General features: G+C 41.6%; 1 protein-coding gene and 2 non-coding genes across 4 annotated transcripts; 1 reads left to right on the top strand and 2 right to left on the bottom strand.

Moving 5' to 3' along the window:
- Nucleotides 1–37,757: 37,757 nt before the first annotated feature.
- On the bottom strand, nucleotides 37,758–37,831 carry TRNAN-GUU. Its single transcript has one exon. It is a non-coding gene; the product is annotated as a tRNA-Asn (tRNA).
- A 2,527-nt stretch (nucleotides 37,832–40,358) lies between these two features.
- TRNAH-GUG lies at nucleotides 40,359–40,430 on the bottom strand. The gene has a single exon. It is a non-coding gene; the product is annotated as a tRNA-His (tRNA).
- Nucleotides 40,431–45,920: 5,490 nt separating this feature from the next.
- On the top strand, nucleotides 45,921–71,647 carry FCGR1A (Fc gamma receptor Ia). 2 transcript variants are annotated; one of them, XM_046017956.1, is made up of 8 exons: nucleotides 45,921–46,143; nucleotides 57,737–57,815; nucleotides 61,575–61,676; nucleotides 62,073–62,093; nucleotides 62,876–63,130; nucleotides 68,762–69,013; nucleotides 70,194–70,478; nucleotides 71,227–71,647. In XM_046017956.1, exons 3-8 carry the CDS (start codon nucleotides 61,646–61,648, stop codon nucleotides 71,433–71,435), a joined length of 1,053 nt encoding a protein of 350 aa, XP_045873912.1. In that variant the 5' UTR covers nucleotides 45,921–46,143; nucleotides 57,737–57,815; nucleotides 61,575–61,645; the 3' UTR covers nucleotides 71,436–71,647. The 2 variants fall into 2 exon arrangements, with proteins under 2 accessions (XP_045873912.1, XP_045873913.1); XM_046017957.1 differs by lacking the exon at nucleotides 62,876–63,130.
- Nucleotides 71,648–72,089: the final 442 nt, after the last annotated feature.

Below are 72,089 nucleotides of genomic sequence, written 5' to 3'. Positions count from 1 at the left end.
GAGCATTTCGTCATGAGGTATCCTGTTATTGTCTTCTTCTCTTGGTGAAAGAGAGAATGGAGATTAGTCTGGATCTCCACAGTTCTAGGATTTCTGCTAAGCCACCTCAGTGAGCTGAAAGAAATCACGACTGATGTAAGTCAGGTCAAACAAGAGGATCCCAGAGGAGGACGAGATCATAAAGGAGCCCCTCTTGGGGGGTAGAACAGTGGCATGATCAATGTCAGATCTTTTAACATGGGGAAAACATAGCAACTATATTATGAAGAGGATGCTGCCATGGAGAGGAGGGTGAGGATCATCGCGAGGAGTGTGAGAAGAAACAAAAAAGTAGATTGAATGAAGATGGAAACAAATGGTGTTTAACTTGGGTGGGGAGGAGGATATTTACCGTTGAGATAGAGTTCCGTGAGACTCCTTTTCTGGGAGAGTGCTGGATCTGGGAGAGGGAGGCTCAGCATGCCAGAGCTTAAAGACTGAGGCACAGCTTGCAGCCCCCAAATTGCCAGTAACTGTCTGGAGTTACAAGCACAGACATAGAATGTAAGGAGAGCTTCTTACCCAGAGAGCCTCTGCCTTTTGGTTGTCTAGCTAAACCAACACCCAGTGCAACCTGCTCTAAAAGTCTACTCTCTGGGTATTGCCTATTTTAGCAGCCATCTGCAGTCTTTTTATACCTTTCTGCCAAACCTCTAAAAACCCAAAATACTGTTGTTTGTTCAATCCTCTCTATGTAAGTACAACATCAAGGCATACATATTCCCACCCTCCCACCCTTACTGAGGACTGTCATAAAGTCATTCCTCATTCCCTTGTAATTAAAATAGATTGTATGTCTCTTTCTCAAATAAAAAATTAAAGAGTTTTAGATATTTCTTTTTGAGTCCTGTCCAGTTTCCAGATGTTCACATTCTTCAAAAAATGAAACAGTAACTTAAACATAAATACAATATTCTACTGAGATATGACTATTAATTCAGTAGAAGGTTTTTCCCCCCTGACTTTTGACACTCTTCTTAATATACTCCAATATCATTTTCTTGTTTCATTTAAACCAAGGTCAATTTTGACCTCCTCATGTCTCACCTCTCACTACCACCTCTGCCTGTAGGATGCTTTTTTGTTTTTGTTTTTAAAAATATTTTATTTATTTATTTGACAGACAGAGATCATAAGTAGGTAGAGAGGCAGGCAGAGAGAAAGGGGGAAGCAGGCTCCCTGCTGAGCAGAGAGCTTCATGCATGGACTCCATCCAGGACCCTGAGATCATGACCTGAGCTGAAGACAGAGGCTTAACTAACCCACCGAGCCACCCTGGCGCCCTGATGCTTTTGTTTCTGCCTTTTCTTTGGTATGAATTTTATTCTTATACTTGTTGGTTTTACATTTCACTCTGGCTACATAAGGTCAATTTCCAATAAATCCCCTTGAATATGGAAGTGGACACACATTTTGATGTTGATTTGCCCAGCTGATGATTTTTTTTATACTTTTATTCAGGTTACCAGTATGCTGAGCATGAGCGCACTTGGGGGTATCTTGACTGATTTGCTGAAGGTTGCCATAGAGCCATTGTATATGGCTCATGAATGGGACCTACCTAGAGAGCATGGTACAATCTGTCCTTAGGTACTTGGTGGGTAATCCGTGAGCTGCTTGTGCAGGGGTGTTGAGGGGTGTTATGGCTGAGATCGCCAAGGGAGGCTCAAGTGTGGCAAGAGAGGGACTTATGTGACCCACCTTCTCATTCTCACTGAGGCTGAAGCACGAGACTGTGGAGGATGCCGCAAACCTGAGGCAAAGGAGGAAACTAGCTCCAGGTCATGCTTTCAGTGGGTGTTGTGGGGCAGAATACAGAGATAAGAATTCAGATTCTTTAGGTCAAGGAGTAGACTGACTGCAAAAAGTGACTGATGCAATTCAAACCAACCCTGGTGACGAAGAATCATCCTGTGTGGTTGGAATCCAGGGGCTCTGCCTCCCTGCCATGGTCTCTGCTGGTACTATGCGGTGAAGGTGAGCTGTCCTGCCAGTTGGGCCACGGGTCTTGAGACATGGGCCTGCGTGTGGCCTTCATCACCCGCTACCTGGGCCCTCCTCACCTACATGCTCGCACACATCACAGGCCTGAAGCCAGCTAACTTCGTACATACTTTGGGAGATGCATATATTTACCTGAATCATGGTCGGCTGCTAAAAACCCTCAAAATGCTTCTAAAACTTGAGACAATTGATGACTTGAAGGCTGAAGGCTTTCAGATTGAGGGGTATGATCCTCACCCTACTATTAAAATGGAAATGGCTGCTTAATAAAGTGCTTTTAAGGAGGTGTTTGAAGGATCATCAATCTTTAGGGGTTGGATGGAATGCCCAGGTGAAAGCTCGTTTGCCCTCAAGGAAGAAGTAACTAGGTAAAAAATCTATTGGTGACCACAGTTATTATTAACTTTTAAGGATATTGCCACTGGCAAACATAACCTTGCTGGTGGTCTTAGTAAAAAAAGGCCTCGAGTTTGGTTAACTCACCAAGGATGTGTGAAAATGCCAAGGTTGGGAATAAAGTCAGGAGAGTGGAAATTTATATACTCTTAAAAACGTGAACATGCATTTCAATCAAACATTTTTTAAAAAGATTTTATTTACTTATTTGACAGAAAGAGAGACAGCAAGAGAGGGAACACAAGTAGGGCGAGTGGGAGAGGGAGAAGCAGGTTTCTTACCAAGCAGGGAACCCAATGCAGGGCTCGATTCCAGGACCCCAGGACCATGACCCAAGTGGAAGGCAGAAGCCCATCGACTGAGCCACCCACATTTTTATAAAGAAGGTCAGTGAATTTCAAGAATTACATATAGGCTATTCCCCCAAATTTGAGCAAGCTGAAAAACACCAGCAGTCATAGTAATGTACAGTTTTGGTCATAAACATTTAAAGTTATATTTGCTTTAGGGACCCCTGGGTGGCTCAGTCAGGTGGGCGTCTGCTTCCAGCTCAGTTGATCTTGGGATCAGGTCCTGCATCGGGCTCCTTGCTCAGCGGGGAGTCTGTTTCTCCCTCTGCCTGCAGCTACTCCTGCTTGTGTTCTCTCTCTGACAAATAAGTAAATAAAATCTTAAAAAAATAAGGTTATATTTGCTTTATATATTGCTGTAATAAATAAGTGTTTTGCAAAAAAAAAAAAAAGAAGAAATAGCTAATAGAAGAAACTCATTTTTCCTTTAACCTTTTCGATGAATTTTTAGGCCGTTACTGGTTTTAGCCTTTCCTCACAAATTTGACTCTTTGTATTCAATACCTATAGACAATAATTTTTAAATAAGAATTTATTAATTTGATCCTTTCATTTAAAGGTCATTGTCGATGCCTCCAAGTTCACAGCCAAGAATGCTGTTGAATAGGGCTGGAAAGTTCTGGAGAACATTCTTCTAGACCGTCCAGACATCGTGTCACAAGACATCCTAGGCAAAGCTGGAAGAGTGACTCTGAGCATAAGAATGAGGGGTTGCCAGGGGGACACCTGGAGCAGACTGTGTTGTGCCTAGGGAGAGACAGAGTGGCCGTGATGTCTGCAGGGATGGAGGGAACTCTTCACTGACTACTCCTTCACTGACTACTTGAAAAAAGCTGACATTCCTTTCCCTCCTTACTCACATTCAGCTGGACGTGGGAAAGGACGTGGGAGAGAGCGCTAAGCAGGGATCCAGTTCGCAGCTAGTGACTCCCTGGTTATCTGCAAAGATGGAGCAAGGGACGTACACACTGTGAACTTCCCAGAGCTATTCATTCCTGCATTCCTAGGGATGTGTAGATAGGACCTTATAAGAAGCAGCCATTGTGGGGCACCTGGGTGGCTCAGTGGGTTAAAGCCTCTGCCTTCGGCTCAGGTCATGATCCCAGGGTCCTGGGATCAAGCCCTGTGTGGTCTCTCTGCTCCACAGGGAACCTGCTTCCTCCTCTCTCTCTGCCTGCCTCTCTGCCTAGTTATGATTTCTCTCTGTCAAATAAATAAAATTAAAAAAAAAGAAGCAGCCATCGTATTCAAATTGAGAATAACCATTACAATTTTGGCTCATGTGGATCTAGGCAATTTTTTGTACCTTCCACCCTCTTCTCTTTGTCTCTGTAACTGGGTACTGCTGTGGAAAGGGGGAACATGGAAGAGACCAGGTTTGGGCTTTGCCCTTTGTAAGCTGAAAACTCCAGTTTGCTTTCCCAAAGGCCCTTTTCTTGTGGTGGAGCTGAGGCACAGACTTCGGGTTCTACTCATGGAAGCCAGGTGTGGATACTGTCAGAGGGAGTTAAAAAACTCAGACAAGTCATATCCCTGGGAAGCAGATGCTCTCAAAGATATACTTTCCTGCAACCACCAAAGTTAGAGCCTTAGAGCCTTAGCCACAGAAAACCCCTGGGGGCTTCATGCAGTGGCATGAGAGAGTGATGTGGTTGAGTCACACGCGAGCAGGCCACACACTCATGCACAATGGCTGCAGCTCTGGGACAGTCTCTCCCATGAATTAGCTGCTATTGGGATGCTGTAGGGGCTCTGGCCACCATTCTCCTGAGCCTGACAAGGGAGAAGGGATGTGGAAGTACTGGTCTCTGAGTGACAGTCTCCTGTGGCAAGTATGGGAATATGGGCCCTTCACATATCGGTGGTGGTAGGTCATATCCAGGGTATGGGGCCGTGGTAAGAAAGTAGGATGTGGTCCTCCCTCTGTTGATGGGGGCATCGTGGAAGTCTCAGTTCTATCATGTGCCAGTCAGGCCATAAGCCAGGTGCAGGACCAGGTAGTGTCAGGAGTTACATGAATGGGCATCGTGTCAGACAGCCCTGAGCTTGAGATCCAGCTCTGCCTGGGGCAAAACACTCAGTGTCTTCATGGATAAAGTGGGGACAACTGTGCCTGCCCTGCTTCCCTCTCTGGGCAGATTGTTAGGAAGACTAGGGTACTGCACACACACCGACATGCCTTTTCACTGGGAGCCTATGTGCCCTTTGAGACTCTGGATGTGGACAGAACCAGTTTTTCCCCTTTCCTACTTTTTCCTTGGTCAGCACTGCCGAGCACGTGTTCCAGCCTCTCCTGCAGGCGGTCATTGAAGCAGATGGACTCCTCCAGGCGCTGGCGCAGGTTCTGGATCTCCACAAGATTCTTTTCCAGTAGGTCAGCCCCTGTTGCATCCACCAAGACACGGGAGAGGTAAGAGGTAGGGAAAGCCAGTCACTCGTGGGCAGCTATGGAGACTGCCCAGAACTTCTCTTCCAGATCCCTGCCCATCCCTGTAATTCTGTCATCTTCTCTCTCTCACTTGGGCACCCAAGAAGCAGCAGGCAAATTTGTTTAAAGAGCTCGTGGGCTTTCAAACACAAGATGACCCTCTGTAAGGAAACCCCACAGGGCCTCCTCCCAGATAGAGACCGAGTACATCTGAGAGAGATGGACACTGGGCTGGAAAACAAGCGTGAGAATCTGCTACAGGCCTCCAGGTAGGGCTGGCCGAACAATGAGAAAGTTGGTCTATTTCCTGGTAGTAATCCAGAAGGCCTCTCTCTCTACCTCATGCCTATCTTACCTGATGATCCATGACTGAAAGTCTTTAACATCCACCCACTAATAGAAAGGCTAAGGTAAATGTATATTAAATCAGGCAGCGAATAATGAGTGATACTGAGTGTTTTCCTTTAACTGCTTTTGATGAAGAGTTACAAGGAGGGGACTGGTAAGGTGTTAGGACATGAAGAAGGAAAAGGAGAGAAGGGGACTCCTCTGAGGAAGGCAAAGGATGCACTAAGGGAAGGGGAAAGAGGCCAAAAATGGGCTTCATCTACCAGGACATCTTGCTTAGGGCCAGGTTTTTCTCTGAGGGTTTCAAATGTCTTACTGTTGCACTGCTTGGGTCCCCGAAACGGACATGCTTCAAGCCATTCCTCTTTATGGCTGTGCCTTTAGTCACTGGTGGTCAGGACACCTGGCTCTAAACTTGATAGCAAAGTTTGAGAGGCAAGACTGACTTATAGTTGCGTACAAAGGATGTGTGAGCGTACTTGGAGAAATAGTCTCCCATCCTGCAGTAAATAGCTCTTGACCTAAGGAAGACCTTTCCCATGGAATCCAGAGCTGGGAATTCTAAGAACAGTCTCAGTGTAGGCCTAGAAAGGTTATAGCCCAGAGAAAAGAGAGCCCATGAATGTGAAACAACTCATCCTCTCTGTGGAGTACCTCAGAATGCCCCTGACTTTCTGTATTCTCCTGCTTAGCATGAATCCCTGTGTAGGGGGAATGGGAGAGGCACTTAGAAAGGACCAGCACTGGGCTGGCATCTTATTCTCTGGCTGAGCCACCAGATACCACCTACCACCCCCTTCATCTCACCCAGTTCTGTGAGCCAGGATCTAACAGAGGAATAAAAAAATCCTTGGGCCCAGAAAGAATGTGCTCATTCCCAACAATGGGCTCTACTTCATGATCCGCTCCTTTGTGTTTACCAGAGGGCTTGGAGTTGGGCCGGTACAAAGAGGAGAAGGAGGATAGGTGCCCAGACGCATTCATTTTCTGAGGCCGCATCTTGTCCCGTGGGCCACTGCTCCCCCGGTGCCCTGGGTCTGGCATCCTGCTCAGTTGTGTGGCGCCGCTTGGAGGGTAGGAGGGCTGGGCACATCTGGCATCTGGATGGTTGCTGAGCAATGAAGCTGAATCAGCAGGAGTGGCCAGGCTGACATCTGTCCAGAAAGGAACATGAGGGAGAAACCAGTGGGAAGTCAGAAATAAAGTATCTTAAAGATAATTATACTGGGTTGGATAGTGTCCTCCAAAAAGTCATGTCTACCTAGAACCTCAGAACGTGACCTTATTTGAAAATGGGTCTTTGCAGATGTAATGAGTTAGAATGAGATGATACTGGATTAGGGTGGACCTTCATCCAACATGACCAATGTCCTTAAAAGAATAGGAGAGGAGACACAGATAAAGAGACACACAGGGTGAGAGGAGCCCATGATGAGGGAGTCAGGAGGCAGACACTGAAGTGATCCATCTACAAGCCAAGGGAGACTCCCAGCGACCACCAGAAACCAGGAAGAGCATGGCCCAGCTGACACCTTGATTTCAGACTTCTAACCTCCAGAACGTGGGCAGAACAAATGTCTCTTTGTTTTAAAACACACAGTCCATGATACTTGGTTATAGCAGCCTTTAAAAAGTGAATACAGTAATCCCTGGACTGAAGACTAGAGCAGATATCAGAACTCAAGCACAGGCAGTGATTTCTCTGACTCCGCCATTCCGCCATAGTAACATTATTCAAGGTACATCTTCTTTAGCAAGGGAAACAAAAGCAAAATTAAACTATTGGGACTATAACAAAATAAAAGGCTTTTGTGCAGCAAAGGAAACCTTTGACAAAACAAAACGACAACATACTGAATGAGAATACCTTGCAAATGATATATCCAATAAGGGGTTAATATCCACATATATAAAGAACTTACATAACTCAACACCAAACCCCCCCCAATAATCCAATTAAAAAATGGACATGGAACACAAATAGACTTTTTTTTCAAAGAAGACATACAGATGGCCAACAGACACATGAAAAGATGCTCAAAATCACTCATCGGGGAAATGCAAATCAAAACCCCAATGAGATATCACCTCTCACCTGTCAGAATAGCTAAAATAAAAAACATAAGTGTCAGCTAGTGGGAATGTAGAGGAAAAGGAACCCTCATGCACTGTTGGTGGGAATGTAGGCTGGTGCAGCCACTGTGGAAAACAGTATGGAGATTCCTCAAAAAATTAAAAATAGAACTACCAATATGATCCAGTAATTCTACTACTGGGTATTTACACACAAAAAAACAAAAGCATGAACTTGAAAATATATATGCATCCCTATGTTTACTGCAGCATTATTTATAGTTGCCAAATTATGGAAGCAAGTGTCTACTCATAGAGGAATGGATAAAGGAGATGTGGTGTATATATACAATGGAATAATACTCAGCCATAAAAAGAATAAAATCTTGCCATTTGTGGCAACATGGAAGGAGCTACAGGATATAATGTTAAGTGAAATAAGTTGGTCAGAGAAAGACAAATACTGTATGATTTCACTCATATGTGGAATTTAAGAAACAAATGAACAAAGGAAAAAAGAGATAAAATCAAACTCTCAAATATAGAGACAGACTGGTGGTTGCCAGAGGGGAGGTGATGGGGTGATGGGGGAAATAGGTGAAGGGGATTAAGAGTGAACTTATCATGATGAGCGCTGAGAAATGTATAGAATTGTTTTTTGTTTTTGTTTTTTGAGAGAGAGAGAGAGAAAGCGAGGATGGGGGAAAGAGAATCTTAAGCAAGCTCCGTGCCAAGCATGGAGACCGATGTGGGACTCAATCTCATGACCCTGAGATCGTGACCTGAGCTGAAACCAAGAGTCAGATACTTAACTGACTGAGCCACCCAGTTCTCAGGTGCACCAGAGAATTGTTGAGTCACACAGTTTACACCTGAAACTAATATAACTGTATCTGACTATACTTGAATTTTAAAAAAAGGAAAAACAAAGAAGTAGTGGTTAGATGTAGTATTTGAGGGTTCCAGTGCATGCACATGAGAAGTACAAGGGCCCCTCTCCTGGTTCTCTCCAGCATTCCCAGTGCTGGGATGATCCCAGGGAGGAACTGCAGAAATGTCTCCTCCAGTAGTAGAACTCACTGTCCCTCTTAGAAATCATGAGATTAAGGAGATGAAGCATTTTGCTGGTCTGTGACAGGTAATATACTCACCCTTCATGAGACCGTTCTATACTGGGGATTGCCGGAGGAGGAAGAGAAAGGGAAAATGGCTTCTATTAATAGCCGACGTGCAGAGAACTTAAACAGGTTGATGCTCCTGGTGCCTCCCTCTCCTCCTGTCTCCTATTCTGGATGCCTACTGAGGCTGAGGGAGTCTCGGAGGATGGCAGATGGTGATTTGGATCCCACCCAGAATGGCTCACGAGACTGTAAAAATAATTCTCAAATATAGCTTAGATTGTCTGACTCCTGTCCAAAGAATGACTGTTTTTTTTCTGCATGGGGGAGTGCAGAAGCAAAAATGTATGGCACCAATGACGCTATGAGAACCTGGCTATGCCCTTTGCTGTCTCCCTTTGCGAAAAAAAAAACCCCTTCTAGGTAGCAGGGCCATAATTCAGCTAAAAATATGTGTCAGCTCCCTTTCGAGGATTATTATCAAGGGCCACAGAGTAGGCAATTTCTCCTCTGAGCAGATAGGAGTGAAGTCCTTAGTTCCCTTCAACCAAGTCAAGTTCCTCTAAGGAACTGTGCACTTAAGTCAACATTATGGATGGCATTACCTAATAACTGATTAATTAACATCACTGTGAAAGAAAGAAGAAGGTAAACTACATAAGCATTTAGCACAATGCCGGACAATGTAGGCACTCAACCAAAAGGTGATTCCCAGCCCCTTTCAAACCTCCTTTACCCCCTCTCCAGAAAACCCGCTTACTCTCAACCAAGGCCACAGGAGGTCCAATCCATTAGTAATAGTGGTCAGCCTTCTCATGTCCCGGTCTCCCCCGGCCACACAACACAGAAAATATGCTCTACACTGTACACAGAAGGCAACGGGGAACAGCCTCTTGCCAGGACAATTCTGCCTCACAGGGAAGCTCCCACACCAATCACACTTTTTGTTAAATACTCTAGAAGTTTTGGCTCAAAAAAGCAAAGGAGGAGCAAGTGATAAGCCATTGCCCCTCTGAGAGGATAATGACTTCAGACAGAAAAGAGAAGGGCTTCCGTCTCCCTCAGGAAAGCTAGTGGTGGCAGATAATAAGGCCAACGCCACCCTAGAGGCCACATCTCCAGTGTGACCATTCCTACCAGTCATGGTAGGAACTGCAGGTGAGGGGAAAGTGTGTCTGCCCCTCTGCCTCTGTCTCTCAGGGTAGCAATGAGGAGGAAGCAAGTGCCTTTGGGCAACTGAGTTCAGGGATGTAGGTAAAACCCCATTGGGCCCATTGGAGGAGGTCATGTACATAGCAAGGGCAGCCCATATATTTATAAATTCTTGGATGAAAGTGCAATGTGTAGAGGATCTTTTCTCATGTGCAGAGTGTCACAAAGAGTGGAGTGGGGCAAACACTAGCTCCAGAAACCCAGCAAAAGAGGTGTGGGAAGAGTGACTGCCTCCCTGCTCCGTCCCTGGCTGCTCAGGCCACTGTGCAGGGGACCATCTGAGTTTTCGTGTTGTGCAGGCTCAAGGTGAATGGCACCCCCCGCTGGGCGCTCATCCGTAAGTTCCCTGACTTCGTTGAGCCTCAGTGTTCTCAGCTGTGTTGTAAAACTGGGATACCACCACCTACCTGAGAGATTGGTTGGTTGTGCCGATTAAATGAGGCAAGAGATGTAAAGTAGTCAATAATGTGAGCATTAAATGTGTGCTCAATAAATGTGAACTCCTCTCTTTCCTTGGCTTCTTTTTTTTTTTTTTTAAGGTTTTATTTATTTATTTGACAGACAGAGATCACAAGTAGGCAGAGAGGGGAGGAAGCAGGCTCCCCGATGAGCAGAGAGCCCGGGGCTTGATCCCAGAACCCTGGGATCATGACCTGAGCTAAAGGCAGGGGCTTTAACCCACTAAGCCACCCAGGCACTCCTCTTTTCTTGGTTTCTATTGTCCTGGGGGAAACATTATGTTGCTCTCGTCCTCAGAGTAAAATGAGAAGCAGGAATAGTACCAGGTGAAACCTACTATGGTTTATTCATTGCCTAAAACAGTCAATTCAGGGGAAAAAAAAAATCAGATGTAGCCAGAGACAAAGGATGGTTTCTCAGTGTTGTCCTCACTGGGATTTGCTTGCTATAGTTCCCTAAAAATAGAAATGCTTTTCTTGGGAAAAGCATTGGGAGGGAAATTAAAGAAAAACTGAGCAGGAAAAAATAAAGGTTTGATTTTAAATGTACTCTCCTCCTCCTACCCCATCCCCCAACAGCTACCCAAAGCCCCTTCTTGGGGGATTCTGGGGAGGGGCAGGCTGGTGATGGATACAGCCTGGACCGAAGATACGTCCCAGTTAATGAAGGTTCAGAGGACATTGTGTCTGAATTATTAGAATGATGGATGGGCTCTGCAAATCCACAAATGATAAAGAATATTTAGTGGCAAACAGAAAATAGGAACCGTGACTGTTTACCCCAAGGATTTCAAGATCAGAGGCCCAATGTGAGTGAAGTTCATGCCCATGATCTGAAAGGTGACATGACTGAGTTACAATGATAAGGGAGTGTTTGCCCCTTCCTCTTCCCAACTCATGATTCCTCCCCTCAAGTCCCACACCATGCCCCTGCCAGAGAGGGTCTAGTGGCTGAGGACATGTGGGACGAGGAATGGAAAAGAACCACCTGACACCCCTGGGGCCTACGCTTGGAACTGAGTCCTGGGCCTCTGCTCTCCAGGGACATCAGGGTGGATCTGCAGGGCCTGGCTGCAAAGATATCTGCTTTTGGTGTAGACAAAGGAGCAAGCACCTAGCAACTGGACACGGTCTGGGTACTCACCGGTCACATCCACCGAAGGGCATGCTTCTGGCTCTTCATGAAGCAGGGAGGTGCTGCTGGAGGACGGATGGGCAGCAGACTGGCCATGGTTGCTGGAGTGTATCTGGGGCAGAGTCTGGGGCTGGGCCTCCTGCATGGTCCTTAGGACTTCTGTCGCTTTACCCTTCATATGCTTCTCCCTTAAGATACTGGTAGGGTAAGAAAGAGGAAAAATAAAGGTAACCTGAATGACACGGCTGTAACGATCTGGTGGCTCGAAGGACAAGCTCCAGAAGTCAAGGAGACTGTTCCATAGGAGGAGAAGTCAAACAGTTCATTTCTGTCTGGGGGTGGAGAGTGGGGGGCAGGGGAGAACAACAGTGGCCCAGAGCCTTGGCCACAAACATCCCGAGAAAGAGAGAAGACCCATTCAGCCCTTTCAGTAATGCTCCTGGCTCCTTCACAAGACAACCAGAGGTCTTTGAAGGTTCAACACACTCCATGAACAATGATGCTTTCAGTAATATTTGCGTTGGTCTATTTAAAACTGCTTCCGAGGCAATGTACTTCCAGGTATCTTCTAGTTTCTAGTCCTTCCCGAAGTACTGTCATACAGTGAAAAGCTTTTTCTTTTTTGTGAGGAAAATCTGTAGCTATTTATCATCTGCCAGCACCTCTGGGGTCACCATGGAAGAAACCAGATACAATTTCACTCTGGTCTTTAAAGATCTATGGGAAATCAGAGGGGGTCCCTGAGGACTCAGGAGACTCACAAGACTTAGGTTAGAGCAGGTTAGTATCGCTAAATTGATGAACTAATAGAGAATGGGACCAAAATAATAATAAATTAAAAAAATAGGAAACATGACCACTTCATCACTAGGGATATGTAATGATTTGATATTATAATCAGCCATTTGCTTTTCGTGGGGTGTAAGAGCTCTGGCTTCTTTGAAGTTTCTGGCCCTTGCTTCTAAATCCTTCACCAGATTATATGATCTACAGCCGCTGAAAATTGGGAGTTACCTGAGGGTTCGCAGCATCTGTCTTGCTTGATTCTTCTCACTTGTACAGTCATCTGAAAACCAGATTCAAAAAGGACTAGTTATAATTTAAGCAGGTCTCATTCCTCAGATTACAGAAAGACATTGACTTTTCTCTGGGATCAGATGTGACTACTTGATTTTCCAGTCCAGGATACTCTGAATTTTCTCAGGAGACATTGGGTTGAGACTTTGGAGAACGTACCTGGCAGGCTTTCCTAACTTTCCAGAACTTACTCACCACAGAGATCATCATCTCTTTTTGCTTTGTCCTAGGTCGGAGTCAAAAGCTAAAAATGTTGCTTTTCCTACAGGCCACGAGACACTTGTCCAGAGGCCTCTGAACCACTCTAACCAGAGTCTCCAAGTCCTGCCAAAAGGCTGGATTTTGGCCTCACATCTGCATACCCTGTCACAGCTTTCATGCAGAATCTACTCCTGTCTCTGTAGGGGTGACAGACATCCCTGTCCTACCTCTGATCTGATATCAGAAACCCACACAGTGGCCTCAAGCTGCTCTTACTATGTGCCCTCAGGTGCTCTAGGGAATATTCTATGAAAAAGGCACCTGAAACTAAATTTCCCACCACCAGGTTGTAGTGCATACAGTATCTAAACCATGCCCAAATCAGCATGATTCTTTTATCATTTTTTGAAATGTACTGATTAATATTGCTGATTTGATCCTTTGAACAATCATGCTGGTATTACTTGACCTAATTTTTTTAGGTGAGAAAACAGAAATCAGAGAAGTATGAATGTGTCCAGAGCTAGCAATGAACACATACAGACTAGAGCTACAGTCTTCAGGTCCTAATTCAGGGCTCTGTTCACAGCAACCAGCTGCCCCCATTCTACCTATCTTGCTGCCAGTTAGTTTCAGATAAATGCTATCACCGCCCAGAGAAGTCTTTTGCCCTAGCGACCACATTCCATGAGAGATAAAGGAGCTGGTCATCATCTTGGCATCCCCATTCCTGTATGCTTCTCTTCATTGTTCCTCTCCAGCCAGTCCTGACTCCACCATGGTTCCAAGATGGTCATTACAAAGCAGGACATCAGATTGAAAAGTCACTTGTAGATGAGTTTGGGCTTGTCTGAGACTGGGGTCCTTGGGAGGGACTAATGATCCTCCTGAGCCCTGGGACCAGCTTACCTGTGCTGAATTTGCTGGCAAGGCTCTCTGCCAGCAGGCTCCCCTTGGTCAGCTGCTCACGGAAGTGCTGTTCCATGTAGCGGTCAACTTTATTGCTGCTAAGGAGCTCCTCAAAGGTTTTCACCGTATTCCTGACATGCTGGATGAGAAGGGAAGCGAAAGCTCTCCCCATCCTCATCTTTTGCCTTAGGTGGGTCAACTCTCGAGCCTGATCCTGGATTAAGGAATGGTATTTCCTAAAGTGGGAAAGAAACAGTAAATAGGGAAGAGGTGACCGATAGGGTATGGTACTTCAGCAGAAGGTACTTAGAGAACTTCACCCCAAAATCCCCTACACTGAATTATACAGCACATGTTTCATGATCTGAATGTGGTAAAGGGAATGAAGAAAGGAATACAAAGCTTTCTTCTGCTTGGAAGATCTCTTCCAAACGTGTCTTTCCCCAGCCCCACACTTCTGAAAATGGAACCAGACTTTCTTCTCTAGCTCTGCTTTCAGATCTGTTCCCAGTCGCTCTCTTTGGTTTATAAACCATCTCAATACAGTAAACAAAGCCAGGCATTAATTGGAAAGTTGAAAGGAAAAACCATCATCTGAGAAAAGAAATCACTTGTTCCAGGCAACAGGATTCTTCCGTCACCAGGATGGACGGACCTATCTGCGTCTTTCCTGTAGACAGTCAAGGCTCCATGGGTAGGCCATCTTCAGGCTCCTTTAATTTAACCACTGTATTCTGCCACTTCTGTATGCTCCAGCATAACTAACCAGCACAGTGTTTTGCTCACAGTGTTCAGAAGAATGATCTGAAAAATGACCTCCAAGAAATGATGTGAAATAACTTCATATCCCATAATATCCTGGCCAACATGGCGACTATTTGTTACAGAGGAGAGTAAAAGAGGAGGTTTTAGTTCATCTTGTTCCTGAGAGAGGCAGCACAGCTGGATGGATGAAGAGGAAGCAACAGACCCAGATCGTAGGCCCAGGGTTCTCTCTTTACCCTCCTGCTGTAAACTTGGGAAGTCACTTGACACTCTGTGCCTCAGTTTCTTCGTCTGCAAAGTGAGGGTAAGACGACCACTTGCCTTTTTAGAAATGTGATCAAGATTGAACTTTATTTTAAATGTTGGGATGAGTAGAGCAATGCCAGTAAAGCATTTGTCTTATCAAAAAGAAGACAGTTTATCACCCATGACTTTGGTAATGGTGAATTTATCAGACCAACTTGACATCCCTTGTGCTTCTGTAGGTGTACTAGAGCAGAACCAATGACTTCCAGTTTCACCCGTTTTTCTTGGAGACTCTGAGCCAGCAGGGAGTACAGGGGCTAGTGGTTTCCTGAGAAGCTGAAATTTGCCTGAGGCCCCAGTCACACTGGTTTAGAAGAGGGAATCCAGGTGTTAGAAGGAGCCAGAATGGGGATCAGACAGGTCATCCCCCAGGTAGCATCAGATCCTTTTGAACCTTTTAAACCATGTTATACTTTATTCATATCTCTTTCTTTTTTTTTTTTTCTAGAATTTATTTATTTGACAGACAGAGATCACAAGTAGGCAGAGAGGCCGGCGGAGAGAGAGAGATGGGGGAAGCAGGCTCCCCACTGAGCAGAGAGCCCAATGCAGGGACTGATACAGGGTTTGATCCCAGGACCTGAGATCATGACCTGAGCCGAAGGCAGAGGCTTTAACCCACTGAGCCACCCAGGCATCCCTTACTCATATTTCTGACCAATGTTTCTAATATCATTAGGCAGTGGCTGGTTCCTAGAGTAAGAGTACTTTCAGAGCTGGGAGTATTTTAGTAATCTTATATACACAGCCAAACCCAGAGGAAGCTCTCAGTAAACATTTCTTCCAGTTATGGGAAACAGAATCCTTACAAACCTCCACTCAGCTCTCACTGTGTTCCTGTCCTAAATGTCCTCTCAGGGATCCTATGCATTTTCCATTAACACAGAAAACCCTTAAGAAAGATCCTGTACTCACTTGGGGAGCTCTATGAAATGGGAATGTCCTCTAAGACTTGCAGGATATTGTCAGTCCTGGGTCCCTGACATTTCTTAGTTAGTTTCTTCACTCTAGGCACAATACTCAAGAACCTCTTCTTTGGAAAACAAGTAGGAGGAAGCATTTACTGAAATTAAATGGGCTTTACAGAATTCTCCTGCGTTGGGAGTTCCTGACTATCCTCAACCTTTTACGTTGTTTGTTCAGGAATGTAATAATCAGGTTTAGGGAGCCCTTAACTCAAGAAAAGGAAAGGAAAAATAGCCCTACAGACTATTATAGCTTACAATTGCATCCAAAGACCAGGATATACCCAAATTGTTTATAAAGGGTGTAGCTGCAGCTGCTAAAATTACAGAACTCTCCCTGAATCTTGTCCAGGAAAATGAATTAAATTTACAGGTTCTTCATGCTGTAGACAGTTTGCCAAACACAGCATACACACCATTTCTCAGCTAGTAGACAACATTTTGTGAGACTCTACTCTTGTCTCCTCAGTATTCTTTCCAGCAACTTTTTTTTTTTAAGATTTTATTTATTTATTTGAGAGAGAGAGCACAAGGGAGGGTGGTGGGAAAGAGAGAAGCAGGCTCCCTGCTGAGTGGCAAGCTGGATTCCTGCAGCGTTTTTTTTTTTTTTTTTTAATTTTATGTATTTGACAGACAGAGATCACAAGCAGGTAGAGAGGCAGGCAGAGAGAGAAGGGGAAGCAGTTATTCTACTTTTAAGACAAGTCCTTTTTCTGGAATACATTTATTTTTCTGGATTCTATAGATCTGTTATTTATTCTCAGCCAGTTTCCCAATAACAAATAATATTTATCACAAGGAGAGTTAAAATGTATTTAGGTAGGGATGCCTGGGTTGGTCAGTCATTTAAGCATCTGACTCTTGATTTTGGTTCAGGTTACGATCTCAGGGTCATGAGATTGAGCCCTGCATTGGGCTCTACTCTGAGTGTGGAACCTGCTTAAGAGTCTCTCTCTCCTTCTTCTTCTGCCCTTCCCCCCAACCCCCTGCTCATGCATGCTCTCATCCTCTCTCTAAAAAAATTTTTTGAGGTGGGGTGACTGGGTGGCTCAGTGGGTTAAAGCCTCTGCCTTCGGCTCGGGTCGTGATCCCAGGAATCAAGCCCTGCATTGGGCTCTCTGCTCAGCAGGGAGCCTGCTTCCCCTTCTCTCTCTGCCTTCCTCTCTGCCTACTTGTGATCTCTGTCTGTCAAATAAATAAATAAAATAGTAAAAAAAATTTTTTGAGGTAATTTTATTTTAAAAATATGGTTATTCGAGAAGATCAATAAAATCAATAAGCCTCTAGCCAGGCTAAGAAAAAGAGAGAACCACAAATTATTAATACCAGAAATAAAAGAAAGGATCACTATAGAGCTGTTAGACACTAAAAGAATAATAAAGAAATACTACGAGCCACAAATTTGATAGCCTAAATGAAATGGTCCAATTCCTTGAAAAATACAATCTGCCAAAGTGCACACAGAAGAAATAAACAATCTGACTAGACCTATGTCTATTAGAGACAGTGAATCGATAATTAATAACCCTCCTAGGGCTAGGCACCCCAGGATGCTTAGTTGAGTAAGCATCGGACTCTTGATCTCAGTTCAGGTCTTGATCTCAGGGTTGTGAGTTCAAGCCCCATGTTGGGCTCCACACTGGGTATGGCACCTACTTAAATTAAAAAAAAATTAATAACCCTCTAAAACAGAAAGCACCAGGTCCAGATGAGCTCACAATAAATTCTACCAAATGTTTAGGAAAAAAAATTATATCAATTCTCTACTGTCTTTCTACAGAAGATAGAAGAAGAGGAGATACTTTCCAACTCATTTTGTTGGAATGGGTTAACATTACCCTAATATCAAAACCAAAGGAAAAAAAAACACCTTACAGAACAATATCTCTCATGAACACAGATACAAAAATCTTCAGCAAAATATTAATAAATTGAATCCAACAATGTGTAAGAGGGATTATGTAATATATCAAATGAAATCATTCCAGATATGCAGAGCTGATTTCAATATTTGAAAATCAGCTGATGTAATTTGTCCCATCACAGGCTAATGAGGAAAAAGAAATCACATGATCATATTAATAGATGCAGATAAAGCATTTGACAAAATCCAACACCCATTCATGATTAAAAACAAAAACAAAAACTTGCTAAACTAGGAATACAGGGGGAAATTTCCTCAACTTGATAAAGAATATTTACAAAAAACAAACAGCTAGCATCACACTTAGTGGTAAGAAACAAACTGAGAGTGTCCCCTCTCACTACTTCTTTTCAACATCATATTGAATGTCCTAGACCATGCAGTAAGACACACAAAAAAAAAAGTTTATAGATTGGAAAGGAAGAAATAGTTAAACTGTCTTTGCAAATGGCACAATTGTCTATGTAGAAAATCTGAAAGGATGACAAAAGACTCTTGAAACTTGAAAGGGATTAAAGTCAGGTTGCAGAATACAAGGTTAATATACAAAATCCATTGCTTTCCTGTATACCAGCAATGCTCAGGTGGAATTTTAAATTGAAAACAGTACCATTTACATTAACATCTCCCAAATGGGATATTTATGTTAAAATCTAACAAAATATGTATAAGATCTAAGTAAGGAAAATGAGAACTGGTGAAAGAAAATCAGAAAGAACTAAATAAATGGAGAGATAGATATTCCATGTTCATGGATAGGAAACTTCAATATTGTCAAGATGTCAGTTCTTTCCAACTTCATCCAAAGATTCAAAGCAATCCCAGTCAAAATCCCACCAAGTTACTTTATGGATACTGACAAACTGATTCTCGGGTTTATATGGAGAGGCAAAGGAACCAGAATACCCAAAAAAGAACAGATGATTGTTCTGATGACTGATACTACTGACTTCAAGACTTACTGTAAAGTTATTAGTAATTGAGAAAGTGTAATATTGGTGAAAGAATGAACAAACTGGGGCGCCTGGGTGGCTCAGTGGGTTCAGCCTCTGCCTTCGGCTCAGGTCATGGTCTCAGGGTCCTGGGATAGAGCCCTGCATCGGGCTCCTCGCTCAGCAGGGAGCCTGCTTCTCCCTCTCCCTCCATCTGCTTACTTGTAATCTCTCTCTGTCAAATAAATAAATAAAATCTTAAAAAAAAAAGAATGAATAAACCAATGGAACAGAATGGACAGCCCAGAAACAGACCCACCAAAATATAGGTGACTGATCTTTGACAAAGAGCAAAGGCAACACAATGGAGAAAAGATAGTCTTTCAACAAATGGTGCTGGACAACTGGACATCCATATGCAAAAAAAAAAAAAGGAACCTAGACAAGACTTAAATCCTTCACAAAAATTAGCTCAAAATACATCATGGAACTAAATGTTAAATACATAATATAAAACTCCTAAAAGATAAACAAAGCAGAAAGTCTAAATGATCTTCAGTTTAATAAGGACTCTTAAGATAACAAATACCAAAAGCACAATCCATAAAAGAAATAATAATCTGGACTTGATTATAATGAAAAACTTTTGCTCTGTAAAAGACATGGTCAAGAGAATAAGAAGATAAATCACAGACATAGAGAAAACATTTGCAAAATACATATCTAATAAAGAACTATTCTCAAAAATATACGAGGAACTCCCCAAACTCAACAAAAAGAAAATGGGGGCGCCTGGGTGGCTCAGTGGGTTAAGCCGCTGCCTTCGGCTCAGGTCATGATCTTGGGGTCCTGGGATCGAGTCCCGCATCAGGCTCTCTGCTCATCAGGGAGCCTGCTTCCCTCTCTCTCTCTCTCTCTCTCTGCCTGCCTCTCTATCTACTTGTGATCTCTCTCTGTCAAAAAAAAAAAAAAATGAACGGGGGTGCCTGGGTGGCTCAGTCAGTCAGTTAAGCATCTGCCTTTGGCTCAGGTCATGATCCAGAGTCCTGGAATTGAGGCTGCTCAGCAGGGAGCCTCCTTCTCCTTCTCCCTCTGTCCCTCCCCCCACTCATGTTCTCTCTCTCAAATAAACAAATAAAATCTTTAAAAAAAAAAAAAGAAATGAACAAGTCAATCAAATAATGGGGAAAATACCTGAGCAGACATCAAAGAAGATACACAAATGGCAAATAAGCATATGAAAAGATGCTCAACATCATAGGTGAGTATGGAATTGCAAATTAAAGCAATGAGCACAACATATTAGAATGGTAAAAATCTGGAACATTGTTAGCACCATATACTAGTGGGGATGGGGAGCAAAAGATCCTCTCATCATTGCTGGTGGGATTGCAGAATGCTACAGCCACTGGGAAGACAGTTTTGTGGTTTCTTACAAAACTAAGCATACTGTTACCATATGATCCATAATTGTGCTCCTTACTATTTATTCAAATGAGTTGAAAACTTATGTCTGCATAAAAATCTTACACAATGCTTATAGCAGCTTTACTCATAATTGCCAAAATTTGGCAGCAACCAATATGTCCTTCAGGAGGTGAATTTATAAATAACCGGGTACATCCAGAAAATGTAATATTATTTAACACTAAAGAGAAAGAAGCAATAAAACCATGAGAAGACATTAAGGAATCTTAAATGTAAATTACTAAATGAAAGGACCCAATCTGAAAAAGCTACATAGGGTATGATTGTAACTATATCATATTTTGGAAAAGGCAAAGCTGTGCAGACTGTAAAAAGACCGGTTGTTGTCAGGGATCAGAAGGGAGGGAGGGGGGTGGGGCACCTGGGTGGTTCAGTGGGTTAAGCCTCTGCCTTCCGCTCAGGGTCCTGGGATCAAGTCCTGCATCGGGCTCTCTGCTCAGCAGGGAGTCTGCTTTCCCTTCTCTCTCTGCCTGCCTCTTTGCCTACTTGTGATCTCTCTCTCTGTCAAATAAATAAATAAAATCTTTTACAAAAAAAAAGGGAGGAGGAATGAGTAGGCAGAGCACAGAGTATTTTTTTAAGGCAATGAAGAGTCATTCTATGTTACTCTAATGGTGGATACATATCATTGTACTTTTGTCAAAGGTACAAAAGAATGTATAACACCAAGAATGAGTCCTAGGGTAAACTATGGACTTGGAGTGATAATGATGTGTGGATATATGTTCATTGATTGTAACAGATATACCATTCTGGGACAGCATGTTGTTGGGGCGGGGGGGAGGTTATGCATGTGTGGGGATGGGGGAGGGTTGGGGGAATATATGGAAACTTTGTAGTTTCCACTCAGTTTGGCTTTGAATTTAAAACTGCTCTAAAAACAAAGCCTTTTTAAAAAAAGAATAATTATGTGAATATAAATTTTTAAGATGTATTTGACAAAGTGGATGTAGACTTTGTAAATTAAGATTCCAAGTTTCTCATATTACTTCTGCCAAAGGCTGCAACTTTAATCAAGCAACCATATTTTGGGCCTGAATGTTCTCTGGTCTGAAATGAGGAAACAAGACGAACTGATTTTAAGATTATTTTAGCTCTAATGTTCTTCTCTGGATCAGTGAAATTTAAGTGGTTCATACTGACAGTGACCCAGTGAAGCATGAAGCAGAATTTTATCACCTTCAGAGCTATGCCCAACCTCTAAGCAAGTTAGTTATGATGTGGTATGTCAGTAATTGGTGTTCACAGGTAACTGTATAATGGATTAACTCCATATTATTTTAATGCCTTCAAAAAATTGTAAGCAAACGGGGGTGCCTGGGTGGCTCAGTCGGTTAAATATCATGATCCCAGGGTCCTGGGACTGAGCTCCAAGTCATGCTTCCTGCCCAGTGAGGAGTCTGCTTCTCCCTCTCCTGCATCCCCTGCTTGTGCTCTCTCTCTCTCTCTTTCTTGGTCAAATGAATACATAAAGACTTTTTTTAAAAAGCTGTAAGCAAACAGCCATTAAAAACACTGACAAATGTAGCCAACAGGCCATTATTTGGCAATTTCCTGTGCTTATTTCAAGAACTGAACTTATCATAATTGCCATTCCAGAAGCCAGGGACAATCTGATTGTCCTGAAATCTCCTGAGATAATAGGAGATTCTTAGCTGCTCTCATCAGTGCAGAAAAGAGACATCATTACTGATGTGACTGGAAGAGTTCCATGAAATCCCAAACACCCATGAAGATGATATATTTGGTGAATATATGCATTGTTACTTAGAATAAAACCAACTTTCTCAGGATAATAAAAGTAACTGATAATAAAAACACTCTAGGCTTTTCTCTAAAGAATTTCCAGAAAGATCTTATGAGAAGCCCTATCATTAAACTACAGAGCCTGGATGCAGACCCTAAAAGCTGCTGTGAGAACAATGATTTAATTCTGACAATGGAACTCTCTTACCCGCTGTGGGACACAGAGGAGGATCCTGCCTCCTTGGGCTGAGTCTGCTGCCCGTCCACTCTCCTCTCAGCACGTCCCTTTTCTAGGGGTCGCTGCATTCTAGCTTTTAGTTGGAGCATTTTCTCATGAAGAACCTCTTACTGCTTCCTTTAAAAGGAAAGATGGAAGAGATGTGTGTCTGGGTCTCCACAATGGCCAAGCTTTCCTCTAAAGGCACCTAGAGGAATCAAAACAAAATTATGGTTTATAGAGTTGGGTTACTAAAGAGGATCCCATAGGAGAATAAAGGAAGGTAGGGGAGAACCTACCAGGAGGTAAAGGATGACACCTACAATGTGCCCCCTTGAAGAGTTCCTCCTCAGCCATGAGGACCCTGGTTACTCATTTGGTTGGAGGAAGGATATAGCAAGCAGGGGGAGATGCTGCTGTGAGGAGGAATAGGAGGGTCCAGAGGTGTCTTAGGTTAAAATAAACAAGGAAACAATGAAATAAGCAAACGAGGGGCACTTGGGTGGCTCAGCCAGTTAAGTGTCTGCCTTCAGGTCATGATCTCGGGGTCCTGGGATCAAGCTCCATGTCAGGCTCTCTGCTCAGTGAAGAGTCTCCTTCTCCTCTCACTCCCTCTGTTCTCCCGTCCGCCTCCCTCAAATAAATAAAATCTTAAAAACAAAACAAAACAAATGAAATTAAATGGGCTTTAAACCGAGTAAGATTTGAGTATTTTTTTAAGATTTTATTTATTTATTTACTTAGAGCATGTATGAGTTGGGGGAGGGGCAAAGGGAGAGGGAGAGAATTTCAAGTAGACTCCATGCAAAGCACAGAGACCAACATGGGCCTCAATCTCATGACCCTAAGGTCATGAGCTTAGCCAAAATCAAAAGTCAATCGCTTAACTGGCTGAGCCACTCAGATGCCCCAAGAGTATTTTTTAAAAGATTTTATTTATTTATTTGATAGAGAGAGATCACAAATAGGCAGAGAGGCAGGCAGAGAGAAAGGAGGAAGCAGGCTCCCTGCTGAGCAGAGAGCCTGGTGCAGGGCTCGATCCCAGGACCCTGGGATCATGACCTGAGCCAAAGGCAGAGGCTTAACCCACTGAACCACCCAGGTGCCCCAAGAGTTGAATATTTTTGATTCTTACAGCTGAGATAAAGTTTCCTGGGAGTGTCCCTTCAGAAATCAGAAAGCCTTTATATCACCGACAAGTTTTGAGAGTCATGAGGGAGAAACAAAATTTGAGATACCACAGGTCAAATCCAAAGTCACTGCTACATCAACAATAGTGCCATGGAAAGGACTCCGGTTTCCATGTCTCAAGTTGTAATCACAGAATTAGAATGTTGGTAGCTACAGAACCTGAGAAAGCAATGCCTTCTGAGGACCTGCCATATGCAACATAAGGCTGCCTGTTTCTCCCTAGACGTCTCAATCAGTGGAGACCACCCCTCTTACCAGCCAGTTTTTTTTTTTTTAAGCTTTTATTTATTTGAGAGAGAGCGAGCAACAGAGCAAGAGAGGGAGCATGAGGAGCAGGGAGAGGCAAAGGGAGAAGCCGGCTTCCTACTGAGCAGGGAGCCAGATGGAGGACTCAATCCCAGGATCCTGGGATCATGACCTGAGCCAAAGGTAGACACTTTGACTGTGAGTTACCCAGGCGCCCCTCTTACCAGCCAGTTTTAATATTTGGGTGCTCTTTTACTGATACTACCAATCAACTTTTTTTTTTTAAGATTTTATTTATTTATTTGACAGAGAGAGATCACAAATAGGCAGAGAGGCAGGCAGAGAGAAAGGAGGAAGCAGACTCCCTGCTGAGCAGAGAGCCTGGTGCAGGGCTCCATACCAGGACCCTGAGATCATGACCTGAGCCGAAGGTAGCGGCTTAACCCACTGAGCCACCCAGGTGCCCACCAATCAACTTTTTAAAAGTACTCTCTACTCCTAGTGTGGGGCTCAAACTCACCACCTGAAGATCAAGAGTCTCAATCTTACTTTTGTACAAAACCCATCAAAACAAGATTTTCTCAAGATCTTTATTTTCTTGAAGATAGTTGCAATAAAAACAATTCTTCTGGCTTTTCCTTCATCAATTTTTTAAAGCCTCTAGTGATTCCTTTCTTGGGGGTGGAGGGGCAGAGGGAGAAAGAGAATCTTAAGTAGGCTTTGCACCCAACATGAAACCTGATGCAGGACGCAGTCTCATGCCCCTGAGATCATGACCTGAGCCAAAGGCAGAGGCCTTTGCCTCACTGAGCCACCCAGGCGCCCCAAGAGTTGCACACTTAACCGACTGAGCCACCCAGGCACCTCACTGTCCAGATTTTACTCCCTAGATCTTTTCAAGAGTATAGTGACCAAAAACTAGAGTTTTAATGTTCTAAGTATGACTAATAAATTTAGCATAATGATGTCTTACTTTCCACTCCATAATAATTAATATATCTCAATGCAATGCTGAATTTCCTCCCCCTGCAGTAGGGAAACTTGTAGGAGTTTCATTTAACAAAAAGTCATTTTAGCCTTCCAAACTCCCTACTTCACCCAACTTGTAGATTATTGTTTTTATACTGTTTTAAAAGAAATCTCGATCAACATTATACTCTGCTAATGTCTGTTTTGCATTTCATTCTGCCTCTGTAAGTTACTTTTCATTTTGTCAAAGTCCTTAAAATAATTTATCTCTTTGAATATGGATATTTAATGTGGTGCTGATTTATACATCTACTAGATTTATTTATCCTTTCACTCAGGTCTCACCAGTTGCGTAGGCTGCCAAAAAGCCTATGACAGAGGCCAGTAAAATTGAGTTAATGGAATGGAGGGGATGGATAGTTTGGTCACAGCAGCTGAGACTGTGAAGAGAATCACAAACATAAAAGCCTTGCTTCCCACCTCCTGGGGCTCCATTTCACTGGTGTGCTGGTAAGTGTTTAACAAGTATTCTAGGGGATAAAACTTTGATTTGTAGCATTTGCCTATCTCTGTGGAGCAAATACTGTCTTCATGGTCAATTTTAAGCTATCTATCAGACATCACTGAATATAGAGTTGGGATATGATATAGTATATATCATATATAGTATATATCATATAGGTATATACCATATATGTATGTGTGTGTGTGTGTATTATTTCTACTATATAAATATAATAGATGTACCACTTTACATCCATTAGGATGGTTACTATTTAAAAAACCCAAATGACAAAAAACAAGTGTTGTCAAGGATGTATAGAAATTGGAACACTTGTGCGCTGTTGAGATGTAAAACGGTGTGGCCCCTATGGAAAACTATATAGCAGTTCCTCAAAAAATTAAAAATAGAATTACCACACAATCCAGCAATTCTACTTTTGGGTATATACCCAAAAGAACTGAAAGGAGGGACTCAGAGATATTTGTACACCCATGTTCCTGGCAACACTGTTTCCTGTAACTAACCAACTGTAGCGCAGTTAACCACAATTTAAAAAACATGCAATACACATAACCTCAGAAGCATAGAAATAGTAAAGAGTAAATTGATTAGGAAGTGATGTGTTTTGGGTATTTGTTATTTTGTTTTTGATGTAATTTATTTATTTGTTTATTTATTAAAATATTTCATTTATTTGACAGAGGTCACAAGCAGGCAGAGAGGCAGGCAGAGAGAAAGAGGGAAGCAGGCTCCCAGCTGAGCAGAGCCCCAGATCATGACCTGAGCTGAAGGCAGAGGCTTAACCCACTGAGCCACCCAGGCATCCCTGATGTAATTTATTTAATTATTAAGTTGATATACTTTAATTTTTAATAATGGTGGATTCCTGTGTGTTCCACAGTCAGCTCTGAGAGCCGGTGCTAGCTGCCTGTACTACTGACAGAGTCCTGTCTAGGGCTGAAAAGCCTACGACTTGGGTGGGATGCCCTGGTTAACTGTCTCTGTGGCTCTGCTCTCAGGCTTGGAGAGGCCAGTAGTAGGGCCTGTTGGTGTGACCATGGCCCTCTCCACACATCTTTCAAAGGATTTGGAAGAAGATGGAGAAAGGTAGTTTGAAAAACTAATTTTGAAAGTTGTTATTGCTGCCTTATCCTTCCCTAACTCCTTATGGACTGTGTAATGATACTGCCGTGTGGTGTTGGACTGTAAGCCAGCACAACCACTTTGGAAAGATTTTAGGGAGTTCTTCATAAAGTTAAACATACACCTATCCTATGACCCAGCAACAGTACTCCTATTTATTTCCCAAGAGAAATGAATGTATACATCCAAAAAGATTTCTACGAAATGATTATAGCAATGTTATTCATACTAGGTAGAAACTAGAAACAACCCAAATGTCTATCAGCAGGGGAACTGATAAATTTTTCTATTCTGTGGATTACTCTTCAGCAATATAAATGATCAAATGACATATGGTCACATGAATAAATCCCTCCAAAACAGTTCAGCAAAGGATGCCTCTGCAAAAGGATGATTTTGAGTATCTAAAACAGCTTTAAAGAAAAGGTGGATCAAAATGATAGTATTTTAGCCTTTTAGTAATGAATATAACGTGCATTGTTTTTTTTCCAGATGTTCCTATAACTTTTTGGTTTGCCTTTGATTAAAGAGAACAAAACAAGTTCTCTTGTTTTTATTCCTTCCTTCCTTCCTTCCTTCCTTCCTTTACATTTTATTTATTTACTTGACAGAGAGAGAGGGAACACAAGCAGGGGAGTGGGAGAGGGGGAAGCAGGAGCTCGATCCCACGACCATGACCTGAGCTGAAGGCAGTTGCCTAACTGAGCCACCCAGTCCCAGTTATTCTGCTTTTTTTTTTTTTTTTAAGATTTTATTTATTTATTTGACAGAGAGAGATCACAAGTAGATAGAGAGGCAGGCAGAGAGAGAGAGAGGGAAGCAGGCTCCCTGCTGAGCAGAGAGCCCGATGCGGGACTCGATCCCAGGACCCTGAGATCATGACCTGAGCCGAAGGCAGCAGCTTAACCCACTGAGCCACCCAGGCGCCCCTGCTTTTTAATCTTGTTTGAAATTGATAGAATTTCTTGTACATTTGGTTTGATAGCTCATCAGTTATTTTTTAACTAATCATCACATTTATAAAACTGATTTTAATCCAATTTCCATCTCCTAATGGAAATACAGGTACATTAGCTTTTTAAAAACATGTGTTTTAAGTATGCTTTTTAAAAACTCTCCTCTCTGAAGTTCCCTTCCTTTTAGCTCTTTACACATACTTCAATTAAATATTTTATACTTATTATTTTTCAATTACTAATTCCTCTTCAACTGGGTTAAAACTGCTGTTAAAACCATGTTGTGGGGCGCCTGGGTGCTCAGTTGGTTATCTGCCTTCAGCTCAGGTCATGATCCTGGGGTCCTGGGATCAAGTCTGTCAGCTCCCTGCTCTGCGGGGAGTCTGCCTCTTCCTCTCCCTTTACCTCTCCCCCTGCTTGTGCTCTCTCTTTCTCTCACTCTCTCTCTCAAATAAAGTCTTTTTAAAAAACAAAACGAAAACAAACAAAAAAAACCCCATATGTTGCTTCAAAAAAATTAGTTATCACATATTTCCATGAGTTTTCAATAGATTCCTAAACTCCAGTGTAAATTTCCATCTTGTCATCTATGTCCTTGAACAGCTATATATTTTAGTGTTCCTATCTGAGAAGTCCAGGAGCTCGGTCATGTAGTGAGTCAGTTTCTATTGTTTGTTTGTTTCTTTGTTTTTCCCTCTCTTGCTCTTATTAGTTTGTGTCACTGGAAAATGTCATTGATGATGGGTCTGGTGTGTGAAAAACTATGGAGGCTTTGGATAATGTTTCTTTTGAGAGAGAGAGGCAGATCACCTCAATCCATCTCATGATTGAGCTGTTTTAGTTCGTACTGATTGGAAGTCTCAGTCTCAGTCAAACCTGGTTTTGCCTGCATTCTTAGCCAGTAGGTCTTTAGGGCTGTTGTCTGAGAGGTACCTTCTCTTTGGAGGGTCCTGAATGTCTATTTATATCTATATCCTCTGCATCATGGTACCACTGAAACTGCTTTTCTTTCAGCCCTACTCAGTTTGCCTTCATAGCTTCTTCCCTGTAGGTTAGCTGAATTTGCAAATGCCTTGAGGGTGTGAACGTTAGAAATGGAAAACCTCAAGATTTCGCCTCCTGGAGTGGAGAGATTGTCAGGGGGAGATGTCAGGCCCTATTACACTGCAGACCCAAGAGAAGAGAAAGAGATCTTGCAAGCAAGGGAATGTTACTTTACACTCCCCGCGGGAGGAAGAAGACAGGCTTTCCTCCTGCCCCAGCAATAGCCCAGCCAATGAGGAACAGTCACAACGCAGCAATGAAAAGCCACATACTTTGAACTCCCAGTTTACTGCAGTAGTAGACCTTTTTGTTTAGAACACCTACCCAACTTCCCCTTTTACTTTATAAAAGACCTTTCTGCTCCTTTTTTGGTGGGAGTTGCCAGTGGTTTTGCTATAGCTTGCTTGTGGGTTACAACTTTCTTCTATTTTCCAATAAACATCTTTTGTTGGTAAAATAATGGCAGTTTTATTTTTAAGGTTAACAAGGGCGAAACCTTTACCAAGCATCCAGCTCACATCCCTGGGCGCTACAGAGTCTTGGCTCCTCAAGTCACAATGCCAGGACAGCCCCACATGTCTTCCCAGCGCCTCCGCTATGCTTCCCCTCATGGATTATTTATTTATTTATTCATATATATATACATATATATATAAAATATAAATATTAAATAAATATATATATATATTTAAAGATTTTATTTGACAGAGACAGAGAGAGGGGGAACACAAGCGGGGGGTGGGGGTGGGAGAAGGTGAAGCAGTCTTCCTCCCAAGCAGAGAGCCCGATGTGGGGCTTGATCCCAGCATCCTGGGATCATGACCTGAGCTGAAGGCAGACGCCCAACAACTGAGCCACCCAGGCGCCCCTCTCATGGATTATTTAGTCTGCTATTTTTTTTCTGATTCTTAGTAGCTGCCTTCTCCCCAGTTTCTCAGTCTCTGATTCCTGCCCAGGTCAATGTCCTGAGGGGAAAAGGCAGAAAATTAATTTTGCTCCAATGAGCACCTTTCTCTCTTTTTTTCTCCCTTGCTGGCTCTGTGTGTCCTAGCTGCACTGGTGGTCTTCCAAAGACTTCAAACAATTCATTTAAACCAGATTTTATCACTTTTTGCAGTGTATGGGCTGGTTTGCTACACATACTCCTCATCACTGAGGAAATCTACAAATTCTAGGTAAATTAAATGTTCCTACTTTGATTTCTTAAAAACAAAAAAAATAGATTACTGGTATGTACTTGGACTTTCTTAAAGTATTTAGGGTAAGTCTGTTATAGTAATGTAACCTTAAAATATTTTAAAAAGCAGTTAAATTGTAAATGTAAACTGGCATAAAGTATAAAAGGTAATTTAATTCTCATTGCAGCATTTCAAAGTAAATATTATCTCTATTGTTATAGAGGAGGAAACTGAAATATTAAAAAAAAACCAAATTTGACTGGCAGGCCAGAGCTAATGGAAGAGGCAAGATCAAACCAAAGTCTATTGGATGCCAAAGCCCCCAAACTCATGTTCTGTGAGATTTAAAATAGATGTTGGAAAATAATAATTAAAAAAACAAATGTAAAGCAAAAGAACTTTCATTCTATTAAATCTAAGATACTATTTGTTAAAAGATGTACTATAAATAAAGAAAAAAATACTACACGTTAAAAAAAAAACCAAAATAGATGTTGGATTACAGTGCATGACCACATCGAAATGAGCTTTCACAGTTGGAGAGGAAGATGAGAGAATACTTTGCATCACTCTTTGGTAGGGACCCTTCAGTGGTCTTTGCTGGGGAGGCGGAGGGGCTAGCATTGAAGCAGAGCTCCAGTCTCCACAAGCATTCCTTGGAGGCATGGGCAGGGGCAGTCTTTAGAACAACCTGCAGCAACGCTGGGGCTGGAATGATCAATGCAACACCCGGGTCATGCCAGGTTTACCACTGCCCTGCAGTAGCCAAGGCATGGAATGGTTCTTCTTTACCAGCCCAGGGAAAGCAGGAAAGTCTTTCTCTCAAAGCTGCTGATTCCAGGGATGAACTAAATCAACTAAAATGAGTTTAATGGTGAGTAGGAAGTCAGGACTTCGAAATAAAAAAATCTTATGTGCAATTGACTAATGAGCTGGGTCTGCATTTTCCAATATAGTGGCCACTAGAAACATGGTAATTGAACATTTGGAATATGGCTAGTGCTGAGAAACTGAATTTTATTTAGTTAACAATAATAAATTTAAATAGCCACATGTGGCTAGTGGCTATAGTACAGGAGAGCACAGGTTACAGAATAATCATTTTACCATAAAATCATTTGCTTTATTTCCCTGTAGGAAGAAACAGATTTAATAAGATCTCACACTCCAGAACAATATTGAATGACTTTCTCCACTTGCCTTGATACATCTGAATGTCAGTTCAGCCCCAGGGGCCATCTCTTCTGCTGCCTCTGCTTCCTCATCAGATCCACACGGCTTCTCCAAGGGAATGGGAGCCCCAGCCAGGCCTGCCCTCTCACAGGTGGAGTCTCAGTCCCTTGCTGGTCCCAGGTTCTACACAGGTGGTGGCTTCACACCTTCCTACCAACTAACTGAGTTATATTGCTCCAGCACTGTGCTGACCCAAGTGTGAGGTGGTGGTCATTGCAGTTTTCCTGTTTTTGAAGGTCCCTGGGAAAAGAGAGTGCAAATCCAGGCTCTGGTTGGTGGGAGTACACATAAAGCTAGGTAATCTATGCTAATTAGGTGACTTAAGAGTAAGACAGTCTTGTCAGTCATTGTGGGTCAGTTGTAGATTTTTTTGTCCCACCCCCAGGACACTGGATTTTATTCTCCAGAAGGGTGTTTACTGAATTTTGAAAAGCTAATCTCTCTATTGCATAGATAAGATTGCAGTATAAAAATGGAAGTCAAAGAAATAATGTTCTTAGAGAACAGAGGAGCATGAAGCTCTGTGGGAGGACCTGAATGGTGACAGAGAAGCAACCTTTAATAGGAGCCAAATGGCTGAGCCCAGGGAAGCTCTAGCACCTCAGGGCCTTTGGCTCTACTTGCTATTTCCTCTTCATTGCCCAAGTTCCTCCTGAGAGCAAAAGAGTATCCTGGAGCAAAGCAAAAGCAAAAATGGGTCTCCAAGACCCCTCAGAGGCAGGGGGTGAGGCATGAGGAGCAGAATGCAGAAGCAGAGGTTTAAACACAAAATTACAATGGATTTGTTAACCATACACTGGCTGGGAACTGGCTTTATTTAAGGACTAAGTTGTCTTCCAGTGGTTCAGAGGTTAAATTTTCCATAGAAGTGTGTCAATCCCAGAATATGATTGTATACAGAGATTAATATAAAAATTATATTTAAATATTAGTAGTAGGTAAGGGACTGTGAGTTATCTCACGTAAGTTTACTCAAAAAAGGGAGACAGTCATCAGATTGTTGTCAAATAAAAAGCCAAAAGCACGAAGACGCCCAAAATATTATAATAAATACTTGGAACCTACTTTGTGTCTTGGGAGGTTATTAATTGTTGATTCAATTTCCTTAAGAGACACATGTCTGTTCAGATTATCTATTTCTCCTTGTGTAAATTGGGTAATTATGTCTTTCAAGGAACTGGTCCATTTCACCTGAGTGATTGCATTTGTGGTCATAGTTTTTCATAATATTCCTTTATTACCTTTTAATGCCCAAGGGATCAGGACTGATGGTCTCTTTCATTTCTTAGATTAGTAATTTGTGCCTTTTTTTCATTGGTTAGAGGTTTATTAATTTTATTGATCTTTTCAAAGAGCCAGCTTTTGGCTTTGTTGTTTTACTCTACTATTTTCCTGTTTTCAATTTCATTGACTTCTGCTTTAATGTTATTTCATTTCTTCTGCTTACCTACAATTTAATTTGTTCTTCTTTCTCTAGTTTCCTAAGGTGAACCTACTTTGCATCCTAGCCTAGGCTTTCCAAGGAGAATAAATTTCATTATCAGTTTTGCAAACCTTAGCTAACTAAGCGGCCTTTTGGTTATTTTTACACAGTTAGAGGAAATGTAAAGTACACTGTGCAGTTAAGAGTTCCTTTATTAATGTAAATTCACCTGAGTAACCACCACCTGGACTAAGGTATATTATATTTGCAGATTCTGGAAAGCTTCCTCATGCCTCTTCCCAGGCAACATTCCACAGAGTTAGCCTTCCTTAAATTTGTAATACCATTTAGTTTTGCTTGTTCTTTGCCTTCACATAAATAGAATCAGAAAGTAAATATTATGGGGTTTTGTGTGTGTGTGTGTGTGTGTGCGCGCACGCGCGCACGTGGGGGATAATCTGACTTTATTCACTCTAAACTATGATATAGATTTATTCATATTATTTTCACAGATTTTCATTGTTGTGTGTATTCCATATGATTATATCACAATATATTTAGTCTGCTCTTGTTGCACATTTGATTTGTTTCCAGATTAGAGTCATTTGGAACAAAGCAATTATAAACATTATTTACACGGTTTTTGGTGAATATATGCATACCTTTCTCTAAAGCAATGTTCTCCATATGCTAACTAAAAGTAATTTTATATTTTCTAATAGCCACATTAAAAAAATAAAAATAGGTGAAATAATTTTTTTTTAAAGATTTTATTTATTTATTCGACAGACAGAGATCACAAGTAGGCAGAGAGGCAGGCAGAGAGAGAGAGAGGAGGAAGCAAGCTCCCTGCCACGCAGAGAGCCCTATGCGGGGCTCGATCCCAGGACCCTGAGATCATGACCTGAGCCGAAGGCAGTGGCTTAACTCACTGAGCCACCCAGGCGCCCCTTTAAAAATACTTTATTTATTAGAGAGAGAAAGAGCAAGAGCATAAGTGGAGGAGGGGCAGAGAGTGAGGGAGAGGGAGAAGCAGCCTCCCCACTGAGCAGGGAGCCTGACACAAGGTTCCATCCCAGGACTCTGGGATCGTGACCTGAGTCAAAGGCAGATGCTTAACCACCTGAGCCACTCAGGCACCACTAAGTGAGATAATTTTAATAATATATTTTGTTTAGCTAGATATATCAAAAAAATCCCATTTCAACATGTGACACTAACCATAATGTTCAACAGCTATATGTGGCTAGTGATAATCAGGTTAGCAGCATGGTTCTAGGCTATTTAGATAAAATTGGAATTGTTGGGTCATAGGATATATACATATATGCCTATTTCCCTATCTATATTTATATCTATTTCTATATTTATATTTTTATTTACAGCCACTTTTTGAAAAGATTTTATTTATTTGAGAGAGAGAGAGAGAGAGAGAGAGAGCACGAGAGGGGAGGGGTTAGAGGGAGGAGAAGACTCCCCGCTGAGCAGGGAGACCAGATGTGGGACTAGATCCAGGGACTCCAGGATCATGGCCTGAGCCGAAGGCAGTTGCTTAACCAACTGAGCCACCCAGGCATCCCCACAGTCACTTTTAGTAGTGTCAAATAATTTTCCAAAATTGCTGTACTAAATTGATTTCCAACCAAAGTGAATGAGATAATTATGAGTACATAATTCACTCTCATACACTGCTGATCTTTAAACAAAGCCTTTCTCCAAAAAATTATATTAAAACAAAATAGGCGAGAGGGGAGAAAGAAAACACAGTCAGAGAATAATGAATTTCTCTCTCTTTCCCCTTCTTTTTGTTTTGTTCATAAGCTGATATTCTGGAATCTGTAAAAGGACAAGCTAAGCAGTCTGCCCTGGGAGCAATTTCACTGGGTCATGAAGGAAACCAATTTCAATGATTTGGAGGTTTTCTGAATAGAATTGAAAGTTTAGCTATAAACTGGACATGATGAGTTATCTCTTCCAGTGTCCATCCACTGAAGCCAGATTTGTACCTTTTCCTTTTCAGAATTTTTAAGCTGTCAGTGTTTGGTCAAAATTCTGCTTCAAATGGAGCCAATCTGACCATGAGAGCCTCAGTCTCTTTTTGATACATCGATTGTGTATTATCACAGGATATGCAAATCATATGTTCTAGTTTAAGAACAACAAGTCAGAATAGAAATTTGCATACACTACAAACTGGTGAAATTCAGAATCTTGGATCAGATCCTTAGCATGTTAGTTTCTTAATAAGATATGAGCAATTGCTTTCTTCTTCTTTTTTTTTTTTTTTTTTTTTTGGTAGTAGTAGTAGCAGTAGTTAGAATGGTCATATGACTATGGTCCAGGAAGCGTGTTTTTTGTTTTTTGTTTTTTTAAGATTTTACTTATTTATTTGACAGAGATCACAAGTAGGCAGAGAGGCAGGCAGAGGGAGAGGAGGAAGCAGGCTCCCTGCTGAGCAGAGAGTCCTATGTGGGGCTCTATCCCAGGACCCTAGGATCATGACCCCAGCTGAAGGCAGAGGCTTTAACCCACTGAGCCACCCAGGCGCCCCCAGGCAGCGTTTTGATGTGAGCAGGGAAAGTCATTTGATTACTCAAAAAGAATAATGTCAGGGAATCACATAGAAAAAGCACAAAGTAATTGCCTATGAAAATTGGAAGGAGCCAAATACTCTCTGAAAATCTAAACATAAATAATAGAATTTCTTTTCTTTGGTTGAAATACGTAATTTCTCTTATTTTCAATTTATATAAGTAATTATTAGTATCCATAAACCAATCTGGGAAGTACCTCCTTTGAATTGTTAGAGACCTATCTATGCCCTCCAGAAGAAAACAAATTATTGCAATTACTTTCCTTAGAAAACAATTTACAACTATACAATGGAAAAAGCTCCTAAAACTAATGGACATTTGAAAAGAACTAATTATAGAAAGTAATAACACCACTGAAAGGAAAAAAGGAATGGTATTTATTAAAAATGCTTATTATGAGGAACATAAAAGGAAATAACTATGTACCACTAAGTGTTTGGAGAAGACACTCTGCTGGAAATCTGAGTAATTTTGTGATAGCCTTTTCAGTGCAGTAGGGCCTTCTCAGAGTCTTTTGCATTATGGTCACTGAATTTTGTTGGTTTCTAAAAATCCATTTTAAGAGGATTTTTTCTTCTTTTAATAAAAGGATGAACCAGTTAGCAGTACTGGAAATTATTAAATCTTGTTTATATAACTGTCAGAAGCCCTATTTGTTGACTTAATTGCCTAATTTCAATGACATAAATAGCCTTTTCCTCCTTTCTTTAGCCTGATTTAAACAGTTGTGAAATTATTCTATCATTTAGTAACTTCAGTATGGACTACAAAAACAGGCTAATGGATACCAGAAATTCAGTTTCTTTTCTTTTCTGCACTCCCCATTATGTAGAGCAATTTATTAAAGTCAAGAGACTTGACTTAGGGGAGAATGACCGTTGTGTTGAGATAATTCTTGGTACAGAAAGTATTTCATTTTTGGGTCCACAGAATTTGGATCAGATGTGAACAAGTTCTCAACACTGCAGACTCAAACACGAGAAAATACCAAAAACCTCAGGATAAAGGGCCAATCATAGAAGACTCGCAGATTAGATTATATCTGTCATCTACCATCCAACAGAGAATGGATCCTTGTGAACCACCACCAAGCAGAGATCATCTCTCGATGTGCATTTCATCAAAGCAAAACCAGAATTCCACACTGATACCACTGATGGGAGAAAATAATTGACAGTGTATAAATGAGAAAGAAGACGACTTACCTAAGAATTACGCATAGTATGTAAAAGTCATAGAGCTCAATTTCTGCTCCTGAGGTTCAACAGAAAAATCAAGGGAACGTGAACCAACGGCTCTAATACAAGATGCCCCTGTCAGATGCAGAATTCTCTTGGCTAGAATGATGTGTCTCAGCTATGTTTTTTGTGGAAATAGCTGCCAAAAACTCTTAAGGAATAATACAGTGTTGCGTGATGTTTGATTTTATGTGTTAATTTGCCTAGGTCACAGCACCCAGATATTTGGCCAAACAATATTCTAGATGTTCCTGTAAAGGCATTTTTAAGTGAGATTAACATTTAAACCGGTAGACTTCGATTAAAGCAGCTTTTAGTCTATTGATTTAGGCCCTCCATAATGTGAGTGGGCTTCACTCAGTCAAAGGCCTTAGTAGAGAAAGACTAACCTTCCTGAAACAGAAAATTTTGTTAGCAGAATGCCTTTGGAGTCAAACTTAGCCTTTTGTGGGTCTCTAGCCTGACATTCTATCCTGCAAGGCCAAAGCCTCTACAGTTGTGTGATCCAATTCCTTAAAATAAGTCTCTGTCTTCCTTACTCTATGATCCATCTATCTTATCTATCAGTCTATCTGTCTATCTACCTACCTACCTACCTACTTACCTACCTACCTATCTGAAGTGCTAAGGATTAATTAGTATGTTGTATATATTAGTTCTGAATTGATTGTTTATCTGGAGAATCCTGACTAATACAGACAACATACTAATTCACCCTTGCTATTTATAGAGAGAGAGGAAGAGGAACAAATCTCTGGGACTAGTGAGTTTCTTCTCCCTCTGGGTAAACTGCTTGGCACAAAGAGGACACGCTCGCCAGTCTTCTCTGTACCGGATGACAGGGCTCCACAGAAACCAATTAAAGCTATATAAAAATATCTTGGCAGTTTAGTAGAGGAGTAGATGCAGGGATATCCTACTGCTTAATGCCCACCATGTCATCTGTTGTACCTCCCTGTTAGTTAAGTCAAGAGGACAACACTCCCCTTATTAGATGACCAAAGATAAGTGTATAGAAAGTGTGTTGTGCTAGCAAGAGTATGAGAAAAAGAATTCTCCTAGTTAGAAAAATAAATTGAACTATAAATTGGTACCACTACAATCGATGGCAAATTTACAGGATTTATTATTTACATTAAAAAACATACTGTAACCATTATGACAGAGCAATTGCATTTATAGGACTCTATCCTATAGAGATACTTGTGTAAGTGGCAAAAGAGATGGGTACATGGATGATGACTGCAGGATTATTTGATTATTGTAAGATCAACTTATTTTTATTTTTTATTTTAAGATTAAAAAAAAAACCTTACTTATTTGACAGAGATCACAAGTAGGCAGAGAGGCAGGCAGAGAGAGAGGGGAAGGCAGGCTCCCTACTGAGCCAAGAGCCCAATGTGGGGCTCAATGTGGGGCTCAATCCCAGGACCCTGGGATCTTGACCTGATCCAAAGGCAGGGGCTTTAACCCACTGAGCCACTCAGGCGTCAGATCAACTTATTTTTTAAAATAAAGTGTAAAAGTTTAAGTAACAGTACAAAAAAATGCCTTCATCAAAAATAATGCAGAAGATAATGGTAGCAATGATTTTGATTTTCCACTGATAGCATTATTGATTGAGCAATTACTAAATACAGACACATCCCGCAAGATGCTATTACGCAGTTGAAAATTTAACCATAAAATTTGTTACTAGCCCAAAGAAACAAGATCCAATCCCACAAAACATGCTTTTCAGGACAGATTACATCATGCCTCTCTTGTTCCTTGTTTCTCAGAACTTCTCTGTCTTGTAACTATGTTTCTTCTGGCAGATCTTCCGGGAGGTCAGGGGAGCTCCAGAAAGGGTCCTTATATCACTTCAAGGGAGGGAAATGAGATATTTTGAGCTTTGCTGAGGCGAACCTGTGAAAACCAAACCGATGATGTAAAAAGCGCCACACCGTCCCTGGGTGGGCTTGAACCACCAACCTTTCGGTTAACAGCCGAACGCGCTAACCAATTGCACCACAGAGACACAATGCACAGTCTTTCTTCCTTGTGATAGTGAGTGATTCCTCCCAAATCACAAATGGCCACCAGTCCCTGCTGTGTGATTGGGCGGGCTCCAAAGCCTTGGAAAACCGGAGATGAGAGTGACAAATCAAGCCGTCTTTCGGGTTTGAAAGCGGTGCATTGGGTGATTCCAAAACTGGGGAAAGCAAATGGCCTCGCCCCGCCTTGCCCCTCAGAAGCCAGAACCTTTGGAGACACCCGGGACCGCGACTGGGCAACCGCTCTACGCCCTAGTGTGTCGAGGGGGGCTCAAGGGAAGCAGAATGCCCAGGACACTCAATTAGGACTTGCTGAATTAACGCATTTTAGAGTCTGAGCATACAAAGGGACAATGGCTACACCTTATGTATATATGTTATGCAGTATGTTATGTATACATAAATATATGTAGAATATATTTAAAATATATAGAATATGTAGATTATATATAAAATATATAGAATATATGGACTCTCTCTCTCTATATATATATAGACTCTGATAAACTCTGGCCCTCCAGCTGCAGCCGCCTCCCAGGAAGTAGCCTGCTAGAAGTCTGCAGATTTGTAGAAAGTCAGGCTTTTAATAGTAACAATCCAGGAAGCTAAAAAATAAAGTTGTGGAACAACTGGCTCAAAATGGCCAGGATTTGATTAATAACTTAATAATTAATTACTTCCCTAATTTTTATCCCCATTGCAACCTAGGACCACCCAGAAAAGGCAAATATGCCCGCTAACCAGTCATACAGGATGCTCAGCTTCTAGTTATCTACTTACAGCTTTCCCATGCCAACAGCCTCCAAGGAGGGCACACCTTAAGTCCTCCCTTTTTCCTACTATAAAGCTTTCCCACTCCTCCTGAAGCTTTAGACTCTTTTAAAATGCAAGTGACCATGGCAGATGCCCTTGCTTTATAAGTTCTGTATAAACAGTCTTTAGTTTTCTCTTTTGATTGGTCTTCATTTTTTTCCCCATACAGTGTCACTTTTTAAAAAAATTTTATTTATTTGTCAGAGAGAGAGAGACAGAGAGAGAAAGATCACAAGTAGGCAGAGAGGTAGGCAGAGGCAGAGGGAGAAGTAGGCTCCCTCCTGAGCAAGGAGCCCGATACGGGACTTGATCCCAGGACACTGGCATCATGACCTGAGCCAAAGGCAGCCGCTTAACAAACTGAGCCACCCAGGCGTCCCACAGTGTCACTTTTAAGCTTTTAATCCTTTGAAGAACTCTGAGAACTGAAATTAAAACATGTTTTTAAAAGGGGGAAGTTCTTTTCTAAAGATTTTCTTTTCCTTTTTTTTTTTTTAAGATTTTATTTATTTATTTGACAGACAGAGATCACAAGTAAGCAGAAGCAGGCAGAGAGAGAGGGGGAAGCAGGCTCCCCGCCAAGCAGAGAGCCCAATCCCAGGACTCTGGGATCATGACCTGAGCCAAAAGCAGAGGCTTTAACGCACTGAGCCACCCAGGCGCCCCTAAAGATTTTATTTTCGTCAATTGATTTTGAAGCCTGCAATGTCCCATGGGCTGGGCAGCAGAGGGACCTACAGTGCACCATCTGTGCAGCTTAAGCTCCAGGGCTCAATTCAACTGCATTCCGAATTCTGTCTTCTGTGGAGTCCATAGGGTCAGTGTGAGGGAGCAGGAAAAGGGTAGAGGCCAAAAGGGAACCTTCAGGAGACTGGAAAGAAGTAGGAGAGGCATGATTGAAGACAAGGAGACCTTCCAAGAGGCTTGTGGAGATGCACTGGCCAGATCCTGAGAGATGAGAATGGTTTTTTATTTTGTATCAGAATGGGGAGAGATAAATGGAGAGGACCCGAAAGAGAGAAAAGTGCAAGAACCTGTAGTCGTTCAAGAACAAAGCAAGAAAATATTGTGAATATTTTGCATCAAAAATATTAAAGGACACACACCAATTGCCAGCATCTTTGCTGTGTGCTGTGATGGTATAGTGGTTAACGCTCTGCATTGTGGTTGCAGCAACCCTGGCTCAAATCTGAGCACAGCAGTATCTGGCCTTTGTGAAGGCTCTTTGTGTTGTGCACTTAAGATCCTGATTGTGTTCTATGTGAATTAGACTTCAATATGTACAATTAGAATGAAAGCTGGGTTGGAGGGGCAGAGAATGGTATGGAAATTGGGTTTTATTAGATTTTATTGTACAAACTCATAAAAAGCTCGTTGTTATAGTGTCTAAAAAGGCCCCATCAACATTTGAAATATCTCAACCAGAAAAACATTCATGTCTACACCGTTACATAAGTGGAAGTTACATATGGCTCTTTCTCTTTTGGGATAGCTCTGTGCATGCTCAGATATAGGGCATGGTTCTGGAAGACAGAATACCTGACCCCAGTTTAGTGCACGGCAGGGTTTCCTCCCCTTATTACTGCAAAGTATTAGGGAGCCACCGCAAACCTTGATCTTAGGCCACAAAAAGTGATGAGGGGATTAACACCAAGGCTAAAACACATACCAAATGTGTTCAAGAAAGATGCCAGATACTGCCATGACTCGGATTCGAACCGAGGTTGCTGCGGCCACAACACAGAGTACTAACCACTATACGATCACGGCAGGCCATATACGTGACTGCATCTGGCGTGCCTCCTTTAGCATTTTTTTTTTTTTATTTGACAGACGGAAATCACAAGTAGGCAGAGAAGCAGGCAGAGAGAGGAGGAAGCAGGCTCCCCGCTGAGCAGAGAGCCCGAGAGAGCTCCTTTAGCATTTTTGATGTAAAAACATCCACACCTAGTTAAAGCTATACAAAATTTCCATCAGCCCAGAAACATCAGTACCGCCCTTTCCAGCCAATTCCCAACTACTTATGCTGTGCTTAAAGCAAACCATTCTGATTTCTTTTTGTTGTTTTGAAAGGACCTTATTTATATTTTAGCAACAAGTTAGATAAGTAACTTTGTTAACTGGCAATCAAGTTTTTGAGTCCAAGAGAAAAGAAAAAATCACAAGACCCCAAACAGGCATAATCATTGTTATTTTAAAAAATTAATTTATTTTTTAAAAGTAATCTCTACACCCAACATGGGGCTGGAACTCACATCCCTGAAATGAAGAATCTGATGCTCTACGAACTGAGCCAGGTGTCCCAAATCACGGTTATTTTTTTAAAAGAAGATTTATTTATTTATTTTTGATAGAGATTGAGTAAGGTGGGGGTAGGGCAGAGGGAGAGAGAATCCTAAAGCAGACTTTCCACTGAGTGTGGAGCCCAACTCGGACCCGATCCCAGGACCCTTAGATCATGACCTGAACCAAAATCAAGAAACAGTGCCTCAACCCATGAAGCCACCCAGGAACCCCACTGTCATTTTCCAATGAACATTTTATATATGTAAAATAAATTCAGTTACAATGTACTATAGCACTGTGAACTGAACTAGTCTAAAAGCGACATCACAAAGTTCCATGATTATCCAGAGTATCCAGGTTTTTATCTTTAATACCATTCCCAGAAGGCAGTGATTCATTTAAAAATCCACTAGGATCTTTTAAAAACACCCACAGCTGGCTTGATGGAATTGCCACTGGCATGAGTTGTGATACTTTGAGTATGAAAAAGAACTGTGATTTTTGTGCAGGGGTCAGTAAAATATGGCCTGCTGGCCTAAACCCACACAGAGCTTGTTTAGTAAAGTTTATTGGAACACAACCATACTTATTCATGTATATATTATCTATGGCTGCTTTTGTGTTACAATAGCAGAGTTGAGTAGTTTCAACAAAGCCTAAAATACTTACTATTGGGCAGTCAGAAAGTTTGCTAACCTTAGTCTAGTGGATTGATTTAAGTAATACTGAAGTCAGTGAAGTCATTTGCATGCTGAAGTGTTTAAGTTCAATGTAACTTACCTTAAAATGGTTCAACAAAAACATATAATTAAGTAGATATAAACGGTTCTGATTTCTATCTCCAGAGGTTGACTATTTTTGAAATTCACAGAAGTGAATGTATTTTTTTTTCTGAGATGCATCCATGCTGTTGAGTGTATTATTACAGTGTTCTTGATGAATGTTATTCCTGTGCATGATCATACTGCTGTTGATGGATACTTGGATAATTTCTAGTTTTGGCCATTGTGAACAAGGTCCTTATACATGTGCATTCATTTTTTGAGTATATACTTTGTAGCGGAATTGCTGGGTCATGGGGTGGGTGTAACTTTTTTAGGAACAGCCAGTTTTCCAGAATGACTGTGTGATTTTACCTTGTCAACAGCAACAAGGTATACTTACTCTATATTCTTGTCAGCAGTTGGTGTTCTCCCTCTTTAAAAGTTTACTGATTGCTGTGAATGCATAAAGGTAGTAACTCACTGTGGTTTTAATTTGTGCTTCCCTAATAAATAATGATATAAGCATCTTTCCTTATGTCTTTTGCCCATTTAGAAATTATCTTTTGTGAAGCAAGGCTATTCTGGTATTTTGCTAATTTTTAATGTTTTCACTTTTATTATTGATTTCTAAAAGTTCTCTGTCCATTCAATTTGAGTCATGTTCAGATAAGAATATTGCAAAAACCTTTTCCTACTCTACGGATTTTTGTATGGTGTTTTTTTTTTTTTAATTTATTTGACAGAGAGAGAGAGAGATCATAAGCAGGCAGAGAGGCAGGCAGAGAGAAGGGAAATAGGCTCCCAGCCGAGCAGAGAGCCCGATGCGATGAGGGGCTCCATGCGGGGATCGATCTCATTCCAGGACCCTGAAATCATCACCTGAGCTGAAGGCAGAGGCTTAACCCACTGAGACACCCAGGTGCCCCTCTTATGGTGATTTTTGATGAACATAAGTTTTTACTTTTGATGGAATCTGATTTATTTTTTCTTTTATTGTTAAGGTATCTTACTCTCTAAGACATCTCTCCTGCCCAAGACTGTAAGTACATTTTTCCCACATTTTCTTCTAGAAACTTTAATGTATTCGTTTTCAGCTTTAAAAATTGTGATTAATTTTCTGACCTCAGCACAATACTTAACCACTTCGGCATAAGAATCTTTAGCTTGCTTGCAGATCACAAACCTCCCAGAAATTTTTATAACCTTTGATGTAAAAACATTCATAATAGTTTCCTGTTCAACTCTTTGTTGACTACAGATCTTTGTGTTTCTATCCCTCACTCCTCTTTTGCCCTCTCTTTCCTTTTCTCTTCTCTTCTCACCCCTACCTACATCTGAGAAAATCAGAAATACCTAAGACTGAGAAGAAGAAAGATCTGATCAATCTGTGCTCAGGAGCACAGGCTCTGGTTATGTAAATTTATGTTTAAATGTATAAGAAACTTATAAAGCCAAAATGGCTGTAACACATTCCCACTAAAAATGTGGGAGAGTTCTAGTTGTTCCACATCTTCACCAAGACTTGGTGTTTTTCAGACTTTTTTAGTCATGCTACTGGGTGCAGTGGTATTTCAAGGCAGTTTTAATATCTATATCCCTAACTAGTGATATTGAGCACTCTTTTTGTGCTTACTGGCCATTGGTATAGCTTTCTCTCTAAAGTGTTTAAGCTTTTCCCCATTTAAAAAAAATGGGTGTTTCAGTTTCTAATATTGATTACAGGAGGTCATTTTATATTCTGGAGACAGGGTCTTTGTCAGATATGTTCTGTGAATATTTTTTCCCTGTGATTTGCCTTTGCCTTTTCACTGAATGTTATCTTTAATGAGGAGACATTTTTAATATTGTAATTATTTTATAATTTTAACGTTTAACATTTTAAGTATGACTGTTGTTAAAGTCTAATTTAATATTTCATCAGACTAAAAGTTTAATATTTTAAAAATCTAACTTATTTTTATATTTAATATTGTTAAGGTCTAACTTTTTTTTTTTGGTAATATTTATTTTGCTTACCACCAGGTCATAAGGATAGTCTCATGTATTTTCTTCTAAAACTTTATAGTTGTAGTGTGTATGATTTGTTCTATGATCCAACTCAAATTAGCTTTCATGTATATTGTAAAGTAGGGATTGTAGGTTTTTTCATTATGTAGATATCTTGTTCCAATGCTATTTGTTGAAATGATAGTCCTTTCCCCACTGAATTGCTTTAGTGTCTCTTTTTGGAAAATAATTTGACCAGAGAAGGGAGGTCTATTTTACATGCCTCAGTTCAGTTCTTTTTATTTACACATGTACCCTTCTGCCACTCCCACACTGTCTTGTTTATAGTAGTAAGCAACTTAACAGTAAGTCTTAAAGTCTTCCAGGTTTGATTTTTTCACACAGATCAATAAATTTTGAAATGTGCACATAACAAAGTAGCCACCACACAAATAAAAATCTGCAGTCACTTAACTTCTCTCATTTCATTGTAAGACATGGGTCCTCACATATTATGTCTGCTCCCTTTGCCAAAGATCCTCTATTGCAGCTCCCAGAAAAAATAAATCTCCAGTTACCTTTAGAGACAAAATGTCTGCAACACTCAACCATGAATCTAGATTCTTACTGAAAAAAGTTCATTTTCCAGGTGTCTGGCTAGAACAAACTTTTCTATTATTTATGACCATAAATAAATGTTTGGTTTGGAATTCTCTATTCTTTGTGGGGAGATCAAATTCCCAGGAGGGCCTCTAATTAACTGGACTGATAGTTGTTGACTGTGAGGTTGAAATTGGAGGCTATGTAAAAATTGACTTTTTAAAAAATTGCATTAGAAAAGATTAGGGAGAGATGCTGAGAAAAGGTGTAAGGAAGAGTAGGTTGGAACTAGAAAGTCGAATTTTGGTTCTTGCAGTGATTGTCAGGTTTTATAGAAAAAGAAGTTGGAGGTTACCTATCCAAGGGGCGAAAAAACTTTAGTGGAAACAACCACTAAATACTGGCCATTAAATACAGGCCATTTTATGATGCTTTCCCATTTATACATAATTTCTTTCCCATTTTTGTAAAACTGGCAGGCTTCATGTGCTTGTTATATAACTTTTAAAATGTGCATTTAAATTAAGCCTATGAAAATTAAACTATTCCTCACAAACGTCCTAAATTTATCTTAAACTCAACCAAAGATGCATTTAAAATAACATTGGCCCAGCCTAAGAGACAAACCCACCTGGCCAAAGTGCAGTTCTTGGGTGTGTGTGGTTCTCAGCTGTAGCCGCTTTCTCTAGTTCCCCACACACCTGGAAGACCTCATTCAAAACCTACCAGAGGGACGCCTGGGTGGCTCAGTTGGTTGGACCACTGCCTTCGGCTCAGGTCATGATCCCGGAGTGCCGGGCCGGAGTGCCGGGATCGAGTCCCGCATCGGGCTCCCAGCTCCACAGGGAGTCTGCTTCTCTCTCTGACCTCGTTTCTCTCACTGTCTCTCTCAAATAAATAAAAAATATATATAAAAAAAAAAAGTTGCTCAGTCCTAAACCATTAAAAAACAAAAACCTACCAGAAACCGTGTCTTTTGTTAAGAGATTTTAAAGTACTCTTACTTCAAGTAAGTGCATTAAAAATAAATCTACCAGTTGCATCCTTGGAATCCACAGAAAGCCCAAGGGGGGAGACATTCAAATGCCAAAAGGAAAAGGGGCTGCTTACAGGCCAAGGCTTTGGCTCCCACTGGAGAGGGGGACTCCACTCACCGTCACCCGCGACCGGACCCCGATTTCATCTTCATGCGGAAAATCGCACGGAGTTCTTCTTTCCCTCGGCTCTGTTTCACCTCTCCCGTTCTGTCTCTTCCAGAGCGTTCTGGGAACCTAATATCAGACAGGACCGAAAGGGGTGGCTGTCCTTGTCCTCTGGGTCCCTCCCGCCGGGGCGTCCTGGCAGCTCTGGCCCGGACGTTAGGGCCCGCGGGTGCGGACTGCGGGGCCGCGAGAGTAGCCGGCGCGGGGCCCGCGAGTTCGCCACTGCGCGCGTGGCGCACCTGCGCATCGCCAGTCGTACCTATTTCATCGACGCTGTCCGGAGCTGGCGCGCGGGTGGCACGCAGTGGTGCGGGCCTCCGACCCGCTAGAGGTGCTGCGCCAGGGGGGCGGGGGGCCGGCCGGGCCGGGCCCTGCCCCTCGAGGCCCGGCCGGGAAGAGGCTCGTTGAACCGCAGAGCTCAGGAAGAGGCTCCGCGGCGGCCTAGCCCAGGGCCCGAGCGTAGTCCTTCTACGGTATCAGCCGGTATCGGGAGTCTTTGGCCACAGGCGGGCGGCCCGGAGAAGAGCGTGTGGCTCCAAGACCCCGGCCGACGAGACAAGGAACGCGCCTTCGGACGGAGCGGCTGTGTGGCGCGGGAGAAAGGCTGGCGTCGAAAAGGGCTGTTCTGGCCGAGCACCCGCTAAGGTAGCGGGGAAGCGCAGGGCGCCGGGTTCGGGGGCGGGGGTCCGGGGTCCAGTTCGGGGCCGCCGAAGCTTCTGGAAAACGGTCTCGGTCCGCGCCGCTTGGGTTGCTGCGTGCCCGGGGACTCCAGGGGTTTCACGCCGAGCGCCTGGCGCTCGCGCGTTCTCTTTGCGACTTGGTGTTGGCGCGCGGCCGCCTCACGAAGGCGCGTCCCCGGAGCGGCTCTGAGCGGCGGCCAGGCGGGGGTTAGTGCGGGGACTTGTGGACCTGGGGGGGCTTGGGGCGCGTCTGCTGTCCCGCCGAGCTCTCGGTCTTTCTTGTGGGGCTCTTTTTTTGAGAAAGCAGGGAGAGAATGGCTTTAGGGGAGAATTCCTTACAAGAGCGGGAGGCAAGGTAAAGGCAGACCCAGGAGGCTTTTCTAGAGAGATCAGGCAAGGTCCAGCTCCTCTCAGAGGATTTTTTTAAAGAAAACTGGGCTTGTGGTTCCCTGGTGGTCTAGTGGCTAGGGTTCGATTCCCGGTCAGGGAATGGGTGGTTGTCCCATTGTGTGTGCGGATCTCTGTGCGTTTTGCATTGGTTTGGTTTGGTTTGTTTTTCTCGTTCCCAAGACTGGCAGGAAAATAGAGTTCACTATTTATTGAGGCTACATTCCAGAAAGTAGAACTGCTAAGTGAAATGGAGACTTTCAATCTCTCCTATATACTACCCACCAACCTATAAGCACCAATTATATGCCTCAACTTGTATGATACTTTATTCCCCCCACCCCCCATTTAAAACTAACACTATAAATTATCTGTGTTTTAAATATAATCTCAAACTTTATTTACCACCAACCAACCTCTTCATAGTTAATTTTCCCATAGCCTTTGAGTGCCCCCCCCACATCCCCTCCAGCAACTCTCAGTTTGTTTCCTATAGTTAAGAGTCTCTCATGGTTTGTTTCCCTCTCTCATGACTTCCCACAAAGTTTTCCCTCCCTTTCCCTATGATGCTCTTCGCTGTTTCTTATGTTCCACATATGAGTGAAATCAATAATTGTCTTTCTCTGATTGACTTATTTTGCTCAATATAACACCCTCCAGTTCCATCCATGTCGATGTAAATGGTAAGTATTCATCCTTTCTGTTTGTTTATTTTTAGTAAATTTGACACACAGTGTAGGGTTCAAACTGAGGACCTGGAGATCAAGAGTCGCTTACTTTTCTGGCTGAGCCAACCAGGGGCCTCCACTTTATCTGTTTTGAAGAGAACATTAGTGGAGGGAATTTGCTTTATTGGATCAGTAATTTTTCTATATTTTTATTTCTTTCTAAAGGAAATTTAGTGATAATAAGAAGTTAATAATATAATAATAATAATAATAATAAGATTTAATAATAAAATTTCACATCTTACATTATCCACACTGATATAGTTGGCTTATGCTGTCATGTGTTGCACACTGTATAACATTACCTGACAAGCTGTGTTCAGCGATGCAGCAATACATATCGTACTGCAGCTATTTATGATTCCAAAAATGAAGTATAATAGGAAGGTGTTGTAACCTCTTAGTGTAGCCCTGAGATTAACTGAATTTATGCCGTGTTCTCACATACTTTAGAGGACTATGCTGTAATAGTAAAATGGCCTCCCTTGGTCAGTTGTTGCCCATTTCCTGACCCAGTATGATACGCAGGAATGACCATGGGGGAAAATGGCTTTTTGAAGGACTTACCTAATCTATCTCTCCTATTGTTATTTGGAATGAGATCAGAAAAGCAAAGGGAAATATTCGTGTAGAAAAGGGGAATTTACTTGCTTTCCTCCTTCCCGACCCTTAATTTCCAATGGAGGAGCGAACACTTTTCACATTCTTCACATACCAGGATAGATACTGGGCTTCCTTTTCTTTTCTTTTTTTTTTTTTTTAAAGATTATTTATTTATTTATTTGACAGACAGAGATCACAAGTAGGCAGAGAGGCAGGCAGAGAGAGAGAGAGGAGGAAGCAGGCTGTCCGCAGAGCAGAGAGCCTGATGCGGGGGCTCGATCCCAGAACCCTGGGATCATGACCTGAGCCGAAGGCAGAGGCTTTAACCCACTGAGCCACCCAGGCACCCCTGGGCTTCCTTTTCTAATGGTTGAAGACACACTATAATAAAACATCATACGAAAGGGTGTGGGTTCTGCTACCCCTTTTCTACCTGACCATCAAAACTGTCAGCCTGGCTGGTGACAAGGGGAGCTTCTAATCCTGCATCAATCTGCCTTTTTTTCCTGGCACTCTCTGCTCAAAGAACTTGTACCATTGGATTCATTTGGGGAAGTTTGGTTAAGGTGGTTTTGTGCTTAGACAGAAGGAAAACCCTCTAAGACCTTTAACTGACTGGTTTCCTAGGCTTCCCTCTACTGTGACACAAGCCCTACCAATAACAAATTGTGAATATATAGATGTTGCCACTTTTCTTGGTATGTATATCTCCCTCAGGAACCCTCACACCCACCAGGGAACCTAGGTTATTGGGAGAATGAGATTTGGGAATTCTTTGGTCCTCTGGCCAAACACCACCAGTTAGTGCTCAAATTCCACCATTTTTGAAATTATACTCACTGTATTTTAAATGCTTTATTTTGGACAGTTCAGTTTGGAGGCAATGGAGATTATTATTTTAATGTTATTCTGTACTTTTCAGACTTTAAACCATAATGTAGATTTCTCATCAAAAAGTATGGAGGCCATGGGGCACCTGGGTGGCTCAGTGGGTTAAAGCCTCTGCCTTCAGCTCAAGTCATGATTCCAGGGTCCTGGGATGGAGCCCCGCATGGGGCTCTCTGCTCAGCAGGGAGCCTGCTTCTCCCCCTGCCCTCTCTCTGCCTGCCTCTCTGCCTACTTGTGATCTATGTCTGTCAAATAAATAAATAAAATCTTAAAAACAAAAAAAGTATGGAGGCCAGAAGACAGTGGAAGAACAATTTTTGCTGTAAAACAAACAGGTCAAACTTTGGAAGAACTTACAAGTTTAGCATGCAGTGGTAGCTTCTGTATCAGAAATACAGAGTTCTTTGTGAGAAAAAACAGGTTTTTTTTTGTTTGTTTGTTTCCTTTTGGCTGCTAGAAGGATTTATCTACATAGTCCCAAGAAACTTTACTTGGCAAGCAAGCTCCTGAAAACTGGTGAGGTTTATCAGTCACTCTTGCTGGCAGAGATCTGTTAACACTGTAGTCAGAGCTGTTGAGATTAAAATTTTTGACTTGCGAATCAATAGGACATTATTTATACAGTCGGACTTTGGACATCAGAGGGCTTATGCACTCAGGCTAAATTTTGAGCCATCCGTTGGTGGCAATTGACAGGGGAGTTTGTCCCATTAGCACTTTATGCATGTCAGTGCCCTGAACAGAAGAATCTGCTAATCTCCTCTAATACTTTAAGAGCATTCATAGTATAAGTATGCAACTCATTGTTTTCAGTTATACATTTTAACAACTGTACATTAATTTGGCACAGAGGCCTTTTTCTTAACTTTAACTTCTCTTTCTCTTTACCACAAGTTTAACCCACAGTTTGTCAGTGGAATTTATACTCTCTTACAGGAACACAGACCAAGGAGTTGAACACTTGTGCTTGAACACTTGCAGGTTACACAGCAGCTAGGAGACCATTTTATCTCCTTGACAAAGGGCTCAGGGAGAGCAAGGAGGTGTGACTAGACTGTGAGGCCCACTGGAGCAGTGGGGAATCTTATTACCTGAGGTCAGGATAAGGGGACGAGAGGGATGAACTGGGGGCCGTGGATGGAGCAGCACCCCTACAGTAAGCACAGCCATGTAGTTGTTTTTGCTTTTAAGAGGTCATCCACTCAGTCTCAGTGAACTTTTAGTAACAGCTAAAGCACCATTTAGGTGCCTGCTTTCCATCCTTCCTTGTCACTGCTGAACCTCCAGTTGACCATGAACACACAGACAGTCAAAAGGCCCTTACTCCCCTGGCTCATAACCACCACTTAGGGGAGATCATCCTGAGAAGCTTTCTCATATCCCCTAACTGGCCCATGCACTCCCTGCTATCTTGTCTCTGAGAAAGTACTGTGACCTTACCAGCCCCACATTGAATATCTCCTTTGTCAAGCAGTATAGTGGTCCCTAGGCAGTAGTATAGTAGTAGCTGCTAGGTGTGCCTGTCTAGTAAGGAGACAATCTCAAATGAACTGAGGTAGTTATTACTTATATACACAGCATAAGCAAGTGTAGCATGTTGTCAGCTCCCCACATCCGTAACCCTATAGAATGACACCACACTGGAGGGATCAGATGACAAGAAAACACAAATGGTGGCTTGCTCTGTCATGAAGGAGCCAATTTCATATTGCTGCCTAGTCATTTGATAGCTTGTAGTCACATCCTCGGGGGTAGAGACAAGGTGGAGATTTCTAAGTCTCACCAGAACCAGGGAGACAGGTGAGAGAGCGCCTCCTTGTAGCCTGCCCCAGGCAGGACAGGCAGTCTACCGCAAGAGAGTAATCCATACAGTATCCATACAATAGCAACTCACAAGACTGCCTATCTTTACATGTTCCACAGGGGTATTCAGCCAAGAATTGGGTCGAACAACAGTTGAACCTTGCCTGTGTGGCCCATGTGGAGAAGTACAAGGTCACCAGAGTGCCATAGCAGAGTCATTCTCCTATACTTGATCACTAAAAAGGAGGTTGGCTGAATATAATATCTGTGATTTGTACTTTCTTTATGTAAGTTTCTTGAAAATGCTGCTTCACTGTTGCCTTGCTTTCTGTGTTAGTGGTCATCTGATTCTGTTGAGTTTGTAACCTATTTCATAGTTTTACCTGGAGAACCTGAAGATGTTTTCTTTACCTTTAAAGTCTAATAGCTTTACTATGGTATTGTTTTCAAGTTGATCATCCAGGGTCAATCCCTGGTACCTGATGAGTCCTATCAGTGTGCCTCCTCACCTAAGTAGTGTATCATTTTCCTTTTTATAATAAGATCAAGGCCCCTAGATTGTTCTCTCTACAGCCTGACTCCTGTTTAGAGAAAAATCTTAAAAAATGAGAAATTATGTATCACATTACAATGTTTATTCAGCAAATACAGGGATTCCCAAACAAGTTAAAATAGTAACAACCCTGATGATTTCAACACAGTCTTGACAGGTAAGGACTTAAAAAAGAATAACCATCAGGTTACAGTAAAATGTAGAAAGACATAATGCCAGAATAAGAAAGCCCTTGGACATGAATAAATTGTTAAAAAGCGAAAATGTTGGTGACTTGAAAATAGGCTTAAAAAACTTAAATTTTAAGCTATTCTTAGATGAAAGTTAATCACCCGCAGTGTATAACGCAGTCACGTCCCTACTACCCTCTAATCGGAATCCTTCCCAAGGAGCGCCCAGGAGCTAGAGAACAAACCCGGGTCCACGGTTCCGGAGTCTTTAGTTCTCCTTCCCTTTCGATAAGTATACTCTTCTTCTTCCGGCCCACACCTGTTGAGGCGCGTCGCCCGGCACGCGGCGTCCTTCCCCGGAACCGCGATGGGCCGGCGGGAGGAGCGCAGATGGCGGCGACCGGCCGCGCGAACCGACTCGGTTGCGGATGTGCGGTGCGGCGGCGCGAGCGAGGAGCCTCTGGCCGCAGCTCCTCTGGCGTCCACCAGCCTGCGCCTTCCTCCGCCCGCCGATGCCTGCCCGGCCACTGGGGTGTCTGCCGGGCCCCGCGGCGGCTCCCCTCCGGCGACCTTCCCGTCGCTGCCCTCGCTCCGGGGTGAGACGGCCGCTCCGAGCGGCCGACCCCAGGTCCAGCACGGGCCTCAGTGACCTGGTGGCCCTTTGGGTTCCGTGGGTCCTGCAGGGGAAAGACTGAAAGTAACTGTGGCCTTAAGTCCAAGCAGTCTAAATTGCAGACCTCCCGGAAACACTCCCCTTTTCAAAGACGGTGGTTGCTCAATGCAAGCACTGCAGCAATAGCAACCAAAACTTCTAAATGACGCTATTTGCCTACGCAGTATAATTTTGTGGGATAAAAATATGAAAACCTCAGAGAAATGAAGAAAAGTCCACTGCATTGGCCAGGAATCGAACCCCGGTCTCCCCCATGAGAGGCAAGAATTCTACTGTTGAACTACCAATGCCTATTTCTGTGGTGTGCTATCGGTGAAATCTAGGGGTATCCAGAACAAGTTGACAGTAGTTCCAAAACCGGCTTTTTGGAGTGCTGGCTAATACCTAATAAAAGCACCCAAACCAAAGGTTTTTATAGAAAACTTATACTAGGCAAAACTATACATATAAAAATAATATTTGATTTGTCTGCTCAAACTCTTAATTCTGAAAGGGGCTCTTTCCACCTGCATAACAGACGCCTATAGACAAACATAAGAAATTCATCTAGGTTCCATGTTTCTCTTCCTAAATCTTCAGTTGTCAACCTCAAACTGTTGTCTTAGTGTTCTGGGAAAGTAACCTAACTTGTAGGTTAGGTGAGTAAAATTCTAATCCAGGGAAGAAATAAGAATTGGAACCAGAATTAGTATCAGATGGAAAAGAGGGGAAAGAACAGAATCAAGATTGATATAATGAAGAAATAAATTCTAGTCTATGGAGTTAGTCCTTTGTAGCTTTTAATTTTTTTTTTTTTTTTTTTTTGGTAAAAGAGTAATGATCAATCTTGTAACCTTAGAATGCATCTGGTTTTTTAATGTGTATAAAACATTTGAATGGATATAAGGCAAAAAGATTAAGTTTGCAATCAGTGTTTGGGAGAATCTAATTTCCCAAATTAATAAGCTTTGATTTACTAGCTGTATGACAAGTAGACTATTTTAAAGAAATACTTTATTGTTGAAATATTAACATAAGAGGTCTTTTGTTCCATCTATCACCTCTTACTTCCATTAATATAAGTAGATAAAAAACTGGTCCTCTTACAGCCAGTCTAGTCTACTTCAATCCATTTGCCACAGTGCATTCTGACTGATCATTCCATGGTGTAAAACTGGATATACCTATTGCCTAAATCCATGTCTGCCACCACAGTAGCTAACCAACAGCAATCCTTCCTCCCATGGTCATGGGAGCCAGAGAAAGTGTTGGGAAAGAACTGCAGTGGATGACTCATAGAGCTAGTGGGTTCAGGATTGTGTTGGCTTGAAACACATATACAAATTGGAGAAGTACGAGTCTCTGAAAGGGATTGGTAATACGGAAGCAAGAACAAAATGAGTCACTGTGCTGGTAAACCTGAGTTACTAAATTTTCAGTTTCACCAAGTCAGTTTCCTGACAGCCGGGATAAAGGGCACCAAAAAGCCCCATAGGAAGCTCCTTGGAGAATATATTCTGAAATTTGGTTTTATGGGAATTCTTCATAGTCGAGCTTCAGAGGTGTCCTAGGAGCACAGAGGTTTCCACACAGGGACAGTTTGGGATTCTTCAGCTGAGAATTTGTACCCTTTCAAAGGAGCAGATCCCACCAGAGGTTCTCTTCCATCCCAGATTAGGCTCCAGAGTGGGCTGCTTAATATAGCTGGGATCTGTGTAGTCACTGAGTGCCTGTATGGACAGGTAGCTCCATTTCTGTGAAGCCCAGCAGATGAAGTGTTTGGGCCTGCTGTGGGTTTTGAGAGAAGCAACCTCGCGAAGTATTTGGGTATGTTAGAAGCTGAAGGACACCTTAACCTAAGAATACCGGTGTTTCAGTAGCAAGCATCTCACCTCCCACCTGACTGTCCCAGGTTTGGTTGCAGGCCCATACATGTAACTGTTTTTCTTCTTTTTTCTCCACCACAGTAACTTCATTTACTACCTCTTCTTGAGACTTTATTACAAGGGCAAATCTGGTCTATGCAAAGATCCAACAGACAGCGGCAACACTGCAGTCAGTTGAGGAGAGGGAGAGAAAGAATAAACTGGGCAGTGTTTGGAAAATAAAAATGATTAAAGAGTGTGCCTGCACAGCCTTGGGACTAGGACAGGGCTATGATCATGGAAGGATTAGTGCTTGGCATGAGTTGCACAACTATTCCTCTAAGATGCAAAGTAAGTTCTTGTATGTTGCTGGGGACATGTATTTAACATTTGGAACTGATATTCTTGCCATACTCATGTGCAAAACTTCTGATATCATGACAATACCTACTAACAGATAAGTATTTTAGAATATGAAGAATAATTTCAGTATGTGTTTTTCTCTCTTGGGAATTACTTGTGGATAAAGGCCAGAAGATTTCCCTTCCTTGTCATTCCTGATTCTGATTTTCTGTTGTCGTGATACACGTATATATATCCCTGGAAGGAGACTCAAGGAACATAAAGAATGTCTCATCCTCTCCTTTAGGTTGCCATTTCATTAACTTTTCTTGAACCACCTATGTATTACATTGGACCAGAAAGTTGAGAAACCTGGCCATAGAGAATTTCTCTCTATGGGGCCCTGTACAGGTCATTTTACCATGAATGGTCAAAATCATACAGTAAGTTAACTTCAGGAAACCTAATGTCTGAGAAGTCAGTTGTTCTTTTGAATGCTAAGTATTTGCCTTTTCTATCAGAAAAAGCCTATCAGACAGCTACAGGTACTTTACAAATAGAGGAGTATTCAGACTTTCTGACTTAGGTGGGCATAGCAAATGTAGAATGAAAACTGTTCAGAACAAGAGAGAAACTGAAGTGTGGGAGAAGTGCTAGGAAGTTCTAAAGCCAATCAAAAGCCGGTTGGTTTTAATTGTTGACCACTCAGTTAATAGCTGAACTCCCTAACTGATTTGACTGATCACATGGCCACTCTTCACAAATGCGACTACATCAAGTGATAATGTGATAACTGCCAAAGCCGAAGCATGTCTACCTTATCTCTACTCTGTCCAAAATGCCAACTCCAGAAGGCTGAAAGTGCAGGAGAGTATACAACATCTGCTTCTTTGCTACACACTTAGGAAACACAATAAATTAGGGGATACCCCAACAAGGACAGAGGAATGGCCATCACCAGTTTTGGTGTTCTGAGGAAACAAAATTAAGGGGTGAGGGTTGGGGGACAATGTTGGAAGTTCAGTGGGGGTAGTGGAAGACTGTTCTGGACCAAATACTTCCCACTGTTGGCCCTGTGATCAGGAAAGCAGTTGGCATGAGAGGAAACACTTTGATGAGCATTTGATACACTATGGGAGACAGAGACAAAAATGCAGCAGAAAGCTGGGCAAGGCAGGCAAGGGATCTGGCACCACCATCTATCCAGCCCCGTGCCTGGGTGCTTTCTTGCGGTTCTTTTTTGCAGTCTCCCTTGACACCAGGCACTTAATAACCTAGGATTCATCTAGGGTAGAAGTTCTGACTAGAGTGCAGGCTGTGGCTAGGGAATCCTCCTAAATTATAATATGACAGTAATCACACACAAATTTAAAAATAAGGTATCTTTAAAGATTTATTTGTTCATTATAGTTGAAGGGTAAAGAAGAAAGTATCAAAGCTTTTTGTCTAACAAAATGGCTCTTGGAGATTAATTTATACATCATTACCCATGATAACCAACTAGCAGAAAAGGCAATTAAAAATGGATGGTTATATTCCAGTAGAGACATATACTGAAGTCATGCTTTTTGCCTTAAAGTCTATTAATGTAGCTATCTTTTGGTTAATGTTTTCAATAGTGCTCCTTTTCTTTTGTTTTCAACCTTTCTATCACTTTATGGTTTTGTTATGTCCCTTGAATACAGCATATAGTTAATTTTTAAATCCAGTCTAGCAATATTTATTTTTTATTGAATAATTAGTTCTACTTGCCTTTATAATAATTGTTGATATAATTAATTTTAAATCTACTATCTTTTTCTATTTTCTTCCTTTATGTTTTTATTTCTTTCTCTTTTTGAATTAGTTATCTTTTAAACTACTATAACTTTCTTATTGTTTTATATACTTTACTTTCATTTGTCCTTCTATGGTTTTCATTGTATTTCACTTTGCTTCTTTTCTTTCAGTGATTAATTTAAAAATTAGTCTTAATCTAGGGGCGCCTGGGTGGCTCAGTGGGTTAAAGCCTCTGCCTTCAGCTCAAGTCATCATCCCAGTGGGTTAAAGCCTCTGCCTTCGGCTCAGGTCATGATCCCAGGCAGGTCACGATCCCAGGTCCTGGGATCAAGCCCCGTGTAGGGCTCTCTGCTCAGCAGGGAGCCTGCTTCCTCCTCTCTCTCTGCCTACTTGTGATCTCCGTCTGTCAAAAAAAAAGAAATTAGTCTTAATCTTAAATTTTTCTTTTTTCATTAATTTTAACCCTTAGTTTATGAAGCATAGTAATATTTACTACATTTGCCCTCATCCTGGACATTGTAGAGACCTTGGAATATTTTCATTCCATTTAGTGTCATCTACATAGATGCAGTTGTTATTTGTTATAGTTTTGAGTATTAAGCCCCAGAAGATAAATTTATACATTTTTATATGGTCAATGTTAGATTTATCCATGTATTTATGGCTGCCTTTCTCTTTATATCTTTCCATGCCTGTCTTTCCATATGGAATCATTTGTCTTCTGCCTGAGAAACATCATTTAGAAATTTCTTTTGTGTTAGTCTGCTTGGGAAGAACTGTTTTAGCGTTTTTGTTTTTGTTTTTTCTCTGAAAGTGCCTTTATTTTACTCTAATTATTGAAGACTTTCTTTAAGCACGTAAGTATGGGAGGCAGTTACGCTGGGAACATTGAAAAAATTTGCATTTGATTTTTGTTTTTCAGAAGTTAGTCAGTGGTCTGACTACTGTTGATTTGAATGTAATCTCTTCTTTTTCTCTGGGGTTTTTGTTTTTATTTTGTTTTGTTTTTACAATTTTTGTCTTTGTTTTTTATCTTATGTAGTTTTACTGATTTTTCTAGTAATGATGTTGCTTTATTTACCTAGTATGGGATTGGTTGGCCTTCTGGAATCTGTTGAGTCCAGATATTGCCTGGAAAACTTTCAAATATTACTTCTTCAAATATTGCTTTTGCCTTGTTTTCTCGCTCTCTTCTACTTCCAAGACTCTACCCAAAATGTAAGATACACTTTCTCACTCCATTTGCTATTTTTTGTTTGTGTGTTTAATATTACATTTTTTTCCTTGTCCTACATTTTGAATTTTTTCTTTTTCCTCATGTTCTGTTTTACTATTTTCTCGTCAGCTGTGACTTCTTTCCTATTGAACTCTTTCATTGAGTTCTTAATTTTAGCTATTTTTATTTCATTTCAAAATTTATTTTTTCCCCCACTAAGTGAAGAAAATGTTTCCAGGAAGAGGAAAGGATCGGCTGTAAAATGTTGATGATTAGATTAAATGAGGGTAAGAGTTGACCATTAGGTTTAGCAAAAAGGTTTTGGCAGCCGTGACAAGAGCAGTTTCAGGAGAATGATGAGAATAAAGGAGTGATTGTAGTGGATTCTAGATTAGGACTTAATATGCACATGGGACAATGACTGGACCATATATAAAAATAGAATTCTCAGCCACAGTCTGCAGAAACCAATACTGGAGACCAATCCATTATTTACACTAGCCAACTGCCAGGAGATATAAATGCTTTATCTCTAGCACAATTCTACAGCAAAGAATTAATTTTCCCCACAGGGCATCTGGCTTTGACTTCCTTTCCATAGGATAAAGCTGCTGATTCCCTCAGAAAAGATTTCTGAGTTACAGTACAGAGGTAAGCATACTTGGGGTCAATTTAACAATAATTCTATTTTTGCTAAATCTTATCATTATTATATCACTACTGCACAAAACCAGACTGAGCTTGTTTGTGTCTCACTGCACTATTTATTAACTTTCTATGAGCAAGGTGCTTGACCTCTTTTAGCTTTATTTCTCATGCACAAAATTGAGATAGGTAATAGCAAGATATTCTCATCTGGGTAAAATGCTGGAGTGTTCCAGCCTTGTTTAGATGGATTAGTCTACTTTGTTACCCTGCCTTTCCAGTAAGTTTTGTTTTTACTTTTTGTTGAGAATCAGCCTGGAAGCTATTGGAGGAAGAGAAACTAATTGTGGTGGCAAAAACAAGTTGGAGACTGCGATAAGAGTCAACCTCATCCAAATAGGATAAAACGCTAAGAAACAAAGTTACTGTATGGAAATCTTCAAGGATTAAGACTACTATATGTGCTGCTTCTGATTTCTAAAAAGTACAAGATTTTCATTCAAATAACTCCCTTATCGCAAAATCTTAGAGAGTCCATCAATTCACACTAACCCACCCCTCGTAGTTAGTTCTGTGAGCTGAGAGCTTTTCAAAGTTCAAAAAAACTGGTTTGACTCCCACAAACTTTGATCACAAAGTGAAGGTTACTTATTATTTGGACTCCGCTGGACCCCGCTGGAGGAACTGTAGGCAGAAGCATTAGCTGAATCATTAGAGTAGAAGCTTCTAGCAGAAGTAGTATTGCATTACAAAATGCTCTTCAACCTGCCAATTTCACTTGTAGTGAAGTTCCCTACCTATAGTCTAGTCTGCCTTGCTCATAGGTCACTATGAAAAAAAATCACTATTATTTTCATCATTAATTCATCAGAATATTGAGGGTCAGAATTGTGTCACCAGTAGTAAAGTTCTTAGAAATTTTTTATGTTGTCATAAAAGGGGTCCTTTCTCTTGCAATGGAATGTTGAAAGGATTGATAGTATGCAGACAGCATCTTAGATTAGCTGTAAGTTGGAAGAGTTTGAAGGAAAAAGTGATAAAATAGAGTTTCTATAGAAAATATCCTAGGGGCGCCTGGGTGGCTCAGTGGATTAAGCCGCTGCATTCGGCTCAGGTCATGATCTCAGGTCATGATCTCAGGTCATGATCTCAGGGTCCTGGGATCGAGCCCCCAATCGGGCTCTCTGCTCCGCAGGGAGCCTGCTTCCTCCTCTCTCTCTGCCTGCCTCTCTGCCTACTTGTGATCTCTCTCTCTGTCAAATGAATAAATAAAATCTTTAAAAAAAAAGAAAATATCCTATGCATAGAATTCCATGACAATGAGCTTTTGGTAAAGCCACTGATTTAATCACTAAAAAGCTTAGGAAAGACCCTCAAGGGTGTATAGGAAAATTAGACAAAGGACTTGATGAATATATTCATGATGACAAAGTGGGGTTAGAGAAAGAGGAAATGGACAAGGTCATCCCAGACTGGGACAACCTATAAAAGACAAATTATAATACCACCAGAAATTAACCATAAAGGCAAGATGACATAAATATAAAGTCATGGATGAAAATTAATTTTTTAAGTTGATGAAATCATTTTGAGGATACATGAAGCAGAGAAAGATTTGATAGATCAAGTAGTAAGAATAACTAAGGATAAAAAACTCATTGAATTTCTTTTTTTTTTTTTTTCAAAGATTTTATTTATTTATTTGACAGAGAGAGATCACAAGTAGGCAGAGAGGCAGACAGAGAGAGGAGGAAGCAGGCTCCCTGCGGAGCAGAGAGCCCGATGCGGGGCTCGATCCCAGGACCCTGAGATCATGACCTGAGCCGAAGGCAGCGGCTTAATCCACTGAGCCACCCAGGCGCCCCCTCATTGAATTTCTAATGGAAACTTGAAATTGAACCAATCAGGAACTTTTAAAAATGAATGGCTGTTGAAGAAAAACATCAGATAAAGTTTATTGAATCTCTTGAAAAACACTTCCAGCATTAGTGAATATATAAAGGTAGTATTATTACAGCTATTCAAGAGATATACAACAGTATACAAAACATATTAAGCAAAATTGTGCTGTAGACAATTATATGCAAGTACTTAAAACTTGATAGGTTTCAATAATTTCTAAAATATATGCTTGTTAAAGAAGAAATTAACTAGAGAATAAAGTATTACTGACTGCTTTTTACGTGTAAAGAGTGTATAAATAAATTTTTGGTCAATTCTGTATGAGATCTAAATTATTTTACCTTAAAAAATATACAAAATAATTGTTCACAAATTGTTTTCTGTAGTAAAGAAGAGAAAAATTTTAGTTAAAATAGGCAAATAAGACTTTGCATCTCCCTTTGAGACAAGTGTATTTGTGAAGTGATTTTAAAAGTATGAAGCTTATGAATATGATGATTTTATAAAAAAATATCAGTATGTGGAAATATAAATGTCATATGTAGATGTAAATTCTCCTATGGCTCTTCTGGGCATCATGATTTTCATTGATCATTAAATACTGGAGATTTGTCTATCTGCCTTAGTTAATAGTGTTTGCTCCATTTAGAAACTACAGATGCTTGTTAGAAAAAAAAAGTATTTCATCCTTCCAGATCATGGATGCCTTTCACTCCTCTTCCACAACAATATTCATTTCCCCATGTTTTCCTGATCATTCACTCATTTTTCAAAGAAGCAGCTATTTTCCTACAAAGGAATTGTGAGGGATGGGCTGGGTAATGTTACACTCTCTTGGTGAGAAGTGAAGGAAATCATACTGCCTGTTTTAAACCTGGCTTCTACTTTTTACAACCTTGGGCAAATTACTAAATTCCTTTCACACTTTGTCTAGTTTCCTCATTTACAAAACGGAGACAACAAGAGTGTCTGTCTACTCATAGTTTATTATGAGGGTTAAGTGAAAAGAGACATACCAAGCATATTTGCTTGGCATATAATAAGCACTCTACAAATATATGCAATGATGATGATAATGATAACAGACAATCTGAAAACGTTTATCTGAAGGAAAAAACATACCTCTCCTTGGACTAGCAACATTCGTTCTAGGAATGTGTCCTATGGAGATAGTAAGTTGAGTGCTTAAATCTTTTAAGTACAAGTCTATTCATTGCAGTGCTGGTTGTAACAGTAAAACATTAGAAATATCTGGCATGTCCATGAAGAGACATCCCATCTTAGGGATATTTCCACTCATATATAAGTCATTTTTCTTCTCTATACCATTTACTTTGAACAGTTAATTTCCTTAGATATAGCCAAGGTAAATACTTCAAATTCGTATCTTCCAGGGAGGTGGCTTTAACAACAAACCCAAATGGGACATTGATCCTGTATACATTCTCAAAGGAATAGAGATCTCATTGTAGTAGAGGAACTCTTATAATTGAGTTATTCCTCCCATGTCATGTAGAGGTTGATATAGAATAATCTGGATTCAAATGATTAAGTTTTAGAGGCACTGGCCAGGCTTTGAACCACTTGTAGAAATGAGGATTTGCCATATTTTAGCCCCAAGAAACAGAATTAGTAAAGGGAAAATACAGTTAGAATATCAATTAAAAACTTTAGTCTTTCCCTTGAATTCTGAGAGTTTCATAAGCCTCAAACCCAGAGTTTCAAACTGGGGAAGAGAGGCTAAGTAGTTAGAGAATGGGGAGAGAATGCTGCAAGAATTAAGGATGTATTTCCCAAAAAAGGAGCATGGTGGTAGTGGTTAGAAGAGGCAATTTCCTTCCTCTTTTCTAATTTCAACTCCAGAGCCTCCAGCAGAAACTCTTCAATATCTTGCACATTACAGACTTCACTACTCCCTTCAGCTTGGAGGTAACATGTGGCTCTTGACAGCTCTGCTCCTTTGGGGTAAGTTGGGCTTAGAAGGGAGTAGCTAGAGGGGAACTGGCTCTGGCAATGGGGTCTCAAGACCTTTTGTCTTCCTTTGGTATCCTAGGCTAGAACTCATGAATATGGGGACAACTGGATCTGTGCTTCCATGGTTTATTCATGCTCATTATACCAAAAGCACGGGAAGAGAGACTTGGTAGTAACATTTAGCCTGGAAGCATCATATCAAAATAAAGCCCTATCAGTAACCATCTATAGATTGTACCACTAGTACCTGCTTTGGAGAGAGGGTAGAGAGAGAATCAAGAGACCTAAGCTGGCCCCTCTATGTCCACATTAGTTTTGTCTGCTCGATTCCTTTCCTTGTCATCTCCCACTGACCAACTTATGCCTCTGTTCTTCGATCTCTTACAGTGCCAGCTGGTGTGCAAACGGGTGAGTAATCTTTAACTTAGTTTCTCTTCCTCTGCCATGTTCCTGTTCTAAAGGGTGAGTTTTATTATCCTGAAGAAGAAAGTATGGGGAGAGGATAGAACAAGAAAGATTTAGAAATTATGTAAAGTCGCCTATACTCAGAGCATGATTTTGATAAAATCCTGGTTTTTAAGGTTTCTCTCTAAGATTTCCTAAAAAAGCCCCAACTTCAGAACTAAATGCCTACGTGTATATAATAGGAAAAGGCCAGAATTGCAAAACCATAGATGTAGCACTGGGGGGTTTTGTAACATTCCTTGAACCAGTCCCCTTGAGAAGAAAACCAAGTACTTTTTTTTTCTCCTCAGACAGAACCAGGCAGTACTGAAGGTTTCAAAGTGAGAGTTTGAGTATTGGTTTCCAGTGCAGATGCTAATTAAGGCCCGAGTTTAACCCTTAGGGAAAATATTGCACAAGGGGCAAGACAACCAGCTCCAGTCGACTTTCCTTGGTTTAAAACCCTGCTTCTTTGTTTACCAACAGTGAAAACTAAATTAGTCATTTGTTTCTTAGGAACCCCTAAGTTCCAACGTCCTGATGTTGATTTGATAACATGAACAGAGCTCTCTGCACGGGGTCTGGATACTCTCGGTAGCTAGTTTTTGTAGGTTCCCATTTGCTTATTTTTCTGTCTCATCTAAATATATATTTTTACCTTTGTGCTATCCAGAAAACTTTACCAATTGCGCAGACTCTCCTTTTATTCCATTTGGTCTTTTTTTTTTTTTTTTTTAAATCCCCAGACCCCTCAAAGGCAGTGATCACCTTGCAACCTCCATGGGTCAGTGTGTTCCAAAAGGAAAATGTAAACTTATGGTGTGAGGGAGCCCATTTACCTGGGGACACCTCTACACAGTGGTTTCTCAATGGCACAGCCATTCACACTTTGACCCCCATACACAGAATTGATGCTGCCAGTGTCAATGACAATGGTGAATACAGGTGCCAGACAGGTCTCTCAGTGCCAAGTGACCCAGTACAGCTGGAAGTCCACAGAGGGAAGTATGGCATGGAGCAGGAGAGTTGGAAATCACAAGGTGTTCCTTGTGTTTTCTCCTTTTTGCATGCTAGATATGTGTTTTCATTTATTGGAGTATGAGTCTCAACTCTATGTGCCTACTAGATGAAATTAAGTCAAGATACTCAGAATATCATGTTAGGGTCCTTTAACTGCCCCAACAGCACCCCAACTGGGACAGCTGTGAGCAGGTTATCCAGTATAAAACTCAGACCCAAAATTTTATTATTTAAAATGATCTAATTTTGGGGCACCTGGGTGGCTCAGTTGGGTAAGTGTCTGCCTTCAGCTCAGGTCATGATCTCAGGGTCCTAGAATCGAGCCAGGCCTCAGGCTCCCTGCTCAGTGGGGAGCCTGCTTCTCCCTCTCCCTCTGCCTGCTCATGCTCTCTCTCAAATAAATAAGATCTTTTTTATTTTTTAAAAAAATTTTTAAAAAGATTTTATTTATTTTGACAGACAGAGATCACAGGTAGGCAGAGAGAGAGGAAAGGAAGCAGGCTCCCTGCTGAGCAGAGAGCCCGATGCAGGGCTCGATCCCAGGACCCTGGGACCATGACCTGAGCTGAAGGCAGAGGCTTTAACCCACTCAGCCACCCAGGCGCCTCTATTTTTTTATTTTTTAAAGATTCTATTTATTTATTTGACAGAGATCACAAGTTGGCAGAAAGGCAGAGAGAGAGAGAGAGGAGGAAACCCGCACCCTGCGGAGCAGAGAGCCTGATGCGGGTCTTGATCCCAGGACCCTGGGATCATGACCTGAGCCAAAGGCAGAGGCTTTAACCTTAACACTGAGCCACCCAGGTGCCCAGATATAAGATCTTTTTAAAAAAACTAAAATGAGGGCACCTGGGTGGCTCATTGGGTTAAAGCCTTTGCCTTCGGCTCAGGTCATGATCCCAGGGTCCTGGGATTGAGGCCCACATTGGGCTCTCTGCTCAGCAGGGAGCCTGCTTCCCCTCCTCTTTCTCTGCCTGCCTCTCTGCCTCCTTGTGATTTGTCAAATAAATAAATAAAATCTTTAGAAAAAAAACCTAAAATGATCTAATTTTGTTGAAAACAATTATGCCTGCACATAGTAAATAATTCAGAGAAGCATACAATGATGAACAAAGACGTCTCTCTTCCACCCCAAAGCCCTAGTCCCACGGTCACCTGCCGTAGAAATAAAACTCCTAATACATATATGAACTTTTAAAAAAAGTGGTTGGTAGAATACTCTGTATACTGTTCTATACCTTGCTTTTATTACTTAAAATACCTTGGAGATCTGTTTAAATCAATAGACATCTACCATGCACTTTCAATGTCTGCCTTATGGATGTGCTGTGATTGATTTAATCATTCTCCCTATTAGTAAACTTGAAGTGTATTTCCAATTTTTTGTGTTTACAAGCAATGCTGCAATAGACATCTCTATGTATAGTCGGGGGCACATTTCATAATATATCTGTAAGATAATATTCTGGACATGAAATTACTGTGAGATGAAGCATTTTAAACTGATGAATACAAGGGGAAAAAACCCCACTATCTACTTAAATCTGTAAAAGGTTTCTATTTGTCAAGAAATGGAAGCTGCAGTACTTTTTAGGGTAAAATGTTCCATTATTCAGTACAAATCACTCAGATGTGCTCTTTAGTTATTCAAAAGCAGTAAGTTAAAGCTTCATTGTAATTGATCATGTAAAAGTTAATCCATGCTGGAGGCAGAATTAGATTTGTAAGGACTAGACTGCTTTTGGAGGTAATGTGTTTTAGCCAAGGAAATATTGAGACTATCAGAGGAAATGCTAGGCACTCCTCATGAGTTTCAGATTTCTGGGAATCAGATCCTAGGCTACAGATATAAGGGGAGCTGTCAGAACTGTTTTTGTTTTGTTTTAATTTATTTATTTGAGAGAGGGAGAGTATGCAGGCATGAACAGAGGGAGACCGAGAAGGAGCCTTCCCACTGAGCAGGGAGCTCAGACCCTGGAGCAATATCAGGACCCCAGGATCTTGACTTGAGCTGAAGGCAGAGGCTTGATTGCCCCCTCAGCACACCCCCCCTCCCCCGCAAACAGAACTGTTTGAAGAATTTTGTGTAGTTCGGGGCGCCTGGGTGGCTCAGTGGGTTAAAGTTTCTGCCTTCGGCTCAGGTCATGGTCTCAGGGTCCTGGGATCCAGCCCTACATCGAGCTCTCTGCTCAGTGGGGAGCCTGCTTCCTCCTCTCTATCTGCCTGCCTCTGCCTACTTGTGACCACTCTCTGTCAAATAAATAAAATCTTTTAAAATAAAAAAAAGAATTTTGTGTAGTTCAAGCAGAAGCAAAGTGTTTCATGGTTCAAGTGACAAAAAATGAAGCAGGGGTGGGAAGAGGCCATTTTCTTTACTCCTGCACAGACTCTAGAAGCCCCAGCATGATGATGTATTGAGAATATATTTTATATTAAAAAAAAAAAAAGATAGGGAGAGAGCATGAGGGAGAGAGAATCTCAAGCAGACTCCATGCTGAGTGTGGAAACTGTCGTGGGGTTCCATCTCAGGACAGTGAGATCACAACCTGAGCCAAAATCGAGAGTCAGATGCTTAACCAACTGAGCCACCCAGGCGTCCCTGTGAACATTTTTTTTTAAATTTTTATTATTTTTTTATAAACATAATGTATTCACTGTGGACATATTTATACATGTTTTTTGTTGTACATATGTGTAGATATGTGCTGGAATATGTCTAGGAGTGGAATTGCTGGGTCACAAAATGTGCATGTATTTGTTCAGCTTTAGTTCTTCAAAGTGCAGTTATTCCATATTATACTCCCACCAGTGGAGTTTGAGAGTTCTGGTTCCTTTTCATCCTCATCAACACTCAGTGGGTTTATTTATGTTTTTAACAGTTCTAGACTGTCATACAAACCACTAGTTTCTGTACTTTCTAGTTTAGCTATTCTGGTACATGTGCAATAGTTATCACATAGCTTTAATTTACATTTTCCTGAAGGCTCATGACATTAAGCATTTTACAGACTTATTACCCATTTGGATATCCTCTTTTGTAAAGTATCTGTCTAGGTTTTTGGCCAGTTTTTCTTTATTGTCTTTACTTATGGACTTGTAGGGGCTCTATATTTCAGAAATTAGTCCTTTTTCAAGTGTTGCAAACATCTTCCACTCTGTGGCTTGTCTTTTTGCTATCTATGCTGTTTTCTTTTTTCAGTGAAAGAAGTGCTTACATTTACAGTAGTATAATATATCAGGTTTTTGGGTTGGTGCTCTCTATGCCCTTATTTAAAAATGGGAGCGCCTGGGTGGCTCATTGGGTTAAAGCCTCTGCCTTTGGCTCAGGTCATGGTCTCAGGGTCCTGGGATCGAGCCCCCCATCGGGCTCTCTGCTCAGCGGGGAGCCTGCTTCCTCCTCCTCTCTCTGCCTGCCTCTCTGACTACTTGTGATCTGTCAAATAAATAAATAAAAATCTTTAAAAATGTTTTGCCATAGGGGCGACTGGATGACTCAGTTACTTAAATGTCTGCTTTTAGCTCAGGTCATGCTCCCCAGGTCCTGGAACTGAGCCCCAAGTTAGGCTCTCTGCTCCCTGGAGGAGCCTGTTTCTCCCTCTCCCTCTGCTTGCCACTCCCCCTGCTTGTGCTTACGCTATCAAATAAGTTAAAATCTTAAAAAAAAAAAAAGTTTCGCCATTGTTAACCAGCAGTAGAGGATTCAACAGCAGTTACAGTAGCTCTCTGTTACTTCAATTAAATGTGTGTGCTGAGACCACAAAAATACAGCTGGCTTGAGGACCTAAGTCTTAATCATATGGCGTAGTGAGCATTCCCCTCCTGCTCCAAGATGATGAAGGTGGAGAATGGCTTTTGAGTAGGAAATCAGTAATGTCTGCTAAAAGCTGCATCCTGTGAATTTTGATGTATAATACTCCCACTACCACTTAAGGCTAAATATTTTTAATTTTCATTAGTATGTATGTATTTTTTTTCCTCGTGAATTATTTAGAAGTGTTTTAGGAAGGTGGCCTTTTGTTACTGATTTCTAATTTTATGGCATTTTGGTAAGAATTTGTTAAATATGATATCAGTTCTTTAGTATTTATTGAAAATTGCTTGTGGCCTAGTACGTACTATTTGTAACTGTTGCATGTATGTTGGGAAAGTATGAATCTTCTCTAAGCTAAGTATCCTATATAAATCCACAAAACCAACTCTATTAATTGTGCCATTCAAATATTTTATGTATCATCACTAGTATTTTTGACCGTTTCAGATGGAGGGGTGTTAAAATCTACCACTGTGTTTGTAATGTATAAAGCAAAGGTGTTTGTGTTTGGGTAGTGTAGTCTCTTGGTAGAGCATCTCTTGGTTGTGAATGGGAATAAGGGAGAGAAGAGTATTCATTATATTTAGAAACACTATGGCAGCACCCGAAACTATAAAAATCATGCTCCATCTAGTACTGGAATACCTGCTTTCCAGTCTTAGGTAAGTTCTGGAGGGGGAAAAAGCACTATTGTCCCTTCTCTTCTTTTGTCATTTAAGATCCTGGTCCTCATTTAGCCAAACCCACTGCCCCAGGGAAAGAAAAAGGAAGCATTTTGAGTTATGTGTAGAGGTGTACATCTAAAGGGAGGGCCTCTTGGACTTGGAGCTCATTTTTACCAACTAGATCACTGATCTGCACATATGTGTATCCTGTCAATTTAGAATTATAATAGAAGTATATATCATCTGGACATGTTTGCTATTCTGTGTGTTTGTTTTAGTATGTGGGATCCCATTAACAAGAGTTGGAGTGTATTCATTTCTTTTATTCTGTGTAACAAACTACCACAAACACAGCAGCTTAAAACAACATTTGTTATCTTTCCATGAGTCAGGAGTCTCTGCACAGCTTCACCGGTGCTCTGCAGGGGCCGCAATCAGGGTATGAGAGGTTCCTTCCTATAGTTCTTCCAAGCGCATGTGGTCATAGGTAGACTTGAGAATTCAGTTCCTTATGTAGTTGGCCTGAGGTCCCAGCCTTTTTGCTGGCTGTCAGCTGGAGGCCAGTCTTGGTTCCTGGAGGCAGGCCCTGCCCTTTGGCCCTCTCCCAACAGAGTAGCTCACTTCTTCAAGGCCAGTGGGAGACTCTCAGGCCAGTCAGCTAAGACAGAGTCATATAATGCAACATCATCATGACAGAGACATCCCATAACCTTTGTCATATCCTGTTGATTAGAAGCAAGTCTCCGGTTCCACACACACGGGGATTATGCAAGGGTGTGATTCACGAGGGTGGGGGGTGTCATCTTAGAGTACTGCCTACCACATACAGAAAATTGTTCTTATCCCAACCAACTTCCGAAATCAGAAATCGAAGATAAGAGGGGCTATGTGCAGTAAAGTAGTAAAAGTAAAAAAATAAAAAAAAACAATAAAAATAAAAGTAGTAAAGACTACTTTTCTTCCCAGTAGAGCTAAAGATAATTGAGGGATGGGCAACAGGCCTCAAACTCAGCAGAGCTCTGAGGTTGGAATGTTGTAAAGGAAAAAAAAAAAAAGATAAGCCCCTCCAGGGCCCAGTTCTAGCCTCCTTGTACCTCTGCTACTGTATAGATACATTTTGGGTCTATAATTTCCAGATTGGCTACTACTCCAGGTGTCTAGCAGAGTTGTCACGGAAGGGGAACCTCTGACCTTGAGGTGTCATGGATGGAAGAATAAGACGATATACAATGTGCTTTTCTACCAAGATGGCAAGGTCTTTAAATTTTCTACTGGGAATTCTGAATTCACCATTCTGAAAACCAACCTGAGTCACAATGGCATCTATCACTGCTCAGCCATGGGAAAGCAACGCTTTGAATCAGCAGGAGTATATATCACTGTAAAAGGTATGTATCTGAATAGTCATAAAGCTGTAGTTTTAAGGACCATCATAAATCATCACTTAAGTTTGCAAGTGAAGAGACTTAAGTTCCCGGGGAAGTCGCTGTTTCATGGAACGCCATGCAATGACCAGTGGCTAGGTTGGGACTGGAACTGAGGTCATCTGGGCCTCAGTCTGTTGCTCTTTCCATAAACCACAATACTTCCTCAGTAATCCCAGGAGCTAACATGAAGGCCAGGGCATAGTGAGGATCTATTTCATCAATTTATTTTAGTTGCAAGGAACAGAGATTCACTCGTGGGAGGTAGGAGAGTTACTAGAAAAGAACTCAATGGGGGGGTGGGGTGCCTGAGTGGCTCAGTGGGTTAAGCCTCTGCCTTCAGCTCAGGTCATGATCTCAGGGTCCTGGGATTGAGCCCCACATTGGGCTCTCTGCTCAGCAGGGAGCCTGCTTCCCCTCCTCTCTCTCTGCCTGCCTCTCTGCCTACTTGTGATCTGTCAAATAAATAAATAAAATCTTTAAAAAAAAAAAAAGATAAGAAAAGAACTCAATGGAATCTCATAAAAAGCTCCATAGAAACAGAAGCCATGAAGACATTAGGACTTACTTATACTTTGTATCTCTCAGAGGCAATGTGGCCTACTCTCTAGTTCTACTTCTTTCTGAACATCTGCTAACTAAAGCAGCTTTCTCTGTTCCAGCTTGCATGTGGGCCTGACTGTGGTTCTTTCATCTTAGTACTCATTAACTACAAGCAATTTTTTTCTGTTTGAAAAAGAATTCATCATTCCTAATGGGAAAGAGAGGATTGTCCCAGATTATCTTTTGAGGTAGTAACACAAATAATGAATCAGTGACCCGGCTAGTGTGTGGATCAGTGTCCACTCCTGATGGACCACTACCAAAAGGCATGGTCACGTAATAATATGGCTATTCAGGGAAGCCTGGACTGTGTGGAGGGCCACAGCAGGAAACAAGGAAGCTGGCCATTATAAGAGTTTCTATGTGGAATGCCTCTCTGCTGGAAGTGGGAAAAGTTGTCTTATGGATGCATTCTCTAGGGGCAGGTTTCCCCAGGAGGAAGAGGGTCTATCACCTGTTAAACAAAAACAAACAACAACAACAACAACAAAAACCTTAACACTGAAGCAGGCAACCCTGTCCCCATCAACTTTTTCTTTAGAGCTATTTCCAGCCCCAGTGCTAAAAGCATCTTTGTCATCACCCATCCTGGAGGGGCATCTGGTCAACCTGAGCTGTGAAACAAAGTTGCTACTACAGAGACCTGGTTTGCAGCTTTACTTCTCCTTCTACATGGGCAGCAAGACCCTGCTGAGCAGGAACACAGCCTCTGAATACCAGATACTAACTGCTACGAGAGAAGATTCGGGCTTATACTGGTGTGAGGCTACCACAGAAGATGGCAGCGTGGTCAAGCGCAGCCCCGAGTTGGAGCTTCAGGTGCTTGGTGAGAATGAGGGGAACTGACAGGAGGAGGCACATCGAGAAGATGCTCCCTTTTTTCCTTCAGGGCTGAGGTCTGTTTAAGGGGATTTCATCGCCCAGCCAGGAAAAACCCATGAACACTCTTGATTTGTACCTTCAATATTCTCATGAACTTCATTAAATTCCTTTTCCTTTCCCCCTTTATTTCCTTCTTTTCTTCTTCATTTCCTATTTTCTCTTTCTTTCCCCTCACTTTTCTCCCCACCCCCCAAATCTAATCAATTTATTGAGTTCTTGTGTACTGTCATTGGTGTGGGGATATGAAGACACTGGGGGTACAGTTCTTATTTCAAGGAGCTCACATGGTAGAGTGGTGAGGTAGGGAGTTTGTGGATTGCACATAAATACTTGCCCAAGTGTCTGTCTGGCTGAGGTAGGGAGACTGTGAGCTCTAAAACAAAGACTTTTTGGGAAAAATTTATCTTCAACCCAAATTCATTTCAAGCATTAAATGGCAGAGAAATAGCCTTTATGTCCCAAACCAGGAAGTAAGTCCACTGAAGGCCCTGGCAGTTAAGCTCTTATGAAGAGCCTGCCCCTGGACTGTACACCACATAGCCCAGGAGCAGCACCTTCCTGCCCCCTAAAATTACCTGTGTCTCTGTTGGGGACAGGCTTACCAGGTGTCAGCCAGCCTTCCCTTCCAGACATAACTCAGCCAGATTGCTTTGCATTCTAACTAGCATTTCTTCCCCTTGTCACTTTTTCAGGCCTCCAGATACAACCTCCTGTTTGGTTTCACGTTCTTTTCTATCTGGCAGTGGGAATACTGTTTTTGGTGGACACCATTTTGTGCATGATTATATATAAGGAACTGGAAAGAAAGAAAAAGTGCAATTTAGAAGTCTCTTTGGACTCCGGTCAAAAGAAAAGAGTAAACTCCTACCTTCAAGAAGAGAGGTATTTAGAAGAGCCATAATGTCATGAACAAGAGCACTGCAAGAAAGGACATACCAGAAGCCCCTGGAAGGAGGGCTGCAGCAGTGGCCCAGCCAGTGCCCACGGAGCCAGACAGTCCCTCCCCTTCTTCTCTGTGCAGGCACTGGGGTGCAAACACCCCAAAGTTTAAAGACATTAAAACTGAGATTTCCATGACATCTGATTAACTCTGAAATAAAACAAATGAGCTGACTTCAGTGGAGATAAACTTGGAAAATGGGTCATCAGGGATGATTTGAAGTGAGACCTACTCTAAAGAAATCCTTAAAAACTTGAAAGTCCAGTCTAACCTGATTATCCTACTAGGTAATTTGAACAATATTATTATTTTTAGGGACAGGGTGAAAAGGTAAGTGTATGCCTATGTACAAGAAATTAAGACAGAGAAGGAGACAGAATGAGGGTTACAAGGAGGCAGATAAAGAGAGAATGGATCAGGGAGACGAGAAAAGCATGCAGACCCAAAAGAAGGAAAGGAAAAATTGCAGACAGCTCCTGAGAGACTGTGGGTGGAGCGCTGACCCATCTCCGGAGTCAGCACGGTTATCTGGTGTCTTCTCTCTCCAGCACACAAGCAGGGGAAGATCCACACAGCTTGCAGAGAACACGGCAGATGCTCTACAGAGCAGATGGG

The sequence above is a fragment of the Meles meles genome, chromosome 1 (genome assembly GCF_922984935.1).
Source record: "Meles meles chromosome 1, mMelMel3.1 paternal haplotype, whole genome shotgun sequence".
In the NCBI taxonomy this organism is placed as follows: Eukaryota; Metazoa; Chordata; class Mammalia; order Carnivora; family Mustelidae; genus Meles; species Meles meles.
This window is presented reverse-complemented; position numbering and strand designations above follow the sequence as displayed.

Bases quoted from the DNA above. Each gene is read 5' to 3' on its own strand.
- FCGR1A (XM_046017956.1), top strand. From the start codon at position 61,646: ATGTGGCTCTTGACAGCTCTGCTCCTTTGGG. The intron at 61,677-62,072 runs GTAAGTTGGGCT...GATCTCTTACAG, and splicing joins GACAGCTCTGCTCCTTTGGG to TGCCAGCTGGTGTGCAAACG. The intron at 69,014-70,193 runs GTATGTATCTGA...CTTTTTCTTTAG, and splicing joins AGTATATATCACTGTAAAAG to AGCTATTTCCAGCCCCAGTG.